The 72,089-nt window shown below is 37.4% G+C and overlaps 3 protein-coding genes across 4 annotated transcripts in view; all 3 read right to left on the reverse strand.

Annotated features, from left to right (window-relative positions):
* Window positions 1-24,503: 24,503 nt before the first annotated feature.
* On the reverse strand, window positions 24,504-26,592 carry LOC104111315 (putative late blight resistance protein homolog R1A-3). Its single transcript, XM_009620990.4, has 2 exons — window positions 26,384-26,592; window positions 24,504-25,989 (listed from the first exon to the last, which is right to left on the reverse strand). The coding sequence occupies exon 2, from the start codon at window positions 25,962-25,964 to the stop codon at window positions 25,293-25,295; it is 672 nt and encodes a 223-aa protein (XP_009619285.1). The 5' UTR covers window positions 25,965-25,989; window positions 26,384-26,592; the 3' UTR covers window positions 24,504-25,292.
* Window positions 24,504-48,357, reverse strand: LOC104117971 (putative late blight resistance protein homolog R1B-12). The gene is made up of 3 exons (XM_070185936.1): window positions 48,087-48,357; window positions 46,574-47,465; window positions 24,504-25,291 (listed from the first exon to the last, which is right to left on the reverse strand). Exons 1-3 carry the CDS (start codon window positions 48,113-48,115, stop codon window positions 25,037-25,039), a joined length of 1,176 nt encoding a protein of 391 aa, XP_070042037.1. The 5' UTR covers window positions 48,116-48,357; the 3' UTR covers window positions 24,504-25,036.
* Window positions 48,358-64,473: 16,116 nt separating this feature from the next.
* LOC104117970 (signal peptide peptidase-like 5) overlaps window positions 64,474-72,089 on the reverse strand; it is a 10,363-nt gene continuing 2,747 nt past the window's right edge. Inside the window, exons 3-14 of one of the 2 annotated variants that reach the window (XM_070185664.1) lie at window positions 72,024-72,089; window positions 71,803-71,922; window positions 70,462-70,585; window positions 69,563-69,734; window positions 67,702-67,736; window positions 67,452-67,608; window positions 67,169-67,222; window positions 66,967-67,059; window positions 66,114-66,256; window positions 65,763-65,833; window positions 64,953-65,036; window positions 64,474-64,877 (exon numbers count right to left, since the gene is read on the reverse strand). The exon at window positions 72,024-72,089 is cut by the window's right edge and continues 46 nt beyond it. In XM_070185664.1, the coding sequence (XP_070041765.1) occupies window positions 64,759-64,877; window positions 64,953-65,036; window positions 65,763-65,833; window positions 66,114-66,256; window positions 66,967-67,059; window positions 67,169-67,222; window positions 67,452-67,608; window positions 67,702-67,736; window positions 69,563-69,734; window positions 70,462-70,585; window positions 71,803-71,922; window positions 72,024-72,089 (1,238 nt within the window). In that variant the 3' untranslated portion in view covers window positions 64,474-64,758. Of the gene's footprint in view, window positions 64,878-64,952; window positions 65,037-65,762; window positions 65,834-66,113; window positions 66,257-66,966; window positions 67,060-67,168; window positions 67,223-67,451; window positions 67,609-67,701; window positions 67,737-69,562; window positions 69,735-70,450; window positions 70,586-71,802; window positions 71,923-72,023 lie in introns of both variants that reach the window. The other variant, XM_070185663.1, reaches the window with a different exon arrangement.

The raw sequence follows: 72,089 nt of genomic DNA on the forward strand, positions 1-72,089 counted from the left end.
CAGCTAACAATGGTTGAATTGGTATGATGGTGGCAATGATCAGCTCCTTCAGCGCATTGAGTTATGCATGTGATTTGTGGCGGTACGTGCGAGGTTTGACGGCCGCCGTAATTGATTGTATTTGGAGGAATTCAAGTATTTTGGCATGTTATGTGTAGATGGATCCCGGGAGAGTTATGGTAGTTTAGACCACTACTTGAGGAGTTTATTTCCTGCGGATATGGGAATTCAGTCACATGTTGCAATGGTTCTCCTAAATTGAGTTAAGCAAAAGGTTGCTATATGATGAAGTGTTGGGTCTGTTAGTGGTTCAAGAGTTATGATGGAATTCTTGTACGCTCGATTATTGGCATGCTAGGTACAGTGAACGGCATGGGAATATGGAAGTTGAGGATCGAGGTTGCAGTTCGGTTTTGACAAGAGTGTTACAAGCTCGGACAAGCAGAAAAGGATTTAGAGGTTTAAAGCAAGCTGGTATTATCTTCAGTGTCACCTGAGATCGGTGTTATGTGTAAGAGGCTTTGTGTATTGATTTGTGGATCCTTGATTCTCCTTACAGTATTAGTATGGCCGATGGTATCGATGTGCAGACTTGTTATCTGTTGCGGAAGGTCGTGGGAGCGTATTCCACGGGAAGATTGTATAAGTGTGACAAGTAGTCACTTGATTGATTAAATATTTAACAACCAAGTATAAAGATTGTGGCGGTATCGCTAATTCGAGAATTTATGCGTGGAGGGCGCTCGGTTCATTTGGTTGTGGATTGTGGAATTTTGTTCCGGTTATGATGGTTGTTCTTGTGTGTTATGGGAAAAAAGGGTTATTATGGATCCGTGAAAGGTTATTAGCCTATTACAGTGCGATCAGAATCGACTTGAGGTATGTGGATGGATTTAAATATGAATACGGGCTTTATATCAGGCCGGATGTGTTCATTTCAGCATAAGCGCTCCCTATGGAGGAGTATTCGGACGTTGGATGTCGTTTCGTCATCGATTATTTCATGTAATACTATATTGTGTCGCGTGAGTTGTGAAACGACTTGATAAATTTCTTATGTGTTGAGGTTCCATGTAGCGATGGTGTTATGTGAGCAGGATGGCACTCGAGATTCAGATCATATATCGCACCTTAGTTGTGCTTGAGTTTCTAGCGTATGGCACTGTCGGTCCTTCCAGGGATGGTGTTATGCACTTAGCGTGCTTGTGTCTGATATTCAGATGTTTTGTAGTAATGAGCATTTTAGCTCGGTAAGTATTTCCTTATAGATTCTTTTTGTGCGGATCGGGTGGCACGCCGCCACGGGTATGTTGTTTGGATCGGGTTGCACGCCGCAACAGTTTAATGTTGAGTACAGTCCCCTATATTCTATTTGGTGTGTTTTATGTCCCATTTTCTGAGGAAGGTTCATGACACCTTTTCGGTTTACAAATTAGTTACGCGGGTTGAGTAGTTCTTTCCAGAGTTCATTTTTCCTTATGTATCACATTCCAGTTTGTAGCATGTTGGCGCATTGTCGGCGTCATACGAGACCTTGGTCAGGGTTTGAGATGGCTTATTTTCTGCGTATTTTATACTGGGTGAGACGAGCCTATTGGACCTAAAATCAGTGCAATCAGAATTATATAAGGTATATTAAAGAATAAACATCGCTATTCAGCTCAGAATGAGATAATGGTCCTTGTCATAAGAAGAAACTCAGTAAATTATTGACTCAACAGTTGGTTATCAATTTCTACACATTTCTTCCATCGTAAAAGCATTGCGAAAGTTGGAACATGACTTATATGTATAATGAGATGTGTTGTGGACACCAGATTCATGGAATCTTGACTATTGTTATCGAGTATGTTATTATGGGCATGTGAATGGTGCGATGCATGGTTTAAATTCAACCAAGGTATACAATCCTGTATTGGTGCATCGTGTAGTGATTGATACGGTGTTCATAAGTTAGAAACGAGCATGGTGGAAAATTATGGATGTTAGAATTTGGCTCTAAGGCTTATTTGCCAAAATAAAGAGGAGAATCTTCAGATTGGCTCGAGCTAATGTGCTTAACTGGGTGTGGTAGCACGGGTAGGTGCACAAGGTATTAAACAATGATTTTGTACAACTCAGGAACAGTCCTTAGCACGTTCGAGGACGAATGTATATTTAAGTGGTAGAGAATGTAATGACCCAACCGGTCATTTTAACTTTTAGAATCACGTTCCCTAAAATAAAACTCCCCGGATGTGCTTTTATTGATTTATGACTTGCGGGGATGGTTGGTTCGGAATTTGGAAGTGTTCGGGTTGAAATCGGAACACTTGGTTCCTTAAGTTAGCCTTAAAAGGTCAAGTTTGACTTCGATCAACATTATGTGCAAACGACCCCAAAATAGAATTTTGATGATTCCAACAGCTCCATATGGTGATTTTGGACTTAGGAGCGTGATCAAAATTTTATTTGGAAGTCCGTAGTGAAATTAGGCTTGAAATGGCTAAAATAGGAATTTAAAGTTTGGAAGTTTCACCGGGGAGTTGACTTTTTGATATCGGGTTGAAATTCAGTTCTAAAATTTTTTACAGCTCCGTTATGTCATTTATGACTTGTGTGTAAAATTTGAGGTCAATCGGACTTGATTTGATAGGTTTCGACTTCGAATGTAGATGTTGGAAATTTTAAATTTCATTAAGCTTGAATTAGAGCATAATTCCTGGTTTTAGTATCGTTTTATATGATTTGAGGTTTCAAATAAGTTCGTATGATATTTTAGGACTTGTTGGTATATTTGGTTGAGGTCCAGAGGGCCTCGGGTGAGTTTCAGATGGTTACGGATCAAAAATTAGACTTAAAACGCTGCTGCAATTTTTCTCTTCTTCTGGAAATTCTAGGCTGTGATCGAGCCCAAGATCGTGCCCAAGATCGAGGCCGAAGATCGAGTTCCCATGATAGAGCTCCCATGATCGAGCTCCCTGATCGGACTCCCTAATCGAGCTCCCTGATCGGACTCCCTGATCGAGCTCCCTGATCAAACTCCCTGATCGAGCTCCTTGATCGAGCTCCCTGATCGGACTCCATGATCGAGCTCCCTGATCGGACTCCATAATCGAGCTCCCTGATCGGACTGGACAGATCTGTAAGCTATAAAAATATGGGCATTCCTCCCATTTGCCATTTTGGACGAACTTGAGCTTGAGCAGACGACTTTTGACAGATTTTCAAGGAAAGACATTGGGGTAAGTGATTCCAACTCAGATTTGGTCTATATACACAAATATATCATTATTTTTACCATTTAATTAGTGTTTTGAGATTGAAATTTGGAAATTTTTTAGAAATCTCATAGAAACGAATTTTTGAGATTTCGGTATCGATTTGGGGTCGGATTTGAGTGAAAATGGTATGGTTGGACTCGTAATTGAATAGATTGTCGGATTTCATAACTTTAGCCGGATTCCGAGATGTGGTCCCCATGAACGAATATTTAATTAATTTCGGGATTTTTAATAAAAATATAGTATTTTCTTATAGAGGTGATTCCTATAAATTTTAGTGATCGTATCGAATTATTGGTGATTAGATTCGAGCCAATCGAAGTTGGATAATCGAGAAAAAGGCCTACTAGTAGATTAAATTGGAGTAAGACGAGGTAAGTCTCTTGTGTAAATTTTATTCTTTATTAATTAAATTATTTGATGTATATATATATTGTGAATTGTTATGAAAGGTAGTAAAAGATGAAATTTTTATATGCTTAATTTTTGTTTAGATTAATTAATTATTGAAATAAATTGTTATCCTCTCGAATAAATTTTACAATAAATACTCTTATTCCGCAGGTACATAAGAAAATGTCCTCCTTTCTTGTGGATCGGGCCGAACGCCTCGGCAGGATAGATGCATTTATGGATCGTGCCGCACGTCCCTCGACAGTGTACACAATACTCTGGATCGGGCCAAATGACCTCGGCAGAAATCGTACTTAATAATAATAATTACACGATACTTTGATAGTTTATTGCAGCTTGCGAAGCTAGTTGATAAATTGAAAATCTTTAAAATTTAAAGAATTATTATTCATGCTTGTTAAGGAATTATTGTTATTCCTGTAAATGAGACTAATTGGTAAATTAGAAATTTATTGGAATTGAAGGAATTCAATTAATATATTGAGAATTGTTGCATTTGAAGGAATTTAATTATTTCTGCTGGTTAAATAAATTATTGTAAATTCTGTGAATCATGGTGATTTAGATATTTCTAGTTTTTATTTCAATTTTTATTATTGACCATAGTGAGTGTCAATGTCGGTCATCTCGTCTCTACCACTTCGAGATTAGGCTTGATACTTACTGGGTACACGTTGTTTACGTACTCATACTACACTTGCTGCACATTTTATTGTGCAGGCACAGATATGTCTAGCAGCCTTGTGGGCGTAGAGGTGTGGTTAAAATGCGGGGAGTTAGGTGAGCTGCATTCTATATTATGATCCACAGCCAACAGAGTCTCCTTCAGAGTTATTTATATTTTCCTGTCTAATTTGTATTCTGGACAGATGCTGTATTTTATTTTTAATTCCTTAGTAAATGCTCATGCACTTGTGACACCGGATTTTGGGAATGGTTACGAATTGTTTAGAAATTTAATTGCTAAAAATATTTATCATTTACTCTATGAGTTCTATCTTTGTTGTTTCATTAAAGAAATCTTGATTTCAAAAATACTAAATGTGTAATTAAGTGAAGTTTGTATTGTTGGCTTGTCTGACAGCGGTGTCCGGCGCCATCTCGACCTTTAAGTGAGCTTGGATCATGACAGTGTATCTTTCCAATTCATTCAGCTTGCACACGTTTCAATTACTTGTCGCAATACATATTTTCTTCCTCAACACATATACAAAAGAATTTTGTTGATAAACAGTTAGATAGGTGGGAAAAAAAGCATTTAGTTTTTCTTGTCTCTGCTGGATTATTTGAACATCGTTTCTCTTGATCAATTTCAACTTTTGCATAACTTTTTACATGATGGTATTTGAGAACACAAAATGTAAGGGAAAAATAAAAATAATTAATTCATTGAATATATGTGTGTGTGGATGTATATAGCACGTAAAATTATTTTCTTGTTAATGCATAACGATGAGACTACAACGTAGGACTCTGCCTTCCTAATACTATGTTGAATTACACGAATCACTTTATCCAAAATATGAAACTATTAGAGAAAACCCAATTTATTTACTTCTTTTAGGTTTTCAACACACTTTCTTATATGCCAAGCGCGATTTATTTTTAAGTTTCAACAAAGCAAACTCTGAATAATGACGAATTGAGCAACAAAAAAGAAATATATCTGGGGGATCACAAAAATTAAGTTGGTTCAATTAATTGACTGAATTCACGGATTATGAGTCAATAGTATTGGAGTCGATAATCCTTTTCTCCAAGAAAAGGAAAGAGCAAAAATATGGAAGACTTGCACTCTCGAATTATGGTAAATATGTTGCACCCAACAAAGAGAAGGAACTCAAATAGGATAAGAAAATTGCGCAAACAACTAATAATTTATTCATTGATACATGATAGGAAGTAGTGATAGAACTTGTGATAAAATACCTTTTAGAAAAGATGTTAATTACAAAACTAAAAAGACATTAAAATCCTCTATACACATATTTGCTTGCAGATGATGCAACAGGCAACTCCAAAATATCCATTTAAAATATATAAACTTTGCTGAAAACTAAATCCCAGTACTTGTACCAAAATATCATCAGAGAACATCTTTATTCGAGTTTGCTTCAAAAAACATCGAAAATCATTAAACCCCAGAATTTTTCCACAAGATCTTGAACGTAAAACTCAATCCCTCCACCTCAATATCCAAAAAAGGTACGCCTCCTCAGGTGCCAGCGCGTCGCATCGTTGATGTTAGGCTAGTAACTCATATTTTAGCCGTAATATTGCTCTCTAATTACTGCATTTTACGTGTGTTTAAGCTTAAACGATAGTGATTTACACTTATTATGTATTTTATGCCTTGTACGAAACGATTCCGAGTCATGATGTCAAAACAAGTCATGATTTACACATATTAAGGTAATTTGGAGCTAAATCGAACAAGTTGGAGCTTTGAAGTCTGAGTAGAAACCCAAAAAATTAAGCCGGGATCACGTTCGGGGGTCGAAGACCAAGTCATGATGTCAAAACAATGACGAAACGAAATTACTTTGTAAAAGTTGCACAGCTGCGCCGCAAGCGCCGCGCGGTAGTGCAAAATATGGCCAGATTGGATTTTGCAAATTGTTCTAGAATTTTCCACAAGCGTGCCGCATGGCGCGGCACTGGGTGCGGCGCGGTAGTAGAAAATTGTTAGAGTGTTTTCCTATTTCGGCTTTAAAAAGGGTAATTTCGTCCAAATTATTTTGGGGACGGCTTAAATACACCAAAAAACATCATTTTACAGCATATTTTGACCTAGAGAAGATTGGAGAGCCACTCAAGGAAGAAGACTCAAGAATTCATCAAGATTTCAACCTACAATCGGTGCAATACGAAAGTTTGTATCAAATCATTAGAATTGATGTTTTCTTTGTTCTTAAACGTATTTGAGATATCTTACTCCATTGCTATGGAGTAATTTCTATTTGGGTGTTGATAGATATGGTGTTTCAATAACTTGATTAGGGATTTGATTCTTGATAATTGCTAGAATTAATTGATGGAGCTTTGATATGTATTATGGAGTTATTTAGTATTTTGCTTAATCGAAAGAGAAGTTTGATATTGAATTTCTTCACATCTTATGCTCTAGTTTAAATTCGTGATTCAAATGGGTAATCGAATGAGCCTCTTGAATTGTTAAACGAACTAGAAAATAGGGAATATTCGTGAGAAGTTACCCTTTAGATCATAAACATTATTTTATTGTTGTAATTGTTTACCATGCACAATTGGATTAATTAATGAAATTAATATTTAATCGGAAGAGGAATATTAGCTTCAAGTGTAATCTAATTATCGGTTGAATTCGTAAGAATCAACATTATTATAGAGTGAATTAACTCAAAAATTGGATCCCGAGTCAGTTATCATGCACCTATGTAGTCAATTACCCTTATTTTCCTCATTGATATTTCTTCGCGTTCATCTGCGGTCTTTTATGATCAATTGTTATTTGCTTAAACTATAGTAGTTAATTGTAGTAATAGTCATCAAATCAAGTATTAATTTTTATGGATAGTAATCGATTAAGATTATTCGAGCACTGTTTAATTCCAATCCATATGGAGACGATAATTAATCTATACTATCTTTGGCTAGCGAGCATAAATTTTGTGTTGCGTTTAGCGCTCATCAAATTTTGGCGCTGTTGCCGGGGATTATCAATCAATAGTGTTTAAAATAGTTTTTAGTACTAATTCAGGAGCCAATTTTTACTTTAGTGTATTCACATTTTCTCATTTGTGTGCAGGATACATGTTTGATTTCTCTGGTGTATGACTCGATCTTCTTCAAGGGAAGGTGATACCCTACGAACCAGAGTTGGAGAAACACCTGCGACAGCTGAGAAAAGAAAGAAAATTAACAAAAAAGTTCTAGGGTCATACTTTGTCTCAAGATACCATGGCAAATGAAGAGAATGAAGGAGTAGACTTAGCTGCAAGAGAGGCAGCACAACAAGAAGTTGCACGAAGAATTGTTGATGAGACAGTCAAACATAATGGGTGTAGAAGATTCAATCTAAACCGACCTTGGTTGAAGACTAATTCGAGAATGCAGCACCCGGCCTGGAGGATCATTTGGTGATTATGCTAGGCCAGTCTACAATCAAGGACTGTCAAGTGTCAGACCTCCACTCATAGCAGCAAATAACTTAGAATTTAAGTAAGGCTTGCTTCAAACTATCCAAACCAACTGCATTTTCAGAGGGAAGGTGAAGGAAGATCATAATACTCACCTGATGGACTTTGAAGAAATCATGAATACCTTCTAATACAATGGAGTATCAAAGGATGCAGTCTACTTAAGGACATTCCCTTTTTTATTGAAAGATGATGTGAAGCACTAGCTTCGTAGCATACCCACATGTTCGTTCAGGACATGGGAAGATATGGCCACAAAATTTCTTGGCAAGTACTTCTCAGCTGCAAAAACAGGGAAGTTCCAAAGGGAAATCCACAATTTATGTCGGACGGAGACAGAAACGGTCTTCGAAGCGAGGGAAAGTTTCATGGAAATAGTCAGAAAGTGTCAGCACAATGGAATTGATTTGTGAATGCAACTCCAAGATTTTTTGGACGGACTGACACCGTCCTCGAGATGAACTCTGAATACTGCATGCGGAGGTCCAATAATGAAGAAAACTCCAGAGAAGGTTGTCTTAATCCTTGATGAATTATATGAGGATGCTAATCAATGGCCGACTGAGAATAATGATAAGAGAATATCAGTTGGGGTTCACCAGGTGGACTTTAACACATCCATGCAAGCCCAGCTAGACACCATGGCCAAGGAGATAAGAAAGCTGACATTGGCCAAGGTACAGAGTGAGCCGCAAGCAGCATGTGACTTTTGTGGAATGAGACACCCTACCCATGAGTGTCAAGCATCAGCTGAGGAAGTCAATATTATTGGGAACTTTAATAAAAGAAACTACCAAGGTGGGAACAACTATAATGATATGGGTCAAAGATATCCAGTTTTTTTATAGAGTTCACCTAGTGGGAGTCTGAACTCATGGCATCAAAATAATCCAAGACCCAGGGTCAAGGACCACCAAGTTTTCATAGCCATCAGAGACAACAATATCAGCCACAACAGCCAAATCAGTCTAGTATGAAAGATCTCATGAAGGCATTCATCAACAAAACAGATGAAAAATTCGAGACTCAAGGCACGATTATACAGAATCTAGAAAGACAAATGGGACAAATTGTAAATTTGTTATCTGAGAGGGCTCCTAGGACTCTTCCCTCTGAAACTGAGAAGAACCCAAAGGAAACAATCAAAGTTGTATCTCTAAGAAGTGGCAAAATATTAACTGACCCAGTGGTGAAAGCTAGACCGGAGGTGGTGAACAAACAGACTAAGACACCAGCATAGAAAGAGAGTGAAGAGCAGAAAGGCCAGAATAGTGGGGTACAAAAAGAGAATGAAGAGAGTAGACATATGACAGCTCTACTATTCCCTCAAAGGATGAAGCAGGAGAAACTTGACAAATATTTTGGGCGATTCTTGGAGATGCTCAAGCAACATTATTTGAACATCCCCATCACAGGAAATTACTCTGTAAAATTTACACAGCCGCGCCGCGAAACTCGGGCGGCAATGCAAAATTTGGCCCGATTGGATTTTGCAAAGTGTTCTGAAATTTTTCACAAGTGCGGCGCGGGGTGCGGCACTGTAGTACAAAATTGTTAGAGTGTTTTCCTATTTTGGCTAAAAAGGGTAGTTTTGTCTGAATTTATTTTGGGGACGACTTAAATACACCAAAAATACCATTTTACACCATTTTTGACCTAGAGAAGATTGGAGAGCCACACAATGAAGAAGACTCAAGAATTCATCAAGATTTTAACCTACAATCGGTGCAATGCGAGAGTTTGTATCAAGTTATTAGAATTGATGTTTTCGTTCTTAAACGTATTTGAGATATCTTACTCCATTGCTATAGAGTAATTTTTATTTGGGTGTTGATAGATATAGTGTTTCAATAACTTGATTAGGGATTCAATTCTTGCTAATTGCTAGAATTAATTGATGGATCTTTGATATATATTGTGGAGTTATTTAGTATTTTGCTTAATCGAAAGAGGAGTTTGATATTGAATTTTTTCACTATGCTCTAGTTTAAATTCGTGATTCAAATGGTAATCGAAGGAGCCTCTTCAATTGTTAATCGAACTAGAAAATAGGGAATATTTGTGAGAAGTTACCCTTTAGATCATAAACATCATTTTATTGTTGCAATTGTTTACCATGCTTCAATTGAATTAATTACTGAAAATAATGTTTAATCAAAAGAGGAATATTAGCTTCAAGTGTAATATGATTATCGGTTGAATTCGTAAGAATCGACCGTATTATAGAGTGAATTAACTCAAGAATTGGATCCCGAGTCAGTTATCATGCACATATCTAATCAATTACCCTTATTTCTCTCATTGATATTTCTTCGTGCTCATCTGCGGTCTTTTATGATCAATTTTTATTTGCGTAAACAGTAGTAGTTAATCGTAGTAATAGTCACCAAATCAAGTGTTAATTTTCCTGGATAGTAATCAACTGAAAATTATTTGAGCACTATTTAATTCCAATCCACATGAAGACGATAATTAATCTATACTATCTTTGGCTAGCAAGCATAAATTTTTTGTTGTGTTTTGCGCTCGTCAATCGTACCTGATGGTATTGTCAGTCCGATAAGGAACAAAGTAACCAGAGGAAAAGATCATGAAGAATGAAAGCAAAATAGGGAAAAATTCAAAAGATGTATGTCAAAATGTAATATAATGAATGAAAAGTTTTGTTTTGATAAATTTTTTTAGGAAGAGCGTATAATTATGTAAATATATCACAGTGCACATAGTGTAAAAAACTTGCTGCATTTGTCTGGTACTTTATGAACTTTCCAAGCAAATTTTTGAACTTTAGTATGCTACGAAATAACAAAAAAAAAAGTTTTTTCCCCATGTCAGAGGGGTAAAAAAGCGCAGGAAAGAGTTAGCTTCTTCTCGCATGCAAAGCAGCCTAGTGCACTAAACTCTCGTTATGTGTGAGATCCGGAGAAGGACCGCACCACAAGTGTCTATTGTATATATGTATCATAATTATGAAATCACTTTACCTATCTTCTTTAAGAGCCTGTTTGGAAAGTCACATAGGAATTGAAATTGGATGTAATCTGACCAAGTAATTACATGCTCAATATAAAATTGGGTGTAATTGGAGGAGTGTAATTACACTCTCCAATTCTCAAAGGGGAGGTGAGAATTGGTGGTAATTACACTGTATAATTACCAGGTTGCTTTTTAATTTCTTTCCTTTTTGTTTTTATTTTAATTTATTTTCTTTATAACATTATATTTCTATTATTATATTTTTTTTTATTTTTACTTTATAATTTCTTTTGAAATTTTAAAATATATTTTTCTTTGTACATTATTTATCTTTAATTTCTCTACATTTACTTCTTGGGATTCCATGTAATTGCTTACATTTTATTTCTTATTTGTTTTATTATTCTAGTTTTTGAAACTACACCTCCTAATATTAGAAATAATGAGTCATTAACAAACTTGGCATATAATGAGTGATACAATTAAAGTAAAATTTCGTTGTTGAATGTGGTTATAAACTTATTATGTTTCCTAATCTTGAGTTATGTTGGAATTTGACATATCTTAAAACTATTGTTTTTTTTGGAGGATTTTGAAATTGTGTTGATGACATTATATTTATAAATATTAATTTATTTTATCAAACATGCATTCCATGATGTTCTTATAAAACGTATGTTTTTAGTATTTGTAAGTAACTAAATCAAATATTATTAATTTGAAAAATATATAAAAATTATTTTTATAATATTAATTATAAATATATGATTACTAATTAATGTATATTCACGAAAAAATATACATCTTAAATACCAAATCTAATATCATTTATACTTATAAAAATCTTTTATAGGCATATATTTATTTAATTGACTTTCAAGTTTTGATAATTACTTCATTTAAAATTTAATCTATCGGTGTAATTACACTTGTGCAGCCAAATAGTAACCTTGTAATTATACTATGACAAACAAACATGTCGTCGTAATTGCAATACATTATAATTACTAGGCTGTGCAATTACTACACCGATTCTAATTAACTCGGTGGCTTTTCAAACATACAATAATTGTCTGCTGGGAATGAACTTGAAGACGGTCACATCCTTCCATATCTTCCACTTCTTTTTTAATGTTGAGAGCTGAATCCTCAACTGACTTCCTGCAATGCTTCAATCTAATCAACCTCAGTCCTGTAATTTCAAGTATGTGAGTGCTTGACACTAACATCCCAACATCTGTTTTCTTCACAATTTAACCAATATTGACCCTCAAACAGTGGGCTCTTTAGTCTCTGTTTTTGCAGTGTTGCAATACTTGCAGCAGTTTTTTCCTTAAGTATAATGCGACAAAGGTCCAAGTCCTTTAGATAGTTGCTCCATTACATGGATCTCAAGGGGTACTCCGGGAGATCGAAACTCATATTGAGAGATTGTATTGGAAGTTCTTCAAAATTCGGAACCGAACAAAATTTGATGATTTTATTTCCAAAATCCAGGTCACGAATATGGAGCTTGAGTTCTTCAATATTGCGCAAATTGTTTCATAAGATCTTTATGAATAGTCATGCATAACCGAGGTTCCTTTGTATCCAAAGGCTGGCATGGGACTATGAGCTGCCTAAATATTTCCTTTGTAAGTTTTATCAAACAAAACTCACGCACTACATCATGAAGAGTGCAATAATTTATCTCACCATTATCTTCTCTGCTTTCCGAAACCATTACTAGGCTTCTGTTCACAAGATCAATCAAGCACCTTGTTTACCCGAAAAACAGATAATCAATTAAATTTATACGCGGTTCTAAGTATATGTGGTATAATTCGGTACAAATTCAAAAAAGTATATAAATGAATATCGAAATTAATTGTGAAAGAAATGAATACAAACCGAATGGATTAATTAGCCTAAGCCTTCAAGTTTTATCACCCTCAAACTGAATGGAGAGTAACTGATAGAAGAACAAAATGACTAGATATCAAAACCAGAAGAAAGATACTATACTGCTTTATGTTCTATGAATCTGAACGAATCTGCCTTACAAATAATCATACCCCCATTTATATACTGGGGAGGTCTTATTCTTAATATACTTTTATATACAACATGGAATCTCATGATAGATTAATTAATTGTCCTCTCATTTGATATACGCCGTGATTTTCGCCAAGATTCTCGCCCAATTGCGGATATTCCAGCTTTTTATTTTTTGGCTCGATAAGCTTTCCTCGATCGAGGCCGATCGAAGCCTCGATCGGTCTCTATTTAGCCTGATTTCGATCTTGACCAGTCTCTATTTTGCTCGACCTTGATCTTGGCCGATCTCGGTCTTGACCGGTCTCTATTTTGCTCGACCTCGATCTTGACCGGTCTCTATTTTTCTCGACCTCTGGGTCTCGAGCTCGGTAACCTAACTTCGCATCATGGCTTGATATTACATGAAGTTGAACCTTGGTCTATCATTTGTATGGAGATTTCAAACTTAGGCATATGTCCGGATTTGGATTTGGAAGTCCGTAAGAAAATTCGACGTATTTTGGCGAAAGTTGAAAAATGGAAGATTTTAAGAAAAATGTTGACCGGGAGTTGACCTTGATGTATCGGGCTTGGACTTCGATTCCGGAAATTTGAATAGCTTCGTTTTGTCATTTACGACTTGTGTGCAAAATTTGAGGTCATTCCAGATCGATTTGTTATGTTTCGGCACAAGACCTAACTTAGAATGAGATTATCTACATATATATATAAGGTGTTATGTGATGCATTACTTATCAAATGAAAGATCTTCGAGTCTAGTTTCTAACGCTTCAAACCGTTTGTCATTTGGACTTTTCTACAAGAAGTTATGACCAAATTACCAAAGGGTGACAGAGGAGACTGCGGATGCGAAGCATCCAGAGCCGCATCCGAAAAAGGGGTTGGCAGTGAAGTGCTGCCATAGCATCCGGGGCATCATCCGAAACCCAGAAATCTGGGCCTATAGATACAATTTCGGGGTTCATTTTTCCCACTTCATTTGGACGAATTTTGGAGCTCTTCTCCACTCTCTCAAGACCACCAACTCCTCTCTTCTTCAAGGTAGCAATCCCCCATTATCTTGATGTGAAATTCCATTATTTCTATACTAGTATTGATGAAATCTACACATAAAATACTTAGATCTTCAAGAAATTTCTTCAAGAACTCAAAGGAGGGTTTTGCAAGATTTCTTCCAAAAAGGTAATCCTACACCCTTAGACTTACATGTATGGGTATATTATGGGAATATGAGTATCAATTAAATATTAGAACTTATGGTATAGCGATTGGAAGCCATATGTTACCAATTTAAATACATGACCATTGTAGAGATTGAAAAGTGATTATTTGATGAACATAAAGCCATATGTTGCTCGACCTTGATCTTGGCCGATCTCGGTCTTGACCGGTCTCTATTTTGCTCGACCTCGATCTTGACCGGTCTCTATTTTTCTCGACCTCTGGGTCTCGAGCTCGGTAACCTAACTTCGCATCATGGCTTGATATTACACGAAGTTGAACCTTGGTCTATCATGTTCCAATCTCGATTATTCATACGGAGGGCAAACTCGGTTTTGACCGTATACAGACATTCCCTTCGTTTCTCGGAAAGATGATGAAGAGAAATGATATGAATTTCCGAACTCTATCTCGATGGGTGGCGACGTCAGCGAAGAGCCCGATTATGACGTATGTGAAAAACATCATGTCGGTTAAGTTACCAAGGCATTAAATGCCTGTCAGTCGTTGGTCGGCCACTACCAGTTTTGAACCGTCATTACCAGGCTGTAAGTATTCAAACCTTCGTATTCATTCAAACTTTTCACTCAAAACGTCTTCTCTACTCTTGCATCTTCTTCAAAAAAATCCCTTTGCTTCACAATTCTCACACCGCATACAACCCTAATTCTCTTTTCCTTTGATCATCAATGGAGAAAACCTCCAAAACAGTGCCGCAAAAAGAGGCTGCTTTTTCATCACGACCCGTCAGCGGCGAGTATGCGGCGGAGCCTCACCTTAAGGAATTCATTCTGGTAGGGTGCTCAACTGTCATCGACTTTAAGGTTGAAAAAACCTCTTCGATACCGGGCCGATGTAAGCCTATCTCGAGGTACCAGTGCACAATCACTGAGAAAATCCTCGACAAAGTTAAATTGGAATGCAACTGGGGCGAAAAGCACGTGGTAGTCCCATCGCCTGAAGAATCAATTACTACCCATGTGGAGGGGTTCTTAAGTGTTTATACTTATCCCTTCATGCTGGGTCCCTTAAACCCTGTCATCGTCACTTTTTGTAAGAGATATGACCCTGTCATCGGCCAGATCCACCCTTGTTTTGGAGAATAGTGATTCTCCTCTGATTCTTCTCGAGCAAAATCGAGGGGTGTCTTTTCACCCTCAATCACCTCATGCGCCTTAACAGTCCCCGACTCTATCGATGAGGGCTAATCAAACTTGCTCGTCGAGCCACCAAAGCAGCGTTCTCGAGCATAGACAAGACTTGTGACCGAGGTTGGATAGGCCTATTCGTTCGAGTTAGAACTTCGGACCCGATCCTTGCTGATGACATGCTATTTCCTAAGAAATGAAATATGAATCGTGAGTACTTTTCCCCTTCGAATGTTTAATTTTGTGGCTCTACTTTTCATTTTCTTGATCTGCTTTTTGTATGTTTGTTACAGCTATGGCCCGAATGCCGGAACCGATTTCGGAACAATGGGTTGAAGGTCTAGTGCGGAAGAGACCGTACTCCGAGCGCGCTTGGATGGAACTATCAAAGGGTCGATGGTAAGTCTCTTTCTTAGTTTGTTTATCGTTTGATCTTCTTCTCTTGCTTACCCCCTTTTTTCCTTTATAGGCCTTGGGAAGGATATTGCCATGAGGCCTCCATCTGGTGACAAAGAGGTCCCTGCTTCGAAGCAGGTCAAAGAGAAGAAGATAAAAGAGGCTCTGAGTTCTCCGGTCTCGGAAAAGAAAAAACTGACAAAGAAATCTCGCAAGACCAGGGGGGCTCCGGTATTATGCCTCCGGACTCGATCCGTCGATTAAGGGATTAGCCCGAAGAAGAAAAAGAGGAATTAGCATGTGTGCGGGCTAACGTTATGATACAACAATCCTCCGAATCGGCGGAGGTTAATAAGGGAGCTCTGGCCATAATTCCTGACCAAGGAAAAGCCGAGGACATTCAGTCCCGAGCTGAGATGGTCGAAGAAGAGACCGAGGGCAAGACTTCTTGGGCAGAAGGAGATATTTCGAGGGACGAGCTCGGGATAATCGACATTACTGGATCCTCTCATATTTCGGATGTTATGATTAGTGAGACCAACCTGTTGGAAAGTCGATCTAACAAGGGTATTCAGGAGTCGATTGATATCCATGACTTTCTGGATGGGCTCGAGTCTGCTGCCTAGAAGGATAATCAGGTTCGGTGGATTACCGGTATAGAAAAAAGTATCATGGCCGGGTGCTATCGGGTCTTCATCGGGCCCAAAACTGGTGGACCGATTCCTGGCCTCGAGTGTTAATCCCGATCGTAGGCGGAAAATAGTGCTCTCCGTCCCGGAGGATGCCCGAGTTTTCTCTCTCCCCATGGGGATTCCTAGTTACATTAGGTCCTTGGTGACCGAAGAGGATCAAGCCGTGATTAACGTGGTAGGAGTCGCTTGCCTTTTCAACGAGGCCCAACATGCTCTGAATCGGGTAACTTCGAGGGTATCTCTACCTTTTCTTTTATACTTAGAATTGTAGATAATTCTAACATCTTCTTCCTTATTTGCAGGCTTCGGTGCTGCATCATGAGGCTTTCCTCTGAATTCGGGAGGGGCATGATGTTGAGGTTCGGAACCTCCCTAAGAAGAGTGACACCTACAAACTTCTTAGTGATAAGCTTCGGGTAGATTTGGCAATGGGTCGGGATGAGTATGCCGAGATTGCTGGGCAGGTATATCGAGTGCTTTATGATAGTGAATATGAATTGGAGATAACTACTAATGATCCGATTCTGCAGGCCCGATAGAGGTTCGAACAAATCGGACAGCTCCAAACGTAGGTGGATGCGATAAGGCCTAGGCGGTAGAATGCAAAAAGAACATGGACATTCTAGCCTCAAAAAGAAGATCGTTCAAGCTCAACTGGAGTCGGCCGAGACCCAGCTTCAAGCTGCAAAAGAGAACGCCTCGATGCAGATTAGGGAGCTTCAGCATCAGTTGGATTTGGCAACTTTTGATAAGGCAAGCTTGGCAGATGAACTCGAAGTGGCCAGATCTGAGGTGGATGAGACTAACAAAAGAGCTGATGCTAAAGTGGCCCAGTTGAGGGTCGATGTCGAGGTCAACCAAGACAAGGCCAAGGGAATGGTCGAGCATGCGAAATGGCATGCTCGAAGGGAATCTCTCGAGAGGGTCAGTGCTCAAGGCTTCGATATTGTGGCCGAAATAAAATGCCAAAGAGGGGGAAGACAGGGCCCAAAGGCTGGCCTTCCCTGAGGAAGACTCCGAGAGCTCGAGCGAATCTGAAGATGGAGAAAATCTTGAGGATGCAGCCTCCGATGAAGACCAAACTACTTAGGACATTAGGTTTCTTGTTTTTCTTTTGTATTTTTTCTGAGTCTATGTTTTGGCCGTTGTAAATTTAGGCCGATTTGGCATTTGTAAAAAACCATTGCGTATAAATATATGGCTTTTCTTGCCCTTTCGGCTCTCGTATTTTTCCTTTGCTTTATTTGTATTTACAAAGGTTGAAAATGCCTTAGCACAAAACAATAAGGTTGTATTTGAGGGTTCGAACAAATCTTGCCTTTATTTCCTTTCTTAAGTTTGAGATTTTGCCGAGGGTAGCCTTTAGGACTGGTTGTGAAAAAATTTTGTGCTTTTCGAAGGCCCATTTTTGTTACGGATTTCGGACGTCTCCGAGCCGTGTTAAATCGTCCGTAGCCTTTTAGTTTGGGAATTACCCATTAGGCTTGTTCTCCCGTTTTATCTGGGCTTGCTCGAGATAATAGTTTCCGAGTGGGGTGGCCGTGACTCTTAGAAATTGGTGCATTGCCTATTAGGTCTTTTGCTCCCGGGGCCCGATGACTTGGGCTGTTTGAGTCGGATGGCAGTCCCCGAGTGAGGGAGAGATCGTTCGTATTCCGGTTATGTATTGTCCTTGGGCTTGTTTATATTCGAAAGTACGAAGCTTTTTGCAAAGAAGGAAGAAGAAAGAAATTCTGCTAATTTTAAAGCATAAGATTTTTGTAAGGAACATATTTCTCTTTATCCTTGATCGAAACAGGGTTCGAGCAATCTATATGGGCACGGTTCGATTTGACCGTTTGACCCTTATAATAAATCCAATCCTTCTTTTATAAAGTAGTTTCCTTTATAGAGTTGATATTCAAAGATATCGCATATCCGAGGGTAGTCCCCCAGTATTCGAGGTTGATTATAAAGGAACCTCGGATAATGACGAATGGATCTCCGATGCCGATTCGTAATCGGGCTTGATTCTAAGCTAGCGCGATTCATTGTTTCCTCGTTAAAAACCTTACCAAAAAACCCATTTTGGGACAAACTCGGTCTGAGAAAAAAAGAGTGCAACATGTGCTTTCAGACCTAAGGACTTCATGCCGATTAGCTAAAAAGTCTGTTGTCGTTTCTTGTCGACCACTTGTATGTGTTAACCTGAAAATAGGAAAGGAATGAAGAAAAGGCGTACCTTAGCATTAGTACCGTTTTAGGCGAGATATATTCCAATTTCTTGGTAGTTGTTCCCCATTCATTGTTCCGAGCTTGTAAGATCCTTTTCCGGTGACCTTGAAAATTTGGTACGGTCCTTCCCAATTCAGGTTTAATTTTTCTTCATTAGGATTTCGGGTGTTGAGGGTAACTTTTCTTAGTACTAAGTCCCCGATATTAAAATATCAAAGATTAGTTCTTCGATTGTAGTATCTCTCAATTCATTGCTTTTGGGCAGCTAATCGGATGAGGGCGGGTTCACGCCTTTCGTCCAATAGTTCTAAGCTCGTATTCATGGCCTTGTTATTTGATTCCTTTGTTGCATATCAGAACCAGATACTCGGCTCTCCGATTTCAACCGGTATTAGAGCTTCGGCGCCATAAACTAATGAGAATGGGGTAGCCCCAGTACTGGATTTCGAGGTTGTGCGATATGCCCAAAGAACTTCGGGTAGAATTTCCTTCCATTTTCCTTTGGCGTCGGTTAACCTCTTCTTAAGATTTTGGATGATGGTTTTGTTAGTTTGGCTTGCCCGTTTCCTCTAGGATGATAAGGTATTGATAGGATTTTTTTTATCTTATGATCTTCGAGAAATTTGGTTACTTTGCTATCGATGAACTGTTTCCTGTTATCACACACAATTTCGGATGGCATCTCGAATCGACATATGATGTGATCCCAAATGAAGTCGATGACTTTCTTCTCCCTAACTTTCTCGAAAGCCTGTGCTTCAACCCACTTAGAAATATGGTCAGTCATAAACAAAATAAATTGAGCTTTTCCTGGTGCCAATGGGAGGGGGCCAACGATGTCCATTCCCCATTTCATAAATGACCATGGTGACAAGAACAAATGGAGCAGTTCCCCGAGTTGGTGAATCATTGGCGCATGCTTTTGACATTCGTCACATTTTCGAACAAACTCTTTTGTATCGTTTTTCATGTCGATCCAGTAATAGCCGACTCTGATTACCTTTTGAACTAATGATTCAGCACCGGAGTGATTTCCGCAAGTGCCTTCATGAACTTCCCTTAGAACGTACTCGGTGTCTCCCGGTCCCAGACATATCGCTAATGGACCATTGAACATTCTCCTAAACAAGGCCCCATCTTTGGTCAAAGTGAACTGTGCTGCCTTCGTGCGTAGGGCCCTAGATTCTTTCGGATCTGAGGGGAGCTTTCCGGTCTTCAAATATTCTAAGTACTTATTTCTCCAATCCTAGGTCAAGCTTGTGGAATTTATCTGGCATGACCCTCTTCAACTAATGATCTCATGAGTAGCACGACGGCCCCTGAATCGAGCTCATTGTCCTCGATTGATGACCGTAAGTTTGCGAGAGCATCGGCCTCACTATTCTAATCTCGAGGCACATGTTGCAAAGTCCACTCCTTAAATCGGTGCAAAGTTACTTGTAACTTATCTAGGTATCTTTGCATTAGGTATTCTATGACTTCGAAGGTTCCGTTAATCTGATTCACTACGAGGAGAGAGTCGCATTTGGCCGCGATCACCTCCGCTCCCAAGCCTTTGGCTAGTTCGAGACCTGCAATCATGGCCTCAAATTTGGCCTCATTGTTAGTCAATTTCATAGTTCTAATAGATTTTCTAACCATGTTGCCTATGGGTGGTTTTAGTACGATGTCGAGCCCGGACCCTTTCGCGTTCGAAGCATCGTTTGTGAAGAGGGTCCAAATTCCTAAGGACGTACTTGAATTTATCAATAGTTCTCTTTCGACCTAGAGTACTAGGGCCAGTGTGAAGTCAGCTACAAAGTCTGCCAAAATTTGAGACTTAATTGTTGTTCAGGGTCGATATTCGATATCATACCCGCTGATTTCTATGGCCCATTTGGCCAACCGTCCCGAAAGCTCGGGTTTATCCAAAACATTTTGAAGTGGATAAGTTGTTACGACACATATGGGGTGACATTGAAAGTATGGTTTTAGTTTCCTAGAGGTGCTTATCAAAGAGAGCGCTAATTTTTCTAGGTGGGGATATCTAGTTTCGGCCTCTCCTAAGGTCCGACTGACATAATGAATGGGAAATTGCCTACCTCGTTCTTTCCGGACTAGGACTCCACTTACCGCTACCTCTGATACTACCAAATATAAGTAAAGTTGTTCGTCTGCCCTTGGTGTGTGAAGCAGCGACGGGCTCGATAAGTACCGTTTAAGCTCTTCCAAGGCATGCTGGCATTCCGAGGTCCATGTGAAATTATTTTTCTTTTTTAGTAACGAGAAAAATCGGAGGCCTTTATCGGAGGACCACAAGATGAATCGCCCCAGGGAGGCCATGCGTCCGGTTAACCTCTGCATGACCTTTACGTTGTCTACCACTGTGATGCCATCGATAGCTTTGATCTTGTCAGGATTGATCTCAATTCCCCGGTTAGATACCATGAACCTGAGAAATTTTCCTGACCCGACCTCGAATGCATATTTTTCCGGGTTTAGCTTCATGTTGTACTTCTTTAATAAACTGAAAGTTTCCTGCAGGTGCTTTAAATGGTCCTCTGCTCATGGGGACTTAACTAGCATGTCATCAATGTAAACTTCGATAGATTTTCCTATTTGTTCTTTGAACATCCGATTTACTAGGCGTTGATAAGTGGCACTAGCATTCTTTAATCCAAATGGAATTACATTGTAGCAGTAGGTACCATACTTGGTGATAAACGAGGTCTTTTCTTGATCATCCGGGCTCATTTGTATTTAATTGTACCCGGAATAGGCATCAAAAAAATTGAGGATCTCATGGTCGGTTGTGGCATCGATCATTCGATCGATATTAGGTAAAGAGAAAGAATCCTTGGGGCATGCTTTATTTAGATCCTTGTAATCTACCCACATTCTAAGCTTGTTTCCTCTTTTAGGGACTACTACTACGTTTGCTAAGCATTCGGGGTATTTTACTTCATGGATTGACCATATTTTAATAAGTTTGGTTACCTCGTCTTTGACGAAAGCATGTTTGACCTCTGACTAGGGTCTTCTTTTTTGCTTCACCGGATGGGACTTCGGATCCAAGCTTAGTTTATGGGTGGTGATTTCCTTTAGGATCCATGTCATGTCAAGATGGGACCAAGCGAAACAATCCATGTTAGCTATAAGAAATTGAATAAGCTTTTTTCTCAGCTCGGGATTTAACCCCGTGCCTAGGTATACCTTTCGTTCAGGCGGTTGTTCTATTAGTGTGATTTGCTCCAGCTCTTCGACCGTTGATTTGGCAGCGTCAGAATCATCGGGGACTATGAAGGGTCGAGGGATCCAATAATCATCATCTTCGTCAGACTCCTGCTTTTCTAGTTGGGTCAAGGCCAGCGTTTGTGATTGCTATTTGGTCTCCTCCTTCGAATTTGACCCCTTTGTCGATGAGAGTGATGATATCGGAATCACTTCGTCGACGACAAACATTTCCTTTGCGGCGGGTTGCTCCCCGTAGATTGTTTTGATTCCCTCTGGTGTTGGGAATTTTAGAGCCTGGTGAAGGGTAGAGGGTACTGCTCTCATGTTATGGATCCATGGTCTCCCGAATAGGGCGTTATACCTCATGTCTCCCTTGATCACGTGGAACTTCATTTGTTGGATAGTCCCGGCCACGTTTACTGGCAAAGTTATCTCGCCCTTAGTAGTTTCACATGCCATGTTGAATCCGTTTAGTACTAGGGTCGCGGGCACAACCTGGTCCTGTAGACCGAGTTGCTTTACGACCTTCGATCGAATGATATTGGCCGAACTACCTGGATCAATTAACACACGCTTAACTTGAGTCTTATTCATGAGTACATATATTACCAGTGCATCGTTATGGGGCTATATGATTCCTTTTGCGCCTTCGTCGTTGAAGGATAAGGTTCCTTTCGGTATGTAATCCTGAACTTGAGATCGCTTCTCCTTTACGATCGAGACCTTAGTGCGTTTAAATATTGGCCCTTGGGGAACATCGATCCCTCCGATAATCATGTGAATAATGTGTTGCGGTTCTTCTTGCTCGTTTTTTCTATTGAACTCTCTGCTTTTGAACTGATTCTTGGCCCAATCACTTAAAAACTCCCTAAGGTTCCCTTCATTGAATAACCGGGCTACTTCCTCTCTCAATTTCCTGCAATCTTCCATTTTGTGGCCATGGGTGCCATGATACTTCCATACTTGATTGGTATTTCTTTGGGCTGGATCGGTCTGCAGAGGTTGAGGCCATTTAGTATCTTTTATGCGTCCGATAGCCGATACGATGGCGGATGCATCAACATTGAATTTATACTCCGACAATCGCGGCGCTTCCTTAGGTCCGGTGTGCATGTCAAAACCATTATTGCTGATCAACCCTAGGGAGCCTTGACCTCGATCTCTTCTCCTCTTACCTCATATGGAGTTGTGCCCGTGTCCATTTCCCCTACGATCTCTATTACACGACTGGTATCGATACATGTTCATCCTCAGTTCTCGATCGATGTCTCTTTTGGTAGCGAAACCAGAAGGCCCAGCTCGTCATCTTCGACCCTAATCTTTGATTGATATCGATTATGTATATCGGCTCAAGTAACAGCCGGGTACTCAATCAAGTTCTGCTTCAACTATTGTGAAGCCACTGAGCTTCATTCATTTAGTTCTTGAGTGAAAGCTTGAATGGCCTAATCATCTGTGACCGGTGGTAGATCCATTCGTTCCATCTGAAAACGAGATACAAACTCTCTTAGCATCTCGTTCTCTTTTTGCTTTACCTTGAAAAGGTCCGACTTCCTAGTCTCGGCCTTTATGGCTCCGGCATGTGCTTTTACAAAAGAATCTGCAAGCACAGCAAAAGAGTCGATAGAGTTAGATGGTAAATAATGACACCATATCATTGCTCCCTTTGACAGGGTCTCCCCAAATTTCTTTAGTAATACAGATTCAATCTCATCATCCTCTAGATCGTTCCCTTTAATGTCACACGTGTAAGAGGTGACATACTCGTTGGGGTTGGTCGTTCCATTATATTTAGGAATCTCGGGCATGCAGAACTTCTTGGGGATCGGTTTGGGAGATGCGCTCGGGGGGAAAGGCTTTTGTACGAACTTTTTGGAATCTAAACCCTTCAATTGGCGGTGCCCCCGGGATTTGATCAACCCTGGAGTTATAGTTTTCCACTTTCTTGTCGTTTGCTTAGATCCTTTTTTCTCCTGATTCTATCCTCTTTGTCAGTTCCTCGAGCATCTTTATAATTTTGGGGTTAGTCTCCGATTCTTGTTCATTTGACCTTACCACAACTGGATCCGTTCTGTGGGTGACTTCTTGGGGTGAACCGGGCTCGGCCCTGCTCGGTGCCTGGATTTGGCTCTGTAACTGAGCTATCGCCACCTGTTGAGCTTGCAGTATTTCGAAGATCATACGCAGATTGATCCCGTCTTCTCCAACATTTTGGGTATTTCGAACTGCAGATCGGATTCTGCCATGGATGCTATTTTCGGGACTAGAATGTTGGTTCGCTTCGATGGCCACATGCTCATTAACATCAATCGGATCCATGGCCCGAGTCTCAACGGGGTCAGTGGGTGGCCTTCCATCCCTTGGCGTCTCGTTGTTATTCTCCCCTTGATGTCCATATTCGTTGTCAATATGTAAGGGTATTAATCGAGAGTTCGTCATTTTTAGCATGAAATCAAAGATACTTCCAAGAGAAAATGTAAAATAATGTGTTTTACAAAGATTTGTATCAAATAACCACTATTATCCTTAGCCCCACGGTAGGCGCCAAACCGTTTAACCGAAAAACGAATAATCAATGAAATTTATACGTTGTTCTAAGGATATGTGGTATAATTCGGTACAAATTAAAAAACGTATATAAATGAATATCGAAATTAATTGTGAAAGAGATGAATGCAAACCGAATGGATTAATTAGCCTAAGCCTTTAAGTTTTATCACCCTCAAACTGAATGGAGAGTAACCGATAGAAGAACAAAATGACTAGATATCAAAACCAGAAGAAAGATAGTATATTACTTTATGTTCTATGAATCTGAACGAATCTGCCTTACAAATAATCAGACCACCGTTTATACAGTGGGGAAGTCCTATTCTTAATATAATTTTTAAATACAGCAAGGAATCCCATGATAGATTAATTAATTGGCCTCTCATTGATATGCGCCGTGAATTTTCTCCGAGATTCTCGCCCAAATGCGGTTATTCTGGCTTTCTGTTTTTTGGCTCGATAAGCTTTCCTCGATCGAGGCCGATCTTGGCCTTGACCGGTCTCTATTTAGCCCGATCTCGATCTTGACCGGTCTCTATTTTGCTCGACCTTGATCTTGGCCGATCTCGATCTTGACCGGTCTCAAACTTGCTCGACCTTGATCTTAGCCGATCTCGATCTTGACCGGTCTCTATTTTGCTCGACCTTTGGGTCTCGAGAACAGTAACCTAACTTCGCATCATGGCTTGATATTACACGAAGTTAAACCTTGATCTATCATATTCCAATCTCGATTATTCATACGGAGCGGTTTTGACCGAATACACAACTTTTATATTCTTCCTCCATGTTCTCTGTGTCCATGACCTGTACAAAATTTCAGCCATCCACAACTTTAGCAAATCGGACACTGGAAATGTGTAGTCTTCTGGAAACAACCCCATGTAAACAAGGATAGACTTTAATTGATCTTCCAGATGGTCGTAGCTTGATCCTATTATCTTCATGCTTTGCTCTTCTAAAGCATGGGAACTTAAATCGTTTGCGACCTCAAACCATAAATAGGCTTGCCTTTTTCTCTGCAATAATTCCAGCAATCACAAGAGGTAATCCTTTGCAGTTTTTGGCAACTCGTTGTCCTGCTCTGAGTAGCTCGGGGGGACAGATCTCTCCTTGAAATACTTTCTTCTGAAGTAATTCCCAACTCTCATCCACCGTGAGAAATCTAAGAGAATATGGATTACTATGGTGCTTAAGCTGCCAACCTACTTCTTCATTTCGAGTTGTTAATCGAAAATCTTCCCATGCCTTAACTTCCCATATATCATCTAATACAATGAGGTATCTCTTGCGCATTAGACTCTTGCGCAACTTGTCAGGTATGTCTTCCTCTTTGATATCATCCAAATTGCCTATGACTTGTTTAAGAATCTCCGAGAACACCTTCGTCAAACTATATTCCTTAGATATAGAGCACCATGCTCGGACGTCAAAGTGTCTATTATCAATAAAATGATTGAACACCTTTCTAGCCAAAGTCGTTTTGCCTAATCCAGGCATTCCAACAATAGAGACGACGTCTAGTTCCTTTGTTCCTCCAGTCAATTGTTGAACTATACTATGTGCATCATTCTCAAAACCAACTACTTCATCATCAATTGATGGAAAACAACGTTGGGTGGAAGCCCTTGCATGAGCAGGAGTTCTTTCAATGTTATCCATGTCAATTAGCTCGTTATCTTTACAGCTGTTGGAAGTAAACATAACAATGTTAGAACTGATTGCTCGCCTTAGATTTAGATAGATTGCCAATTCTTGACCTACGAAAGTTTTTGTTTCAAGTTAACGAGGATTTCTCAGATATAACAGTCCAAATATGCATCTTTGTCCTGCAACTTTCAATTAACGTCTTTTAACTATGTTAGCAATATTAGACTCAATAGTAGGGGTACTCTGTAACACAGTTGTCCATACAAATTCACCAGAGGAAACCAATCTTTATATATAGAAAGAGAATCTAAGAAAACCTATCTTTTTTTCGTCCTTGTTCTTCTACATCAGAAGTACGAAGACCGAAACTACTTAAGAAAAAAAATATTTATATATAGACAGCAAAACCCAAAAACAAAATGTCTAATTACCTTCAATTACGAGAGTGGTTGCAGATGATTAATTGTTGGGATAGGAAAGCTGGAGATGGTGTGGTGATGGCAATGTTGAATAGTGAAGAGTGATCAAATGATATAACTTTACTAGAATGCTCCATCTTAGAAAAAGTATACTATTTTACTTAAAGGTCTAAGGAGTTGTATAGAATAACTATACTAAAGTTATGGTTCACTTTAATCATTCAGTAATAACTTTTGTGCTGGACTCAAATTAGGTAACAGTCGATATTTGATATGTGCATATAAACCCAATTAATTCAAATTGGCACAAAAAAGTCTATATTAGAGGATAAAACGCTTCAAACTAAGAGGGTGCTTTTGAAATACCATATTTTTTCTCAGGACGAGTCTATTTCATGGTTACCTCACTTCTCCAATCACCTTCACCTTCTTTGTATTATTCAGCAGATGTCATTTTACAAGCATAGCTTTCTGCATACCTTTTGCATTATTGCTTACATACAGTATGCCTTGTCTTATCAAACTTTGACACTTATTTAGAAATTTATCCATTAAAATATTATGTGGCAGGTAAACTTGTTCTTTTTTTTAAATTTTTTTTATCGGTGTCAAAAATACACTGATTAAATTAGTTTGGATTCTCATAGTAAATATTCCCTCCGTATTTCGTATGTCCATTTATATTCTTACGCTTTATTGCGTTACGTGATTTTGTTCACCCCAAATATTGTATTCCATGTTGTTATTTATTTGTACCTACTTATCCTTTATCTCCCTCCTTTTCTTCTCTCATCCTTTTCTTGCTTTTTCCCTTCTTCTTCTTCCTCTTCTCACCCTTTTTGTGGCGAGGGTCTATTGGAAATAATTTCTCGACCTTTATTAACTAGGGATAAGGTCTCCGTATAAACTACCCTCCCCAGTTCCCACCTGATGAGAATATACTGGGTCGGTTGTTGTTATTGCAACATGATTTTTCTTGTGTAATTGACATGCCAATTGTAGAATATTTTTACAAACTCCGATTGGCCTGAATTTTCGTAGATCCATAGAAAACGACCTATTAACCAACACTCATTGCTTCCTCATGACTTTCGGATTCATTTTATGGCGCTTTATTATTATGCAATACAAATTTGTGATTATATACACTTTTTCAAGTGTATTACTACATGCTCATTTTTTGTAGAATTTTGTTGACGGTCTCTGGTTCGCCTGGAATTTCGTAGGTCCACGAGAAATGGTCTAATGACTAATACTTGTTGCTTCTCCATGACTTTCGGGTCCATTTTATAGTGTTTCGTGGTCATGCAATACGAATTTGTGATTATATCCACTTTTTCGTGTGTATTAGTACATGTTAATTTTGTAAAAAAAAATTGACGGATTTCGATTGGCCTGAATTTTGGTAGGTCCACAGGTAAAGGCCTACTGACCAATAATTATTGCTTCACTATGACCTTCGGGTTCATTTTATGGCGTTTTGCGGTCATATAATGTGAATTTATGATTATATTCATTTTTTCGTGTGTATTAGTACATGTTGATTTTATAGAATATTTTTTACGGACTCCGATTGGCCTGAATTTTCGCATGTCTTTAAGAAGGGGCCTGGTGACCAATATACATTGCTATCATGACTTTCATGTTCAATTTATAGGTGTTTTGAGGGTTATGCTACACAATTTTATGATTATATCAAATTTTTCCTGTGTATTAATACATGCTGAATTTATTTTTGATCTTCCACCCTTAAGATCTGCATAATAGTTGAGTACTTACCGCCATAGCACAAGCTTTGGTGGTAATTAATTAAACATCCTACTATGTATATCTTTCCAATTCATTTTTCAGTGCATGTGCAGTGAATTTGTTATAAAGAATAGTGTAGAAGGATGAGATGACAACATTTGATTGGTTAAGGAAAGAGAAAGAGTTTTGAAGAAAATGTCAAAAATGGGAAGGCACGTGAATATGGAGTAAAAATAGAGAAGTGGGGACCACTTCCAATTTTCTTTTCTTGTTTTTCCATTCTTTGATTTCGTTCTTTCCCTTTTCGTTTTTTTTTTTTTTTGATATAATGAAATAAAATAAAAAAGCTCAAAAATATTACTATCTCCGTTTTAAATTAGATGAGCTACTTTCACATTTATAAATTTGAAAATAACTCAACTTTAAACTCTTCATTTTACCTATTTTACCTTTAATAAAAAACTTTTATAACCACACAAATGTCATGACTCCATAAAACTTTTACCCCTTAAATTTTTAAAACCACAAATTTCAAAAATCATTCACTTTTTTTTAAATTCATGCCGAGTCACGCCAGGAGTAATACATCTAAGTTGAAAAGGGAGTAATAGCTAAAATCCTAGTACGGGACTTCTTCCTTTCTTCTTTTTGTTTTCTTCCCAAAAAAGTAAAGGATCTCCAAGAAGTAGAGAAGGTAGTAGCCATTATTCTAGTGTTCCTTCCACAGAAATTTTGGAAGAGGGACGCTAGGACATTCTTAGATTGAGCTAAAATGGAGCTTGAGGTTTCGTTGGTTCTTCATCATTGTCAAACCGACTGCAATCTTTTTCTATTTGTGAAGATACCACCATAGCGTTTTCTACTTCTAATGAGCCATGATCTAGATATTGGAACCATTCTCTCCAAGTTCATAAGGAGTAATTCAATTGCTTTCATTGGGTGCAGATAAAGAGCAAAGATCTTGAATTTAAAGAAGTATCATTTATCTCCCTTGTGCCTACATTCTTTTTAGTTTTTGGAATTCAGGCAGACCTAGCAAAAAATAGGGGACAACGGAAGAAAAAGGTTTAGAGTAATTGCTAATACTGAAGGGAGCCTTAGGACCAAAGGTTGCCTCCGTGTGACCGTCAAATCGTGGAATCAGCTACTTATGCAAGCATTAGTGTAGGCCGCCTGCATTACTCCTTTTTGGGTACGGCCCTTTCCCGAACTCTGTGTACCCGCTGGATACTTTGTGCATCAGGCAGTGGCGGAGCCACATGTAGCCAAGGGTGTCAACCGGCACCCATTCGTCGGAAAATTATACTATGTAGCTGGGTAAATTTTTAAAAAAAAATATGTATATATACTATATATTGACACTCCTTGACTTATTGGTGAGTTTATTTCTTTATATTTTGACTCCCCTTAATGAAAATTCTGGTTCCGCCGTTGACACATGCCTGCCCTTTTTTTGGTAATTGCTAATACTAACGATTTTTGTGATCAAGAAAATGTGATTTGCAGATGAAGGGGAAACATGTAATAGTAAAAGAAAATGGAACTTCTCTACTATTTCTACTAGTAAAAGATAATGGGAATTATATACAGTTGAAAGTAATTACTGAGTTTACATCATTCTCCTTGTTCTGTGATTACTGTTTTAGAAGAGCTGCTAATTACAAAACTGAAAAGACACTGAATACAAGTATTAGTTTGCAGCCAACCTGACAATAATGCAGAATCTTTTCTTGTAAGAATGTTTCATAAGATAGACACAAGTGATGCATTCTATGTTGCTATTGTTCGATCGGCACATAATTTCCTAGATAGTAAAGGTTTAAAAACGATGAGAAACTAACAACATATTCATTGATCCATGATAGGAAATAGTTACAATAATGCAGAATCAAGCAACCAACAAATTAGGCAAAAACTCCTTTCGGCTCTGCATCTATACATGTGGCTATTGAGAAAAACAGATATAAGAATTGAGACGATATTAATTAATGGTATATAAAGTATAGCTGCTATGGATGTCTCTTGTATCTGAAGAACGTCATTATATAACAGCTGTTGGAAAAGCTATATCTGCAACTGAGAAATTGGAGGAGAAAATTTTTATGAAGAAAGAAAGCAAAATACAGAAAAACTCAAAGATGCTATGCCAAAACGTTATATGATGACTAATTTTCCTGAAGAGTGTATAATTCGATATGTATCACAGTGCACATAATGTAAAAGATTTGCTTCGTTTACGTTAACGATAACTATCTAAGAAGCCATCCAAAAGCATAAATGGTAATTTATGAAACTGTCTGAATTGCTATTTGCACTTTACTATGCTAAGAAATTACGAAAAATAATGTATATTCATGTCCAGAAAAACATAGGAAAGAGGTTATTCTTCTTGCATGCGTATCATAAATATGAAATCACTTACCATTATATTTTATATATGTACTGAGCATGAACTTGGAGACTATCACATCCTGTGATTTCTTCTACTTCTTTTTTAATGTCCAGAGCTGAATCCAGAACGTTCTGACTGCAGTTTCTCAATTTAATCAACTTCAGTGTTGGGATATCCACAAAGCTAGAAGGGATACCGTGAAGCGTGCATTCATGTATAACTAGTTTCTCAAGCACAGGGAAGGATGCCTCTGACGAGTGCCATACAATCATATGAACATTCTGTAATTTCAAGTATTTGAGTGCTTGGAACTTGTAATCACTGACATCCCAACATATGCTATATTTGCCATTGAAGTATATCCTACGCAGTTTGAGTCTCTCAAGGCTTGTCAATCTTGCAATATTTGAAACCATTTTCTCTGTTAGGAAAATGCTATGAAGGAACAAATATTTTAGATTTGAAGGGAATGCAAACCAACTGCCGAATCCAACGCCTTCGTGGTCTGTACTTGAAGGGTTTAAAGTATCTTATATTTATGTTTTGATGATCTAACAAACTTATTGTTAAGGAACCAGATAAAGGACCTGATGTACACTTGGTATATATCTCCATCAACGGACTCAAGCTAATGTGTGTTGTATGACTTTAGAGTTCAGACAGAAAAGAATCAACTCAGGGACCTGATCCCTTTGAGTTTCCCTAACAGCAGTACGAAGTCAACTCTACAGTTGGAAAGTGATTGCTTGCACTGTACATGCTACAGTGCAGCAGTCACTTCCCATTGGGAAGAGCTTTTTTACCAACCAAGTGTTTACATCATTCAAGCACTCAAGATCTGATAATCAAGCATTGAAGTCACAAGTGCATCAAGAACAAAGTACAACACTACTACGGACCAGTTCCTATAACAAGTCTTTTGTATTTCCTTAGTTGAGTTGTATCTTTGTATTAGTTTTTCATTATAATTCCTACTTTGCTTATTTAGAAGTTTTAACTAAGAACTTCCAAAAACTATTAACCCTTAGAGTTTGTGTCGTGACTAGAGTTAGTCATGAATTGAAGTCTTTGTAATAGGTGTATTGCAAAGTGGCTTGTAACAGGTGTATTATAAGTTAGTGAGGGATTAAGAGTTTAATTCCTAGGTTGTAATCTAAAGATTGCTCAAGTAGTGAAGTTGAAATCCTACAAGTGTAGGTCGTGATTTTTTATCTCCTTGAGCAGGGATATTTCTACATAAAATCTCCTGTGTCATTTACTTACTGGTTCATTAGCTATTTATGTGGGAACTGGTATAGGACCAAGTCTCTATACAGTTTGGTGGACTCATACATTCTATCAATTGGTATCAGATCAGGTTCTTTCTCAAAGGTTAACACCTAGAGAGGATCCTCACCATGGTTGCTCCACCAAACTTTGAGGAAGGACAATCAACCTATAGGCCCCCGAGATTCAACGACCAATACTATGGCTGGTGGAAAACTCAAATGCATGACTTCATAATAGCAGAAGACTCCGAGTTATGGGATGTTATTTTTGATGGTCCATACGTCCCAACATGGACCAAGTGATAAGGATGCCTGTCATAAGTGTGGTCCTTATCACTTTGATGTTATTTTATCACTCCGAGTTAGCAAACCAAAGAATTCTGACCTCTGTCATAAGTGTGGAAATCCAGGGTATTTCATCAAGGATTGTCCTCTTCTGAAGCAAGAACATTTCAAGCATAACTCTGATAAACCAGCCAAGAGGAACTCGGTTCCTAACAAACGCTTCAAAAGAAAAAACGCAGCTCACAATGTTGTGAAGCAAGCTCTTGCAGCATGGGGAGACTCCTCCAGTGAGTCTGAAGAAGAAAATGATGCAGGTGATAGCTCCATGTTGGCAGTTAAAAGTGAAGCAAATAAATATGATTCAATATTCACCTTGATGGCTTAGTCAGACGATGATGAAGACAATGACAATGATGAGGTAAATTTTAGGGATGTTCAGAGAAATTTGAAATCATATTCTCCTAAAAAACCCATATCATTAGCTAATGTATTGATTGATGCATATCATAGTCTGGTGAGTGATAAGGATGCCTTAACCATAGAGTTAGGAGATGCTGAGCAAACTAGAGATGACTTGGTTGTTTGTATAGTTGACCTGAAGGAAATCATAGAAAATCTAAAAAATAAAAAGGAGGTTCAAACAAAAATAATTGCTAATGTAGAACATGAAAGAGATGATTTGATGGTAGTTGTAGTTGACTTGAAATAAATCACTGAGAACCTTAGTAAAGAAAAGAATGCCTTAATGGAGAAAGTTTCTATCACTGAGAAAGAAAGAGATGATCTCCTAGTGGTGATTGCAGACCTAGAGGAAACAATTGAGGAACTTAAAGCACACTCTAGGCCTGAAAATTCTAAAAAAGGAAAGAAAATTGCTAGTGAGGTACCTATTAAACTTAAAAATGATCTGAATATTGTGAAAACTGGTTTATGTGCTGAGCTTGAGAAAAATAGGCAGCTTCAAGAAGAATTGGAAAAAGTAAAAAAATGAGCTTGAGAAATCTCTTAAGTGGACCTAGTCCTCATATGCTATTACTGCCATGTATTTTAACAATGGTAGAAACAAGCAGGGAATAGGGTTCCAAAGGGAGAAAGTTTCCTATAATCCTCATAGCAAGTATGTCATTGTACCTGATAACTGGCTTTGTACCCACTATGGGAATAATGGGCATTACAAGGAAAATTGCCAAGCCAAAGTCCAGTCTGTTAAGAAAAATAAAGTTTTTGCTGAAAAAGTAACTATTGTAAGAGGACCAGGTGCCACTCACAAAAAATGCATGTTACCTGCATGGACTAGAAGAGCTCTCATTCATCCCTTTTCTTATTACAAGGGACCCAAACTTATTTGGGTTCCTAAATCTAACCCTTGAATTCCTTGTGCAGGGAACACTGAGAGGAAGCAGTCAACAATGAATCATGGACAGCGGATGCTCTAAGCACATGACTGGGAATACCATGAACTTCCTTTCACTGAAAACCCTGCAAGGAGGGAATGTATCCTTTGAAAATGGAAAAAAGAGGTATATTTTTGTGTTGGAAAAATTGGAAATTCTCTCTCACACTCAATCAAGAGCATGTATTATGTCAATGGTCTGAAGTACAGTCTCTTGAGTGTTTCTCAAATTTGAGATAAGGGAAACAAAGTGGAGTTTTTTGTCAAAGATATGCACAGTTACTAATCTGGTAACTGGTGAAGTGGTACTTGTGGCCAAAAGATACAAGAACATCTACGTAGCTGATTTCGAGTCCCTACAAAGTTGTGACATGAGCTGCCTGAAAGTTATTGATGATGATGCCGAGCTGTGGCACAGAAAGCTGGGATATGCAAGCTTCTCTCTTCTGAACAAGCTGATACAGAAGGACCTGGTTCGTGGCTTGCCACATTCAAAGTTCAAAGAGCACAAAGTATGTGATGCATGTGCTAGAGGGAAGCATGTAAAATCTTCATTCAAGCCAAAGAAGGATGTTAGCACATCAAAGCCACTTGAACTACTTCATATGGATCTATGTGGCCCTATGAGAGTGCCAAGCAGGGGAGGAAAAAGATATATTTTTGTGATAGTGGATGACTACTCAAGATTCACTTGGACGCTGTTTCTCAGAACAAAGGATGAGACCTTCGAAGTATTTGTAGCCTTTGTGAAGAAATTTCAAGTGAAAATGGAATCAAAAGTGGCTTGCATCAAATCCGATCATGGAACTCCATTCAAGTTTGATGAATTCTGCAGTGAAAATGGCATCACCCACAACTTCTCAGCTCCAAGAACTCCACAATAAAATGGAGTTGTAGAAAGGAAGAACAGAACCCTTGAAGATATGGCCAGAACAATGCTTATTGACAGTGGGATAGCCAAAAACTTCTGGGCAGAAGCCATAAATACTGCCTGCTACTTGGTGAACATGTGCATGATCAGATCCTTCTTGAACAAAACTCCCTATGAGTTGCATCAATTTGAAACAAGCTTGATGAGCATGGAAACACTACAAGGAACAAGGCAAGGCTAGTTGTTCAAGGCTACAATCAGGAGGAAGGGATTGATTATGATGAGACCTTAGCTCCAGTTGCTCGTATGGAATCCATCAGAATTCTCATTGCCTTTGCATCACATATGGAATTCACCTTGTTCCAAATGGATGTCAAAAGTGCATTTCTGAATGGTTTTCTCAAGGAAGAAGTCTATGTTAAGCAACCTCCAGGTTTTGAATGTGATGAACATCCTAAATATGTGTTCAAATTGGACAAGGCACTGTATGGTTTGAAGCAGGCTCCTCGAGCTTGGTATGAAAGGTTGTCAAAGTTTCTCTTAGAAAATGGCTTTACAAGAGGAAAAATTGACAACACTCTATTTCTGAAGAAACGAGGAAGGAACCTGCTTATTGTTCAGGTATACGTTGATGATATTATCTTTGGGGAAACAACTGCCTCACTTTGTAAGGAATTTGTAAAACTCATGGGAAGTGAGTTTGAGATGAGCATGATGGGGGAACTGAACTTTTCCTTGGGTCTTCAAGTGAAGTAGTCCACGAAGGGAACCTGTATCAGTCAGCAGAAATACATTAAAGAGATTTTGAAGAGGTTCGATATGGAAGCATCAAAAGTGATCGACACTCCCATTGCCACTGCCACTCGATTGGACTTGGATGAATCTGGCTCTTCTGTAAATCAAACAATGTATCGAGGCATTATTGGATCTCTCCTCTATCTCACTACCAGTAGACCAGATATTGTATTCAGAGTGGGGCTATGTTCAAGGTTCCAGTCAAACCCCAAGGAATCTCACCTAAAGGCTGCCAAAAGGATTCTGAGATATCTTAAGGGAACATAGGACCTGGTTCTGTATTCAGGTGACAATTTTAATCTTGTTGGGTATGCTGATGCAGATTATGCAGGTTATCTGGTGGACAGGAAAAGCACATCCGGAATGGCTCACTTCCTAGGATCCTGTCTAATTTCATGGGGTACAAGGAAGTAAAACTCTATAGCTCTCTCAACAGCTGAAGCAGAATATGTTGTTGCAACTTCTTGTGTATCAAACAACAATTGGAGGATTTTAGAGTGTACACTGACTGTGTACCTCTTCTATGTGACAACACCAGTGCACTCAACATGGCAAAGAACCCGGTCCAGTACAAGAGAACCAAGCACATTGATGTGAGACATCATTTTCTCAGAGATAATGTGGAGAAGGGGCTTATTTGCATGAAGTTCTATAGTACAGAAGACCAAATTGCAGACATCTTCACCAAAGCTCATAGCAGGGAACATTTTGAGAAAAATAGGATGGCACTGGGGTTAATCAAGCCTAATTGAGAACCTGATTCCCTTCCACATGGCTATGAAAGTTACACTCAGGTAAATCTAGCTAAAGTGTTTTCCGGCCAAGCCTAACTCACTTCTATACCGTTGCAGGTAGACACGCATGATGATTATAGAAGCTGAAGAAACAATGCATGAGCGGTAAAATATAGTTGAAAAATCTTTTCCGAAAGACCGGTCAAGAACCTGGTTCTTGTACCATAGGTTAGTAATCTTGTGTTCTTTTCATGCATATCTCAAAAGAAACAAAATTAACTGCCACGTCATCCACTTTTTTAGACCATGTATATCACGTCTTTTCTTTCAAATCTTTTCACTTCCATATACAACGTTGCATCGTCCCACAAACCTACAGCCATTTCAGAACCCGTTTCTCTTCCCTCATAATTATCCTTTCCCTCCTTAAAACCCCTACACCTCCTAACCTTAAGTGATCATCATTCTGTCTTTCCACTCTTCCCGAACCTTCTACCCAACTATCTACCATGGCTGAAGAGCAAGCAAACCTACCCACCTCTGAAGAGAAAACCCTTGACTCATCCGCCATGTTAGAAACACCACCATACGTCCCCTCTTCCACTATTGCTGACCCAGAAACACCCAAACCTGATTCCCTTTCACCCCTTTATCTCTCTCATCACTCCCTTTGCCGATACTCCTTCCTTAAGTGTTGAGGACTCAGAAGCACCAAAAATAGATAGTGTTTCTTCTCTATTGCCTGATACTCTCAAAGAACATAACAAGGATGATGAAAAGGGTGAAACTCAACAAGGAAAGGGGGTGTCCAAGGAAGATACTGATCAGTGTGCTAGTCCTCTGGTTATTGCTGCTTTTATGGAACCTCAGGAAAAGGAGGCCATCAAAAACATGTTGGCCATTGCTGCCGAGAGACTGGTGAATGGGGTCACTTCTTCCATGCCTGAGTTTCAGGGGGAATGGACTCCGCTCTTAGGAGAAGAAGGAACAATGGTGCTCTTCGTATCTTCTCCACCTGAAGAAGCTACTGGGAATCCTGTTGATGAACCTAATCCCCAACCTGAGGAAACAGGTCAGGAATCATCTTCCCAGGTCAGCTTCGATCCTTCTCCATCTCCTTACTTTGATGTTGAACCGTTGGAGTCCATCCCTCCCGTTGTGAGATCTAGTGATGAGGATGAACATGATGATGTGGTTCTCAGTGCACACTTTAAGATTAGAAAGCACGTGGTCACTCCTGAGCCCCCTCCTAAGCGACCTACCACAAGGTTGCAACAGAATGAGGCTTTTGAGTCTGCCTTGAAGAAAAGCAAATGGAGTAGCAAGAAAAAGAATAAGAGGCTGGTGAAGGACGGGAAAATTATGTATTACAAAAGTATACCTTTAGTGGAAGTAGATGAGGATGCTCAAGAGGAACCAAGTTCCCTGGTTAAGAGATCTCAGAAAAAGAAATAATCTGTTGAGAGTGCTTCAAAGGAAGTTGTTGAAACATCAAGTAAAAAGTTTGTGAAAGTTAGTATCAAGTCTAAGCATGTTGTAGAGGAACAACCAGTGTCTGATGATGATATTCTGGTGAAATCAAGTAGCAAGGGTAAGTCCATTGAGAAGTCTGGTAAAAGAAAGTTGGAAACTGTTGGGGCACCTGGTTCTGTCAAAGGGTAAAAGTGTAAGTGTGCTTGGGTAAGAAAGGTTGTGGTACCAGAAGGTAATGTAGGGTCGCACGTTTGACCCAGAGATTTCTGAAATGGCGGGTATGAGACAAATTCTTGAGATGGTGGAATTTCAGCAATGGGGCCATCTGTTCAAAGAGGATGTGCCCAGGGTGTATCAGGATGAGGTCCAAAGTTTCTGTGCTGAACTCTTCACTATTGAAGATGACCACATTTGTGTCCAAGTGAATGATGTGGTTATTGTTATAGATGCTACTATGTTGGGAAACACTCTCAGGGTTCCATCTGGAGGGTTGTCATCTTTAAGAGGCGCTTGTGGATCTAATTTTAAGCGCGCCATTGTGAAAGAGAAAGTTGTTCAGCATGGGGAACGGGTACACAAAAAGGCTCTGCTTCCTGTGTACCAACTGTTATTTGAGTTGGTTAATAAGGTTCTACTCCCTCGTGCTGAGAGAAGGTCCATTACATCCCGGTCTGATCTATACTTAATGGAAGTATTGGATGAGTTCCGCTCTATCAATTTACCTACCATTATGATTGAACATATGCAGAAAGTGGCAGCTTTCAAGGATGGGAACCATGGACTCCCTTATGGCTTTCTTCTCGCGCGTGTCTTCAAGTTCTTTAATGTGCCCTTAGGACAGCCCAAAATGGGAACCAGGAAACCGACCTTCTCAAAAATTACACTAGAGGAATGTGAATGTGTTTAAAAGGTTGGAGGAATGGGCAGCACTTCGACGATCTCCCAACTGATCAATGCCCAGAATAGTGCTACAGAGGAGATCAGGAAGCTGAAGGCAAGGAATGCCATTCTCGAGACTCAGCTAAGTCAGGCTATAGGGGCACCAGGACCTTCCAGTTCATCAAGTGAAGAAGTTGCTCGTCTGTCAAAAGAAAATGCTGAGCTCTGGCAACAAGTGGAGAACCTGTGAGAGAAACAGCTCGTAGAGCAGATGTCCGCAAATGCTCGGATTGACCTTGTTCAAAATACTCTTGTGGCCTCCTCCAAGCCTTCATCCTCTAGTGCTCCCTAGGAATATCTTCCAGTGACCAGTGACCAGTGACCAGTGTCAAGTTTCTTTTTTTTGTTTTGATGACTTGTTGTAGTTGTTTTATTTTTTTGTGATGTGGATGGATTTCACCTTAACTGCTCTCGCTTTCAACAGTCCAAACTTGCCTCTACTTTCTTGGTAGAGGCTTATGTTTATAAATCATTGAAGACTCTCTTTTTACTCTTAAATGCTTGTGTTTTTCTGCTTCTCTTTTCTATCATGTTGTGTGCACACATGTGGCATGAGTTAGCTGGGCTAGACTTCTTTATGCTAATTACTTGCTTGTATATTTTAAATGATGCCAAAAGGGGGAAGATAAATTAAAGCAGGGGCATCTGAGTAAGGGGGAAGCATAGAGTCAGGGGGAACTTGTGAAATTCCAGGTACTTTATCTGGTTATTGTGTTCTACAAATGGTTTTCAATTTTTAAGTTGTCATCATCAAAAAGGGGGAAATTGATGGGTTTAAAGTATCTTAGATTTATGTTTTGATGATATAACAAACTTATTGTTAAGGAACCAGATAAAGGACCTGATGTACACTTGGTATATATCTCTATCATCGGACTCAAGCTAATGCGTGCTGTATGACTTCAGACAGAAAAGAATCAACTCAGGGACCTGATCCCTTTGAGATTCCCTGACAACAGTACGAAGTCAACTCTATAATTGGAAAGTGACTGCCTGCACTTTACATGCTACAGTACAGAAACAGTGCAGCAGTCACTTCCCATTGGGAAGGGCTTTTTTACCAACCAAGTGTTTACATCATCCAAGTGATGTCATTCAAAGGATATTATTAAGAAGGATTACAACAAAACATCACTTGAACACTTGTGAAATAATTCAAGCACTCAAGATCTGATTATCAAGCATTGAAGTCACAAGTGCATCAAGAACAAAGTACAATACTACTACGGACCAGTTCGTACAACAAGTCTTTTGTATGTCCTTAGTTGAGTTGTATCTTTGTATTAGTTTTTCATTGTAATTCTTACTTTGCTTAATCTTTGTATTAGTTTTTCATTGTAATTCTTACTTTGCTTATTTAGAAGCTTTAACTAGGAACCTCCAAAAACCATAAGCCCTTAGAGTTTGTGTCGTGACTAGAGTTGGTCATGAGTTGAAGTCTTTATAATAGGTGTATTACAAAGTGTCTTGTAATAAGTGTATTACAAGTTAGTGAGGGATTAAGAGTTTAATTCGTAGGTTACAATAGGTTGTAATCTAAAGATTGCTCAAGTAGTGAAGTTGAAATCCTACAAGTGTAGGTCGTGATTTTTTATCCCCTTGAGCAGAGATTTTTTCACGTAAAATCTCCTGTGTCATTTACTTACTGGTTCATTAGCTATTTTTGTGGGAACTGGTATAGGACCAGGTCTCTACACAGTTTGGTGGACTCATACATTCCATCAGTACTCATCCTTAAGAAAGCTACTTCAAGAGATTGAAGTCGGAAATCTCCACCAGAACTCCGAAGTCCTATCAGCCAAGTATATGTAGCACCTCCCAAAAGTCTTCAAGTTCGGTAACACAATTTCTGAAGATTCCTTAAAAATTGATATATCATTGTCTTCCCATGTGAAGGAAAATCTGTCGATATCTATATGCCTTAGTTTCTGCATTTTCCATATAGCAGATGATGTCTCTAGTGGCATATATAGATGCCCTTTCCACACCACCCGCAAATATTGTAGATCGAGTAGGTATGATACCCACTGGAAATCAAATTCTTTAGCATAAATCGCAAGATACTTCAAATAAGGTACTGCTTGTGATGTGTGGCTATAATTCCATAGTTTCGTACATTATGTGCCTTGCATTTTACATGCTTTAATGATAAATTATACTTCATTTGTGCATAATGGAGTCTATTTTATGTGTAGGTGAATTGGAGATGAAAGTAGAGAAAAACGGATACTTAAACGTCAAAGGTATGCTCGAGAATAGTGAAAAGGAGAGACCTGGTGAGGCCAGCCAAAGGCCATGCTGGACCAGGCTGGACCAGGCTTTAGAATTTTTCCTTGTTTTGGTTTTGTTTTTAGGTACTAACAAGTTTGCAGGCGAGTTGGGCAAGTCGAATAGGGTTTCAGCATCACTTGACGGACAACAGGCGTTGGGGCTGGCGACGCCTGGCTAACGCCAGGGTCTGCCTGGCCTTAGGCTGGCAACGCCTGGCTAACGCCAGGATCTGCCTGGCCTTAGGCTGGCGATGCCTGGCTAATGCCAGGGTCTGCCTGGCCTTAGGCTGGCGACGCTTGGCTAACGCCAGGTACTGGGCCAGGCGACGCCAGGTAAGTTATTTCATCCTAGCTCACGTTATTTTAGTCGAACCTCCTCACATTACATCTCCCTTAAACACTGAACACAACACACACAACCCTAACCTCACTTAAACCAAAAACATATCAAGCTTTAGAAAAGAAATTCACACACACACACATCTTCTCATCAATGTTGCTCTCAACCAAACAAACTGCATGAATTGCCCTCACCCACAAACACTCAACAACACATTGCCATAGTGGTATCCCCCATCCCCATTGAAGTCAAGTTTAGTCTTGCTATTCTTTCACACTAGTGAGAAATTCTCAGGCAGCTTCTTCCACTTAAAAGCTTCAAAGGTATGATTTCACTTCTTCCCTTTGCAATTTCGACAGAGGTACATGTATAATATTACACACAAAAATTGGTGGTTGTTCTTCAGTGTGGTATTGAGTTTGTGTGCCCCAACCCCATGAAACCTCATAGGAATGGTGCTGCGATTATGAAAACATGTGGTAGTACGGAACCCCCGAACCGATTTGGGAGGATGAGGCAATCCTTCATATCCATAAGAAATACCATGGCACTAATGCACGTTAAGTGTTTGATATAATGCCTTAATGGCATTCCTTGTCCCTATTAGAGCCCGAGTCTCCGGGATTAATAGACTAGTGTATTGAAGTCATACACCACGATAAAATCTTAAGTGTGGGGTGGTTCGCGGGTAGCCCATGTATTGTTCTTTGATTCTAATATTAAGGAAAGACGAGGTGAAGTCTGAGTAACCTCGGGAAGTCGGGAAAAATATTATGTGTGTAGTGTGTAATGCAGTTTTATCTTACTACTGCTTATTTGTGTAGGACTAAAGATGCCTCTCAGAAAAGACACCGGAAAAGCCAAGGCTACTTCCACTGCGCCGGCTAAAGTAAAGGCGACCTCAGCACCTCCCCCAAAGAAGAGAAAAGGGGGGGGGGGGGGGGGGGATCTACCTCCAATCTAAGTGGAATACAAGTTGTGGCAGCTATAGCAGCTATGTGTCAAAAACCACAAGGCCAAAGGGAGTTTGGCATCAACAGCATACCACCGCACACTAAGGATTGGTACAGGCGTTGTAGGCCTAAACATGTACACCCGGAAGCAGCTATCTATGAACACAGCTTGAAAGCGAAGTATCAGGCAATTTGGAGGGGCATTCAGGATATGGGGTTGAGCTATGTATTCAAGAACATAGGGAACATTAATCTCAACTTAGTCCGAGAATTTTATGCAGGGTTTGATCCGCAGAGTACTGAACAACTAGTGCCGATTCGTGGACGATTGATAGATTTCTCACCCACGGCCATATGTAACTTTTTAGGTGCTCTGGATGTTCCTGTGAAGCCATTAGACCACTTCATTCGCCGGCCTACATACAGAGAGTTGAGACACATGCTTTGTGGTGCCGATTCTACGGCAGCATGGGTCCGGGATAAGATAACTAATCGGCATAAGAGGTTTCCCAAAAAGAAGATGAGGGCGGAGGCTCAAGTGTGGCTTAAACTGATAAATGCACGGCTCCTACCGTGCAATCATGACACACTCATTAGCCGTGAGAGGACCTGTGTACTCTACTTCCTCATGACGGGTCAAAGGGTAAATGTGGGTCATCTAATCTGCTACCAGATGTTTGTAGTCAGAACGAGTAAAATGATCGATCGAATGCCATTTGCCAATTTTCTAACTCAGTACTTAAGACACGAGGAGGTTGAGGAGGAGCCAGAGTTTGACCACACCATTGATCAGCCCCTACGACAAATGGACATCACTAGCCTCCGACTGAAAGAAGAGACTGCTATGACTTCATTGACAAGTACCGAGCGCAACGCTCGAGATGATAGTTTTATGGCCCATCTCTATGGGAAGATGGATTTGCAGCTAAGGATAGGAGGTCGACAGGACATATCTGAGGAGAGGACTGAATTGGAGCATCGGTACCCGTTCAATGCTTATGCTCAGCAGCTGGTTGGGTTAGGAGATGGATATAGACTACCCAATGATGAGGATATCAACACACCGGAGCAGTCTGAAGCTGATCCAGAGCAGTCAGATGGTGAGGGAGAAGATGAGGAGGAGGAGGAAGAACATGATGAGGAGTGGAGAGCTTCAGAGGATGAAAAGGTTGCTTGATCAGGGAGTTTCTTCACACCCTACTCAGTTTTCGTGTTTTGTCATTTTTTGCATGCACTGAGGACATTGCATGATCTAAGTGTGGGGTGGGGACTTGTACATGGTTAATTTTAGTCATTTAGTTATTTAATGTTAATTGTGTTAGTATGTGTTTTTAGTAGTTTAGTAATTGGACTCATCCCGACGATGGATCTCCCAAATGGTTTTCTTGAGGGAAGTAAGTCAAAAGAAAATACCAAAAAGATTTTTTTTTTGTGTGCAGGTAGTGTAGTAATTCTCCCTTGGTTTTTCTTTGGGCCGCAGTTCTTTTCCAGGGGCTTTTAGTTGAACCGGGCATAGTTAGTTTTAATTTTTAGGAGTGGGAACCACGAAGCTATGCATTTAATTGTAGCAATATCTCTTAGCTTTGTTATGCCTTGAGAATAGTTAGTACTAAGGTTGTGACGCTTAGGCTCGGTTTTTGACTTTCGCATAAGTACCTTAAATTGTAGATTCCTAATTTTGCTTAGCTGCTTTGACTAGAATGTCGCGATGAAACCAATCTTGAGTTATTTATGTGCCATGAGTGTGTGAGTTTTGTATGTATTCTGTGCATTGCATTTGATGTCTAGAACTTTTCCTGTGTGTGTGCAAAGCGAAATAGTAGTCTTGTTCAGTCTGAGAAGTGATATAGGCATTTCTTTGTTAAGCCAGATATATATAGTTTACCTACCTAAAAGTTATGTAACGCAGTTAACCCCTTTGAGTCTGTAATCCTGTTTCTTTGGCAACCACCACACAACAAGCCTTACCCAATTGTTTGAATTAACCGTCTATTTGAACCGTTTCACCTCGAATGAGCACTTGAATTGTTATGAACTTTGTAAAAGTTAAAGTGTGGGGTGATTGGTTTGGTTTTTGAGTGGAACCAATGAAATAAGGAGAAAGGTGAACTGTTTTTAAAAAGTAAGAGTTGCTTGAATCGAAAAAGAAAAAAAAAGAGAATATTCGTTGAAAGTGGCGACTCTTAATGTAATTATGCTTAAAGAAATATGGGGTAATATAAATTGAAGTGAAGGTGGAATGTTTGGTTTGGCACAAGTATGGGATGTGTGTTAAAGTATATATATTAAAGTGCTAAGGGAGGTATAGTCACTCATATCCAAATGTATCATACCCAACCCGCAACCTACATTACAACCAATGAAAGTCATACTTGATCTTAGACTGAATGAACTCGATTCGTAGAGTATTACACTACGGGCAAGCCTATGGTGCATCATTTGTAGCATATGAATGTTATTTCTGAGAGCGAGTGAATTTTGTCTATCTTGAGTTCCTATGTTCTTAAAACTTCATTGTGTGTGGAACTAAGCTCTTTGATTGGGTGAGGGCACATGACTCATAAAGGAAAGGTAATGTTGTTGATATCCATGTCAAAGTAAGTAAGTGAATTGTGAATAAGGCATGGTATTTGTGAGTCGAATCTTGAGGCGAAGATGTCACACTTGTGTGATAAAACTGTTTTAAAAATTCTTGGTATAATGAGTTAGGAGAATTGCTTTAAAAGGTCGTATCTATAAGTGTAGTTTGATTGCTCGAGGACGAGCAATGTTTAAGTGTGGGGTATTGATGTGTGGCTATAATTTCATAGTTTCGTACATTATGTGCCTTGCATTTTACATGCTTTAATGATAAATTACACTTTATTTGCGCATAATGGAGTCTATTTTATGTGTAAGTGAATTGGAGATGAAAGTAGAGCAAAACGAATACTTAAACATCAAAGGTGTGCTCGAGAACAGTGAAAAGGAGAGATTGGGTGAGGCCAGCCAAAGGCCAGGCTGGACCAGGCTTTAGCCTGGCGAGGCCAGCCTAAGGCCAGGCTGGACCAGGCTTTAGCCTGGCGAGGCCAGCCAAATTCCAGGCGTTAGGCTGGCGACGCCAGGCCTGAGGCCAGGTCCAATCCGAGTTTTGAAGACTTAATTCATTCCGGGTTTGACTAGGACTCGGCCCACACGTTTAGGGTTTCTTCTACACATATAAATAGACCTAAAACACCATTTGGAAGGACGTTTTTTGGCAGCTAGAGGCAAGAAGAGCTTGTGGAATCACTCCTTGGAGTTAGAATCATCATTTTTATATCTTTTCATCTTTACTCTCTATTTTAATTATGCAAAATATTTGGGATACTGTTATTATGAGTATGAGTAGCTAAATTCCTAATCTAGGGTTTTGATGGAACCTATTGAAGGATGATTTTCTTGTTATGTTAATATAGATTTACCGTAGTATTTTCTCTATTTGTCCAACTATATTATTCTTGTGGTTGATTGAAAGGCCTTCAATTAGTTGTGCCTATTTAGTATGTATTACTCGGGAGAGAGTGTATATTTAGGTAGTTGTTGAACAACATCACTCCTAAACGTATATGAGGGATCAATACGGAGGTTTAAAGGTGGGTTTAGGGATAACGAAACCTTGGTGCGATCTGAGTGAGCTGTACTTAATGCTAGCTAGTGTAATTCGGGAGAATATGTCTAGTAATTGTGGTAATTACTCGGGAGAAAGTTACGACAGTTAGAGTGCTCATGATCGGTAGAGAAGACTTAGGCAAACTTGTAGAAAACGTAGCGGAAAAGATTCTGACAATAGGGGAAATCACAACCTTAGGTCATTCCAATTCTTGTTTACAACTCGTTCGTAGTTAGTTGTTAATTATTACATTTTAATTACGTAATATTTAGTTAGTAAAAACCAATCTGTTACTTAAATCCTTCTGAAGATTGATTGTGTGAATTTGTGCGAGTCTAGTAGCTGTATTTGATAGGTTAATTCCTTGTGGGATTCGACTCCGGACTTATTAGCCGGAATATATTTGCAACGACCGCTTAGTTCTTTTTATAAGGCATAGTTGGGCGTGATAAGCTTGCCATGTTCCAAGAACCTTCCAAATTGATATCCAGCAAATGCAACACGCGAACAAGTCTAAAGTTATCAAGTAAAGGGAAAAGACTTATCTGGTCCCATGCATAGAATTTTGGATGAGCAATGAACTCAAGAGACCTAACATGACATTGAGCAAAAGACTCCCTTTCCTTCAACCCTGCCAACATTGGAATCTTATCCAATGAATATTCGTACTGCACTAATTCTTGGACAAGATCGTCATGGACATACATGCATAACCGAGGTAATTCCTTTGCATATAAAGGTTGGTATGGAATGTATGGAACTATGAGCTGCATAAACTTATCTTTTATAAGTTTCCTCAAGCAAAACTCACGTACTACATCGTGAAGAGTGCAGTACTTTATTTCACCATTAGTTCTCCTTTTAGTAACCACTACAAGGCTTCTGTTTATTAGACCAGACAAGCAAATTTTAGATGCTTCCTCCATATTTTCTGTGTCCATGTTTTGTACACAACTTTAGCAAATCGGACACAGGAATTTTGTAGTCTTCCGGAAATAATCCCATGTAAAGAAGGCAAGGCTTTAAATGGTCTTCCAAATGGTCGTAACTTGATTCTATTGTCTTCATGCTTTGGTCTTCTAAAGCATGGGAACTTGAATCATTGCAACCTGATGCCACAGAGAAACTTCCCTTTGCTTTCCAATAATTCCAGCAATCAAGACGATCACAAGAGGTAATCCTTTGCAGTTTTTGGCAACTCCTAATCCTGCTTTGAGTAGCTCTGGGGGACAGATCTCTTTTCGAAATACTTTCTTTCGAAGTAATTCCCAACTCTCATCCACCGTGAGAAATCTAAGAGAATATGGATTACTGTGGTGCTTAAGTTGCCTAGCCACTTCTTCATCTCTAGTTGTTACAACTATTCTGCTTCCATTTTCGTCCTGTGGGAAAGATAATCGAAAATCTTCCCATGCCTTAACTTCCCAAACATCATCTAATACAATAAGGTATCTCTTGCGCATTAGATTCTTACGCAACTTGTCAGGCATGTCTTCATCTTTGATATCATCCAAATTGCCTATAACTTGTTTAAGAATCTCTGCGAACACCTTCATAAAACTATATTCCTTAGATATAGAGCACCATGCTCGAACATCAAAGTGTTTATTATCAATAAAATGATTGAACACCTTTCTAGCCAAAGTTGTTTTGCCCAATCCGGGCATTCCAACAATCGAGACAATGTCTATTTCCTTTGTTCCTCCAGTCAATTGTTGAATTATACTTTTTGTATCAGCCTCAAAGCCGACTACTTCCTCGTTAATTGATGGAATATTAGTCAAATGTTGCATTATACTTTTCGCATCATCATCAAAACCAACTACTTCATCATCAATTGATGGAAGACTAGTCAATTGTTGAATTATACTTTCTGCATCATCCTCTAAACCAACTACTTCCTCGTCAACTGATGGAAGACTACGTTGTGTGGAAGCCGTTGCAGGAACATGAGTTTTTTCACCTGTGTACTCGTTGTCAATTAGCTTGGTCTCTTTACTGCTGTTGGAAGTAAATATAACTATGTTAAAATTGATTGCTTGTTACAAAATTAGATAGATTAGTCACAACATTAGATAGATTACATTGGCAAAGAAGTCAAAGTTTAATACTAATCTACTAGACATAGGGATTGAAAGAATAGAATCCAATACTGCAGAAACTTCTATTAAGATAAATATTTGTAAGAGAGTTTCCTTTTTCTTCAGAGAAAAGACCATAGTCGTAAGGTCTTTCCTAAAAAAGAAAGAGAATAATTAGTATGCATTATCAGTGGAAACTCACTTTACACGGACAGGTAAATTCCAAGGGTTACAACAGTGAACAATCAAGTATTATTCAACTCATAAAATTTTAAGAAAGACTTTAATCGGAGCTAGGTGGGCAGAAGGTTCGCAGAAAACTATACTGTGTATATAAGGTCAATTGTTTTTCATGTATATATATTAGAACGTTGCATCCCTTAGCTTTTCTGCGTGTTTGCTCTTTTAATTTTTTGAATCTCCTTAGCTAAAATCATGATTTCGCCACACTGCTCTAATCTAGTATGAAAATCACCAAGTACTAATGTAATAGATTTTTCATCTTAACACAAAAGAAATCAGTTCTTCAATGGAAGCTTACCTTGAATAGAAATCACCAACTTTGGCCATTTAATCAACAACTCAGGACATGCTCCGTCTGGCAAAAAACAAACAGGGAAATGGCGTAAGCTGCTGTGACTTCTCTTATGTAAAGCTTAACATTTTTGCTAGTCAATCACATTTAATTTACAGCTAAATAAGATACAAAGCAAAAAAAACGAAAAAGAAGTTGAAGACTGTCAATCTTCAACGTGTGTTACTGAGAGGAGGAGACAAATGGTTCTTTATTTTTATGGTTTTGGACTAGTCTAGACTCTAGAGAAACTGAAATGGAAGGAGCTAGGAATATGAAAGAATTTGGTGTAATTACATTTCTAAGAGTGAAGAGTGAGTTTTTGGCCAATATTGTCTCTTTGAGGTTAAGTCTATTTTGGTCCCTCAAATATAGTCATGAGCATATTTAATCTCTTAAGTATACTAAAGTGCAGCAACTTTAGTCTCACTGACACAATGTGTTCAAAAACTAACGGTGTTACCCAACTCTTATTCATGAAGAAAATTTTCTGCTCTGAAGCAAAATATTTCCTCTCCTTTTATTGGATAACGCAAATTATCACTTTAATTTCTCATTTTTAGATAATGTCTTCTAAAATTTTGACCTTGAAAAATATCCCCTTCTGTGCCCGTTTTCAATGAGAAAATGACACTGTATAGCCGCTGTAAAAATAATAGCCGAAAAAATATATAAAATTTGTATTTTTTTTTTTTTTGTATATTAATATACTAAAATTATACAAATTTTATATACTTTTTCCGCTACCAGATAAAAACAGTTTATGGCACAGGCTAAAAGTGATAATACAACCTGGTTATTCGTTTGGTTCAACCGAAAAGTGATAATATGCCTAGAAGTGATCCTGGCAGCTCTATTTTTTTCAAATTTTAAAAATTAACCGAAATTTTTAAATGTGTATATATATACAAATTTTATATTTTTTTTTGCTATTATTTTTACAGCGGTTATACAGTGTCATTTTCTCATTGAAAACTGGCACAGAAGGGGATATTTTCAAGGTTAAAATTTTAGAAGACATTATCTAAAAAAAGGAATTAAAGTGATAATTTGCGTTATCCAATAAAAGGAGAGGAAACGTTTTGCTTCATAGTAGAAGATTTGATTCATGAATCAGAATTGGGTAACACCGTTAGTTTTTGAACATATTGTGTCAGTGACACTAAATGTGCACCACTTTAGCATACTTAAGAGACTGAATATGCTCGGGGTTATATTTGAGGGACCAAAATAGACCTACCATCAAAGATAAAGGACAATATTTGTCAAAAACTCGCGAAGAGTCATAGTAATAAATAAATGTAGTGGGAGTAATATTAACTTGTAAATAAATAAACAAATATGTGTTGATCAAATATTTGTAGTATAATAACCTTATGAGTTGCACTGGTTCTAAAGATTTGTAAGTTTTTCGAGACAACTTTCTTTCAAACATCTTCACTTCCTATTGATTTACCCCTATGAGTCGGCGCATCTGTAGGGTTGGACGCAGAATATGATCATACCATCTCAACCGACCTTCTATTTATCATTGTTGCGTGCTACTTACACCTTCGGGCATATGTGATCATTTTCATTGTTATTAATCTTATATGACGGCACATTCATCTCACCATCCGCGTCCTTGCAACCCTCATCTTATGAATATATATGTTTGACTTTAGCAACCCAACATTTGCTGCCAAATAAATAATTAAATGATCAAACTTGAGTTCATATTTACGAAAATCGAAAGCTCTTCACATGGCTGTACGTAACCCAATGGTACGACTAGAATACAAAAATATTTGTGATATCTACTTTTGAATTTTTAAGAAAATCTGAATTCTCGATCCATGGAAAAGAGTACTTACAATTTTACTTAAGGAGTTTTATAGGTTAGTAATTTGAAATAATTTATGACTCAATGTTCCTTTGTCTTTGTCATTTAATAAACTTATGAGCTGGACTCAATTAGGTAAAATATTTTAAAGTGTTAATCTCAAAACCTTCGAGTTAAGTTTAATTTTCAGAAGAAACAATAGATATTATTAGTAAGGGCTATAACCTATAAAAGTTACTTAATACTCTCTCCGTCTTATATTAACAGTCGTGGTTATTAAAAATAGTTGTCTCAAATTATTTGTCATTTTAGAAGTTCAACACAAAACTGATTTTTTTTTCTTTTTTACCCTTAGTAATAATTATTCATGAAAATAAAAATAACACATAAATATAATAAATATTCAATGAAGAGAGATTATATCTTAATACATAAATAGCGATATAACAGTTAAATCTCTTTCCTAATTAATATTTCTTAAGAAGCAATGTAAAAGAGAAACACGATAAATAATATGAGACAGAGGGAGTAAGACCTCATTTGTTTGCACTTAATGCAGGTCTGAATCTTAATCATTCAAATCCCAGTCAATAAATGCGTTTGTTTTCAAAGTATGAATCTAAATTATTCAAATCTTAATCGTTAAGTGTGTTTGTTTTTTTTAATTCACAACCACTTAATGTGTCTGAATAGGTCTGTATCATTACGATCTATAACAGGGACTTAATTTCATTAAGATACTATCATCTATATTCATTATTAACTCCCGTCACCGCCTACCATTATCAACTACCACCATGCCACCCACCACCACCATCATCCTCAATCATAGCCGCCATCATTTTCGACTACCACCACCATCCCCACCACTCACACCACCATCTTTAATGACAACCAACACTCATCCACCTCAACTACCACAACTAACTATTCCATCACCATCAACAACCATAGATGGCACTGCACATCATTATAAACTACCACCACTCACCGCCATTTTTCTCAATCACAACAATCACTACCACCACCCGCCATTATTAAATATCACCACCCACCACCACCATCCTCAATCATAATAGCTACCACTACCAATCACCACTAGCTACTACCCTAAATTACCACTAACCACCGCTTTTAGTCGGCATTCATAAGCACTACCATTAGCCATCACCACCAGCAACTATCATATTTTAAAAAGCTATATATTTTAGTGATGTAATATTAGATTAATTAGTATTTTATTTGAATTTTATGATTATTAATTTACAAATAAACGTAAATTTTATACATTCAGATGTTAAAAATCAAACAGTCTTAATCATTTAATATTCAGATCTTAATACATATCTTGACATTCACATGTGTATTCAGATTCGGATGTTTTAATCTTAATACACATTTTAATATTCAGACGTGTATTCAAATTCAGACGTCTTAATCTTTAAAAAAAAAATAAATGAGGCCTAAGGCCTCATTTGTTTGCACTTAACGGAGGTCTGAATCTTAATAATTCAGATCTCAGTCATTAAGTGCGTTTGTTTTCAAAGTCTGAATCTAAATTATTCAGATCTTAATCGTTAAGTGTGTTTATTTTTTTTAATTCACAATCACTTAATGTGTCTGAATAGGTCTGCATCATTACGATCTATAACATGGACTTAATTTCATTAAGATGCTATCATCCATATTCATTATTAACTCCCGCCACCGCCTACCATTATCAACTACCACCATGCCACCCACCACCACCATCATCCTCAATCATAGCCGCCACCATTTTCGACTACCACCCACAATCCCCACCACTCCCACCACCATCTTTAACGACAACCAACACCCATCTACCTCAACTACCACAACTAACCACCCCATCACCATCAACAACCATAGATGGCACTGCACATCATTATAAACTACCACCACTCACCGCCATCTTCCTCAATCACAACAATCACTACCACCACCCGCCATTATTAAATATCACCACCCACCACCACCATCCTCAATCACAATAGCTACCACTACCAATCACCACTAGTTACTACCCTAAACTACTACCAACCATCGCTTTTAGTCGGCATTCATAACCACTACCATTAGCCATCACCCCAGCAACTATCATATTTTAAAAAGCTATATATTTTAGTGATGTAATATTAGATTAATAAGTATTTTATTTGAATTTTATGTTTATTAATTTTTAAATAAACGTAAATTTTATACATTCAGATGTTAAAAATCAAACAGTCTTAATCATTTAGTATTCAGATCTTAATACATATCTTGACATTCAGATATGTATTCAGATTCAGATGTCTTAATCTTAATATACATTTTGATATTCAGACGTGTATTCAGATTCAGACGTCTTAATCTTAAAAAAAAATAAATGAGGCCTAAGGCCTAATTTGTTTTCACTTAATGGAGGTCTGAATCTTAATCATTAAGTGCGTTTGTTTTTAAAGTATGAATCTAAATTATTCAGATCTTAATCTTTATGTGTGTTTATTTTTTTTAATTCACAACCACTTAATGTGTCAGAATAGATCTGTATCATTACGATCTATAACATGGACTTAATTTCATTAAGATGCTATCATCCATATTCATTATTAACTCCTGCCACCGCCTACCATTATCAACTACTACAATGCCACCTACCACCACCATCATCCTCAATCATAGCCGCCACCATTTTTGACTACCACTCACAATTCCCACCACTCCCACCACCATCTTTAATGACAACCAACATTCATCCACCTCAAATACCACAACTAACCACCCCATCACCATCAACAACCATAGATGGCACTGCCCATCATTATAAACTACCACCACTTACCGCCATCTTTCTCAATCACAACAATCACTATCACCACCCGCCATTATTAAATATCACCACCCACCACCACCATCCTCAATCATAATAGCTACCACTACCAATCACCACTAGCTACTATCATAAACTACCACCAACCATCACTTTTAGTCGGCATTCATAACCACTACCATTAGCTATCACCACCAACAACTATCATATTTTAAAAAGTTATATATTTTAGTGATGTAATATTAGATTAATAAGTATATTATTTGAATTTTATGTTTATTAATTTTTAAATAAATGTAAACTTTATATATTCAGATGTTAAAAATCAAACAGTCTTAATCATTTAGTATTCAGATCTTAATACATATCTTGACATTCAGATGTGTATTCAGATTCGGATGTCTTAATCTCAATACACGTTTTAATATTCAGACGTGTATTCAGATTCAGACGTCTTAATCTTAAAAATAATAAATGAGGCCTCATTTGTTTGTACTTAATGGAGGCCTGAATCTTAATCATTCAGATCTCAGTCATTAAGTGCGTTTGTTTTCAAAGTATGAATCTAAATTATTCAGATCTTAATCGTTAAGTGTGTTTGTTTTTTTTAATTCACAATCACTTAATGTATCTGAATAGGTCTGTATCATTACGATCTATAACAGAGACTTAATTTCATTAAGATGCTATCATCCATATTCATTATTAACTCCCGCCATCGCCTACCATTATCAACTACCACCATGCCACCCACCACCACCATTATCCTCAATCATAGCCGCCATCATTTTCGACTACCACCCACCATCCCCACCACTCCCACCAACATCTTTAACGACAACCAACACTCATCCACCTCAACTACCACAACTAACTACCCTATCACCATCAACAACCATAGATGGCACTGCCCATCATTATAAACTACCACCACTCACCGCCATTTTTCTCAATCACTACCACCACCCGCCATTATTAAATATCACCATCCACCACCACCATCTTCAATCATAATAGCTACCACTACCAATCACCACTAGCTACTACCCTAAACTACCACTAACCACCGCTTTTAGTCGGCATTCATAAGCACTACCATTAGCCATCACCACCAGCAACTATCATATTTTAAAAAGCTATATATTTTAGTGATGTAATATTAGATTAATCGTATTTTATTTGAATTTTATGTTTATTAATTTTTAAATAAATATAAATTTTATACATTCAGATGTTAAAAATCAAACAGTCTTAATCATTTAGTATTCCGATCTTAATACATATCTTGACATTCAGATGTGTATTCAGATTCAAATGTCTTAATCTTAATACACATTTTGATATTTAGACGTGTATTCAGATTCATACGTCTTAATCTTAAAAAAAAAACAAATGAGGCCTAAGTCTTATACAAACATCTTTACAACACATAGCATCCCGGAGAGATCTCTCAAACTCTAAAGATATATAGCTAAACGCATTACATTTGCTACTCGATTTTACCTAATTTATTTGGAGAGATTTAGATTACAAAGATTTTTTACAACCAAACATTCTTTAAGAGCTAATCTATGTATAACACGAATCTCGATAAATAATGAGTTCATCTCTCTATCCTTCTCGTTAAATATCATTTTTTGCCTATGACACATCTGAAACACGTGGTGTGCGCTTAGCATATCATGCGTTTCGCACTTATCATTAAACCAAAACCCTAAGGTGACATAGAAAAATTTATTACAAGCACTTAGAAAAAATTGAGACACACTGAAGCAAGAAGTGTCATCATCATAGTGAATCCATGTGAAGATAATCCTTATTTATTTCAGATGCATGTGCACGAACGAGATCTTAATATAACTACAAAGAAAAAACATAAATGCAAATAGAAATCCATATCGTCAACTTAAATTACAGAAAGCACATACAGTATACTATAATTTAACTTCAAATAAGTACTAGGTTGGTAGCCGACAGCTCTAATATTTAAAGTCATGGTCTGTTCATTCGATAATAATTAAATGCATCAATAATATGTTTGCTTGGATATGTTGGACAACACGGGCTCACGTGAATTATGAGTTGGACCAATATGTGAATCGAGCGAGATTAATTTGAAATTAAAAAAATTGAAATATTGTCCCTCATCTTTGAGAGTAAGTCTATTTTGGTCCTTCAAATATAACTCTGAGCATATTTAGTCCAAGTGGAGCACATTTAGTTTCACTGACACAATATATTCAAAAACTAACGGTGTTACCCTACTTTGATTCATGAAGCAAATCTTCTGCTTTGAAGCAAAACGTTTCATCTCCTTTTATTGGATAACGGAAATTATAACTCAATTACTCATTTTTAGATAATGTCTTCTAAAATTTTGACCTTAAAAATATCCCCTTTTATGCCAGTTTTCAATGAGAAAATGACATTGTATAGCCGCTGTAAAAATAATAGCCGAAAAAATATATAAAATTTATATATATTTTTGTATATATATATTTAAAATTTTCGGTTGATTTTTTCAAAAAGAAAAGTTAAATTTAAAAAACAAATAGAGCTACCAGGATCACTTCTAGGCATATTATTGAAGCAAACGAATAACCAGGTTGTATTATCACTTTTAGCCCGTACTAGAAACTATTTACATTTGTTAGCGGAAAAAGTATATGAAATTTGTATAATTTTTGTATATTAACACACACACACACACACACACACACACATATACATATACATATATATATATATATATATATATATATATATATATATATATATATATATATATATATATATTTCGTCTATTATTTTTACAGCGGCTATACAGTGTTATTTTCTCATTGAAAATTGGCACAGAAGAGGATATTTTCAAGGTCAAAATTTTAGAAGACATTATCTAAAAATGAGGAATTAAAGTGATAATTTGCGTTATCCAATAAAAGGAGAGGAAACGTTTTGTTTCAGAGTAAAAGATTTGCTTCATGAATCAGAGTTGGGTAACATTGTTAGTTTTTTAACACATTGTGTTAGTGAGACTAAAGGTGCTCCACTTTAGCATACTTAAGGGACTAAATATGCTCAGAACTATATTTGAGGGACCAAAATAGACCTACCCTCAAAGTTAAAGGACAATATTAGCTAAAAAATTTAAAGTAGTCTTGGGACTATATATCCGATAAAACACAACTTGGAACAAGTTATTACTTAAAAAATAATAACTCAAATCACTAATGTAATTCAAATGTGCATTATCTTACTAGTGGTACCGAGCTTCCCAAGTTGGATGTCACTTCCCTCTCCGATCCCACATAATTCATTCTTCTATTGAGTCGGCTAACTGTAACTATAAGTTATATGCCTCGAACTCGTATAAAACGTTTTCCTCTAGGGCCTCCTTTCACCTTTTGTTAGCGACCCTTAAAGTGTAGGGAGAGACAAGTTAACACTACCGATCACTTCAAAGTGGTGGCATGGTATCATACCATCTCTTGTGATTAAACAAATTAACTTAACCAATGTAATGCACACTTGAGTAGATCAATGGTGTGAAGATGATCAAAGTGAGTAAATCAATACTTAACACCAAAGGTTGTGGTAGGATATAGAGTTTTTAGCGAAAATTGTCCTTTATGTTTGGGGGTAAGTTTAACTTTGTCCTTTATCTATTATCATGAGCACTTATTATCCTTTAAGTTTGCTAAACTTGAGCAGGTTTAGTCCATTTAACAAAAGACCCAAAGGAGACCTAAAAATTAACAATGATTTATTTCACTGAGTCAACTCGGTAAAGAAACTTTCGATACTCAAATTTTGCAGAACCGATGTAGTGAACCTAGACCTGTTTAACGGGTCGGGTTGACTCGGTTCCGGACCGGCGTAGACCGGTAGTAAATCGGACCTGACCGGACCGGTGAAAGGGGGCCGGGTAGGGCTGGGTTTGAGGGGTTTGGAGGTTGATCCGTATATATTTTTTTATCGGTTAATCGGACCGATCAAACTCGATCAATAAAAATTACTATTGAACCAGTTAACTGGCCCGACCCGATTGAGATAAATAGTGACCGGTCAGTCTCCAATCCTGACCGGTTACTGAGTTTTTAAAATCGGGCTTAACGAGTACGGGCCCATCCGGTGAAAAATTAAACCGGAACGGTTCCGGGTCTAAGGGGTCGGCCCAACCCGGCCCACCCCTTTGCCACCTTTAAGATTGTAGAAACAAGTGTGATAATTAAAAAACCAATTTAAAAAATAGTCGTTGAATCAGGTCGGGCCGGTTAACTAGTTCAACAGTAATTTTTATTGATCGGATTTGACCGGTCCGATTAACTGGTAAGAAAATATATACGGACCAACTCCCTAACCCCCCAAACCCAGCCCTACCCGGTTTACTACCGGTCTAGGCCGGTCCGGAACCGGGTCAACCCGGCCCGTTAAACAGGTCTAGGTTCACTACATCGGTTCTGTAAAATTTGAGTATAGAAAGTTTCTTTACCCAGTTGACTCAGTGAAATAAATCACTGTTAGTTTTTAGGTCTCCTTTGGGTCTTTTGTTAAATTGACTAAACCTGCTCAAGTTTAGCAAATTTAAAGGATAATAAGTGCTTAGAGCAATAGATAAAGGATAAAGTTAGACTTACCCCCAAACATAAGGGATAATTTTGGCTAAAAACTCTAAAATATAAGTATCCCTTCATCATTAAAAGGCTCAGAGTGCCAACATTGGAATCTTAATTATCTGATGAATATTCATTCTGCACCATTTGTTCGGCAAGATCGTAATGGATATATATGCATAACCGCGGTTCCCTGCAATCTAAAGGTTGGTATGGATTGTATGGGGCTATGAGCTGCATAAAATTTTCTTTTGTAAGTTTTCTCAAGCAAAATTCACGCACTAAATCATGAACAGTACAATACTTAATCTCACCATTAGTTCTCCTGTTAGTAACCACTACTAGGCTTCTGTTCACTAGATCATTTAAACAAAATTTAGATGCTTCCTCCATGTTCTCTGTGTCCATGTCCTGTACAAAATTTTTAGCTATCCACAACCTTAGCAAATTGACACTAAGAATTTATAGTCTTCTGGAAACAATCCCATGTGTTAGGATCGGGAACTCGGGTATTGTGTAATTTAGTCAAATAATGTTATAATGACAATAACAAAGACAATGCAAGTTGATAATAACGACAATTAAAGTAGATAAATAAGACATCAATTTAACATGGTTCGGTCAATGTGACCTACGTCCACAAGCGAAGAAGAGCATTTTCACTATACCAATAAGAGTACAAAAGAGAGTATAAAATTAGAGTAAATACTCTAATTAATCCCAAATACCCTAAAGGAATAACCTCACAAGATCACTCCAAAAAAAGGGTTCACACAAGTGTTTCCTAACACTTAACTCTCATACAAAACACTCTTAACAAAGGAGAAAAGGAAAAAACAAGAAATGAAGATTCAAGTCTTATTGGTGTGTCTAAAATGAACTAATGACCTTCCATTTTATAGGCAAAAAAGTTTTTACCTCTTAGGTGTAAAAGAAGAGATACAACTTGTGCAAATGATGTCCAACACACAATGCAATATTTTTGGGTCCCAAAAAATATTGTCAACAAAGTCTACACTTTGCAAAAATACTTATGATTATGGAGATGGACTTCATTAGCCAAAATATTGGCCATAATTACACCATGTAAAGAAGGCAAGGCTTTAAATGGTCTTCCAAATTATCGTTATAACTTGATTCTATTATCTTCATGCTTTGTTCTCCTAAAGCATGGGAACTTAGATCATTTGCAACCTCAAGCCACAAAGAGGCTTGCCTTTTCTCTGCAATAATTCCAGCAATCAAGACGATCACAAGTGGTAATCCTTTGCAGTTTCCGGCAACTTGTTGTCCTGCTTCGACTAGCTCTGTAGGACAGATTCCACCTTGAAATACTTTCTTCTGAAGTAATTCCCAGCTCTCATCCACCGTTAGAAATCGAAGAGTCGCTGTGGTGCTTAACTATGGTAGAATCTCGTCATAGAATTAGATAATTGGCAAAGAAGTCAAAGTTTAATAGTCCACTAGACCTAGGAATTGAAAGAATAATATTTTCTACGATGATAGCGTCAGGGTAAACTTGAATGAAACTAAGACTACGTATATGTTACCTCCCACCAATACAGGTACCGGTTACTTTGTCCACTAAGGTTTAAGCAGAGAAAAGCGGTAGTGTCAGGGTCAGCTTGAATGAAACTAAGGTCAGGTATCTGTTATCTCCCACCAACATATGTACCGGGTTACTTTGTCCACTAAAATTTAGGCAGATGAAAACGGTGGTGTCAAGGTCAGCTTGAATGAAACTAAGGCCAGGTTTAGACAGATGAAGATGACCTAAAGTAGTATTTTTGTCTCCGCGGGAAGTTGAACTTGAAACCTGACTATTAGGCCACACCCTTGGGTGCGTACCAGGTATGAAATAATAGTCATCTGTCTGATGAAAACATCTATGACAATTTTTAGAGGATTTGAAGTATTTGAAGAAAACAACAATTTTTAGAAGATTAATGTGGTTGAATCAAAAAAGAAAAAGATAATTAGAGGACAAAATCTATGACTATCTCTGTAGATTGTAAAAGCAGTTAAATCTATCCTTGTTTTTATGTCAGTTGCAAATGTGTAATACTGGAAGACAGGAAATTAACTATTATGAATGTCTGAAAGTCAAACTTCTCTTCTGGGAAATATTTAACCTAATTTTAAGCTTTCTCCTGTTCTTGAAGCTATTAGCCTGTCACAAATTTGTATATTGCTGAGAAGACTTTAAGACGATCACTATTTTTATTGAAATCTTATGTCGAAAGAGGGAGTATTAGTAACATAGGATTTATTAACTAGAAAAGAAATGAAATTTGAAACAACTAATAATTGTTGTTAAGAAAATTAGAGTACCGAATAATGGTTGAATAATATAACGAAGTGCCTTTTATCTTCTTGTTTCATTGCAGCAGAACTTCAATTGTTGTCAAGAAGATGTAGTTGATAGACTAATGTTACGGTTGTTTGACTTTATGGTTTTGGACTAAAAGATAATATTATACTACTATATAAGTGCTAAACACAAAGTTGAGAATTGAATTACCAAAATAATCTTATAAAATTGAGTGACTATAATATCCTTCAACATAATATTTTTTCAAATATAATTTTGTATAAAGGTGTAAATATACATTCTACGAAAATTAATTAAAAAGATAATATTTAATTGAAACAAAGACAAAGTTGGCAACCCTTTGATCTTCATCATTAAAAAGTAACCTCCTATTAAATGTTAGATAACCCTATTAAATGTTAAATAATTCTCCGCTAACATGAATGTGGTTAATTAAAAATCCTATTAAATGATGACTTATAACAACACGTTCATTTCTGGTAAATCATAAAGTTTAGACGTTAATTACCTTGTATTTTCCATTTATTTTTGCTGCTAAATAATGAGCTAATAAGAATTATTTATGTCATTTGTAATCTATTGGTTAACTTTTATTTTTCAAAAATTAACTTCTTCTAACCTTCTATGCATGTATCACCATTTAAGAGCTAGCTTTTATAATTTCATAACCGGTTTACAAAAAAGCATAGTAGCAAACTTAATTACATTAACCAATGTTCTCTTCATTTCTGTAAAATATTTGGAGAATTTGAGGAGTCGCTTTGAATATTTTGTTTGCCTAATTTCATCCAACAACTTATTCCGTTACTATTCTCTTTTTCTCTTCCTCTTATTTCTATTTTCAAACTTTAAACACTCAAATATATTTTTCCAATAAATTGCAAAATATTTGACTATTTGTGAGCAATCCATACTACTATGTGAAAACTAAAAATGAATTTCATGTTTTGAGATGCAAATCCAATTCCTGCAAGCTATCTATTTACATTGATTGATTCATTAAACATTTCAAGATATAATACTAAAAGTATCTCAATGAATTATTAGGCTCACTTTGAAGTAAGATAAGTTGAAATGTCCTTATGAATGCTTATTTTACCAATAAAATATTAGAAGCTTATTTTACCAATAAAATATTAAAAATTATTTATCTTTTCATTTTTAATTTATCAAAACCATTGTGCGCCTCCCTAAAAGAAAGCATTATGAATTCGAATTGGGCATAAATGCAAATGCATTTTGGTCCCTCTTCAATGTTCAAAACGACAATGTGGACTTGAGGAATCTAACACAATTCCTCACTCTCGATTGGAACTCGAATACAAAAAATACTTCGTTTCTTTAATTTTATAAGATCAAATTTATATTTTTTAAGAATTTAATTACTTCTAATTTTATAACTCAAATACATTTTAGTAATATAACGTTTTTAAATTTTGTCATTCATATGAATTACACGCGCATCATGCATGTCAAAAAACTAGTAAACTGAAATTGAGGAGCTGCGAATAGGAAAGGAGAGTGATAATTAGTACTCCACAATGGGAGTATTAATATGTAAATAAATATTTGTTTATCAAACTCAAGTTCAGATTTAACGAATTAAAACTCTCCATCACATGGTTGTACGTAGCCCAATGGTACGAGTATAATATAAAAAATAATTGTAATATGTGCTCTTTCAATATTTTTCGGAAAATTTGAATTCTCGATCCTTGAACTACTGTACATATTATTTTAACTAAGTAGTTATAAAGATTAATTTTAATCAACTTATGACTCAACGTTCCGTTGTCTTTTGTCATTTAATAAGCTTGTGAGCTGCAGGACTCAATTAGGTGACATATTTTAATATGTTAACAAAAGATGCTCAGGCTAATGAGGCTAGCTTTTGAGGTTATTTTTCTTAGCCAAAACACAATTAAATGCACAAGACATCCGCGTTCAAGCAGGATCCGAAAAAAGACTGCACCCCAAGGTAATGATATAGACAATCTACACTTGTACAAATATTAGTAGCTGCTTTCAAGACTAGAACTAGTAACTTATATACCACACAAAGATAATTTTACCGTTGCTCTAAAATTCTCATTCAGCCAAAACACAATTGTTCCTTAAAATATTTGAAACGTAAGCACCAAAGAGTGGCAACTCAATACTATTCTTGCATTTTTTGGTGGAGCCTTCTCCGTGACAAAGTGCAAAAAGTTTGGCGGGGTTCTAATTATTTACAATAACAGCTTGACCATGTTTCTAGTACTATTTTACGCCCATATAATAAAGATAGAGATCGTGAGAACTTAGCAAAAATGATAACTGTTTGTGGCTTACTTTTTACTTTTACTTCTCACCCTACTTTTGTGCATTATATACATGAAACTTATAATCCTGCTTTTCAAGATTTTCCTAAGACCATAGTTAGAAATGATGTTTTTAAATTTCAAACCGAATATCTTCAGTATATTCGTTGTGTATTTTTTCACTTAGATTGTAAAGTGTCTATCACATCTGATATAGGTCGTAGCCCTAATGGTTGTGATTATTTAACTGTTACATGTCATTGGGTTGATCATCACTAGAACATGCAAAAACGTATTATTGGTTATAAATTTGTTGATTCAAAATACACTAGAGCATATATTGCAACTACTGTTCTACAAATTGTTGATTTTTATGGACTCATTGAAAAAAATTTAACTATCACCTTAGATAATGCTTCTGCTAACACAACTGCAGCAAGTAGCTTAAGAACTAGACTTTGTCCAATTAATCCAGTAATTTTTCATGTTAGATGTGCATGCCATATTTTTAACTTGGTTGTAAAAGATGGTATTGATTTATTTTCTGATGTTTGTAGTAAAGTACAACATGCTTGCAGCTATATTTTTCGTGCTAATAAAACGAGTAGAATTCGTGAATTTTCTCAACAATGTGCTAGTGCTAACCTTCCATATAGAAAAGTTCCAAAAGATATTTGTACTAGGTGGAATTCTACTTATGAAATGCTTAAAGTTGCTTATGATTATCGGGTGCCTATACAAAAGGTATTTAATATGCATAATGGTATCTCCGCTGATCAAATTGTTGATTTTGATTGGGATTATATCAAAGAGCTTACTAAATTTTTTAAAAAATTTTATTATGCTACAAAACAATTTTCTGGTATATATTATCCTACTATTACACAAATATTATGGTATATTTATGGAATTTTTATTGTATTTGGGAAGTATAAAACTAATCCAACTTATGCACTGGCCATTAATGAAATGATTGTAAAATTTAAGAAGTATTTTTTCCATATTCCCCAAGTTTATTTAATTTCTACTATACTTAACTCATCTTTAAAATTAAGAGGTGCAAATAGACTTGTTCGTAAAATTTATGATAATTTAGCAATTCAAGAAAATGAACAACCATCTCTCGAATACTGCCAAGCTAACATATATGCTTATGTTAGATCAATGTTTGATAAATATAAATCTATGGAAACAACATGTGGTGAAACTGCTCCTTCTACTTCTAAGTCTAGAGTAGAAGTTCTATGGGAAGATATGGATGATATAACAGGTTTTGATTCCTCTATTGATGATGAACTTGATTCTTATCTTAATCAAGGTTAGAAAGTATTAAAGACGAAGAAGGCAACGAACAACTTTTGGCATGGTGGAGGGAGTATGGCAAGACTTTTCCAACACTTTCAATAATGGCTCGAGATATCCTTGCTATTCAAGCATCATCAGTAACATCGGAGAGTGCTTTTAACGCGACAAGATTTCAAATCGGAGAGCATAGACATTCAATAGCGGAGGACAGCCTAGAGATTTCCGTATTATTCAGAGATTGGATTAATTCAGAAAGAAGAAATCTTGGTTTTGAAAAATCATAGGGAAGAAGAAGAAGAATACAATGAGATACTTAGCACTTGGAGCGATGACGACATGGAACTCATGGAACATCAATCAACATTGTCAATTCCAAAACAATGTCCGAGAGAAATTATAGATAAGTTACAACGAAGTTATATAGGAGCTTACAAATATTAGTATGATAATTTGTAATTGGCTACTAAGAGGCCTAGTTCAAACAGAACTCTTCCTAGAAGGTGGCTGCTTAGATTAGGTGCTCTTCAAAAGAATTGTATTTGTACGTGAGATTTCTCTATTAATAAAATAAAAGGCTCTAAGCGTTGAATTTTTTTTATGAATTGTCTTACACTCTTATTTAGTTACTTAATGGCTTGAAATTATATTAAATAAATTATAACTCTATTATAAATTTATAATTACTAGAATATTTCATTACAAGTCTTTTGTTTTAATATTTTATAATTCTTTACTTAGTTTCCTAATTTCCGTTTAATTTTTAAGTTTATTAAATAAGTCAAAAAACTAGTTGTTGCAAACTTTTAAAACTTAGTCATTGTCAAAAGAATAGCCGTTGCCAAACTCAATGCTTAAATAATTTTATTTTTAAAACGGAACTCAAGGCCAGTGAACCCGTCCCGTCCCATCTCGTTTGTTAGCGGGACGGGATGGCCCTACCGTCCGTCCCGTTTGTTAGCGGGGCGGGATAAGCCTACCGTTTCGTCCCGTTTGTCCTGTTCCGTTTCATCCCGTCCCACCACCGTGCCGGCTAAATGTCGTCCCGTCCCGTTAATTTTGTCCCGTCCCGTTGGACAGCCATAGTATAACCAAAAAAGCCATTTGCATATGAAAGGAAAACATCTAATACTAAAAGAAAATGGATCTTAATTACAAGAAAAGGGGAATTCTTTACTATTGAAAGTATTTGAATGAGTTACAACATTCTCCCTGTTCTGTGATTATTGTGATGTTACATAACAATCAAGGTAAAGCTGTACTGAAATTGGATGTTAAACAATCAAAGGGATGAATGGTTATACATAAAAAGGCAAGAAAGAAAGGCATTCCTCTTGAAAATTTTCAAATTCTATATATCAACAGCTTTTACCAAATGGCTTGTGCTTGTCACCTTTATATTCTTCTTGCCCATGCAATAAACTTTCGAAAGCTCTATCAAGCGCTTCCAAGACGCGCGCTTCCCAGACGTTCTTCAGCCATTTGTTTTGATTCATCGCTATCGTTCCAAAGGTCTTTCAATTCGCCTCTCACCAAACCCAGTACCACACATGTTCCTAGAGAATAAAGGTTTTGAAAACGATGAAAAACTTAACATCAACTTTAACTAAGTGGTCATTAGTTTGCCATACCTAGTGTGCATGGCACGAGATACAGGAGAGCGGGTTGACCATGTCCGTCCATTAAATACAAGCCCAAGTAAGTCAAGCAAAGACCTGCACGGATTTTAGATTGATTAAGGTGAGGAATGAATGAAATGCAGCATTAGAAAATTTACAAGAATCAAGAAGGAAACAAAGTAAGAATGACAAATCATCAATATCGATTTACCTGTAAAAAAATAGAATTAATATACGAGGCACACAAACAATTTATGTGCAGACTAATAAGCAGAAGAAACATTGTTGTATTACAATAGTTGGAGGTTAGAGGCATTGAATGAAATAATTGTACGTTGGAGTGAGAATCTAAAGACGATCTGCATTATGGGAGCCGAACTCGGTAAAGAGAGACTTCTTTTTCTGAGTTTCGGTTATGTGCAGATTTCATTTTTTTGGATAACCTTGGTGTCCGGGACAGCATGCGTGCACCTCGATTAATTCTACCTGGTACTTGCTACCTCCCACTAGCACAGATACTGGGTAACTCTGTCCATTATGTTGAATACGTTTTTATCAGAGTATGTGCTTTTAAGTCTTAATTGTCATTTATACACAAATGAAAATCCACTCTGTTCAATGTGTCTCGGCAAATTTTCGGATAGACATGTGGGTCTTTTGATCTTTTCAAGGTTTTTATGGTCTCAAGCAACTAAGAGCAGCAGTAATGCATTACCAGAAGCAGATCTGGATTAACAAAATAAGAGCAGGTAAAAGCAGAAAGGACCAGAAAAACAAAAAATAAATAAAATAAAAAAGAAGAAAGAAAAGCGAAGTACCCACCGGTCCCATAACCAATCATCAGCCAAAGGAAGTATCCTTTTAGTACTCCCTTCCTTCTAGCTTCGTCAAATCTGCAAAAGAAGATTGAGGAGATCAACAAGAGGTCCGATTGTTTATGTTCTGGAAATGGGATAATTCATTAATTAAGAAGTCAAAACTGAATCGCCATCATTCTGTAGGAAAAAATGAGTGAATTTTGAAAAATAGCAGCTAAGCCATTACAATTTATATAGTCAATAATAGCCGTGGACTTGAAAACATCTCTGCAACAATTATCGTTGCAAGACTACTGAAGAGCTTATATTTCCTTTTAATAATTATCGTTGTAAGATGACTGAAGAGCAAAAATACCTGTACGTAAAGCAAATTAGCAAACCAGGGAAGAGAATATCCCCAAAGCCAAGCATATCAAAGCCATTATAAGGATCTGTTACTTTAGGAACTCTCAGAAGCATCGGGATTGATTCTCCACCAGCTTTCTTACCTTTAGCAACCTACAACAGGGGCCAAACCCGCCAACACAAAAACTTAATGACAGATACTGAAGAGCTAAACTATGTTCTGGTATGAAGTGCATGACAAAATTCGTGTTTCGATATAACCACACCATCCAATCCAGCTTAATAAAGAAAGCACCACCAATTAACCAATCAAAATAAAATTCAATTAACATATACCAAAAAGAAAAACAAAAGCAAATTTTAAACCATTAAAAGATAAAACATACATGTGTGCACATTTAAAATCACACAAGTGCATCTAATATGTTTTAAACAATCTGGATCAGCTTAATAAAAATAATCACCTAGTTCTGTGCAAATCAATAAAAAACTTTTGTTTCATTTTGTGAAATTTCCACAATCCACGTCAATCAGTTAAATACTCAAAGAGCCTCAAAAGAAGTTAAACGTATACTGCTACTTTGCACACATGCATGTTACATATGCTAAGCAATGACTAATTATAGATTAATTTTAGATTCTAAAATATACTATTTCTCAAAACTAAGAAAAATATAATTTTAGATTAATTTAACTTTTCTTCATTTTCTCATCCAAATCTTATCTCAAACCAACTCATGATATGATTTGAACACTTTCCGAACCAATATATCACTCAAGACATCCCCCAAAAAGGTCTGCGACACAGATAAGTTATATGCATCAGCGGTAGAGACTGAAACTGTAGCTAAAGAGAAACTTACTGAAATCATAACACTATCATGGAATATAGTAGGAGATAGGAAAACCCAGAAGATGTCATAGACAAATGCGCAACACAGAAGCACTGTAGCGACCTAAAAAGAGAAAGGAATGACACAAATGAGAAGTACATTAGTAAACATAGGTAAAGAAAAACAAGAAATACTGTTTTCACTAGTGAGTTTATAGAAGCTATCAACACACCTTTATATTAGGCAACTGAGCCAACTGCAGAACAGTGATCATCAAAGCAATTCCCTGGCAAAAATAAAGTTCTCTTTTATTTTAAACAGTTTTCAGCTGGTGTAAATATCTAGAAGAGTGAGACTTGGTGATATGGATGCATTAAACTCTATTATCCTAGAAATCATATAGCAGATTTAAGGAGATCACTCAACGAATAACACAAATAAATATCCAACTGCAAAGGTCTATCACACAAACGACAACATGAAATAGTTTAGGAAGAAATTATAGATTAGCTTACAAGAATGTCTTGACCAATCCAAGAGTATGATTCTTTCCTGTTTACTGCCCAGAAGATGGCGAACGCCACACAAAGTACTAGGACAACTAGAGACAGAATAGTGACCTCCCCAAGAAGCGGCAAATTCAGTGTTTTCTTTCCACAACCTCTACATTTGCTGCTTAAAAGATTGTAGGAAGCATAGTTGAAGATCTAATCAGAAATTCTACACATAAATATGACACAGACATCATGGGTCAATAGAGAATACCTTAGTATGAGCGACACTATGCAGTTATGCAGTCCCTGAGAAGGAAACAATTAAAGAATAAAAGTTCAACAAGCAGAAAAAAATGCTGACCAAGAGCAAACAAGATTAAGTTTTGCTCAGCCAAAAACGTAGAATGTGCATATGATCATGATATAATTGCATATGTTGCACAAATCAAGCGTCAAAATCAAATGTATGCTAATAATTTGAAAGTGAATGAGTAGTCAGAAAATAGGTAACCCAACCTCCCAAGCACCATAGATATGGACTTGAGCACGTCAACTAAGAAAAAGTGAAAGCTAACTAAAGCATTTGGATCTGTAAGTTCACATATTACAATTACATCTATAAGCAGATGGAAAGGTTAACCTTTCAGAAGATTATGACAGGCACAATTATCATGGAAAAATGCTTGTATCACACAAAACGTTGGATAAATTTACCGTTCCTAAGATCTCAAGTGGAAAGCATAGATAACTTAAGGTCTTTGATGCAACCAGAAAATTAAGCCTAAATACACCTAATCAGCCCCAGCACTCCCTTGACTTTGTGGTTAAGAAAGCATAGCTCCATGACAATGTAACCAACAATGATCTCCTACCATAAGATAACATGAAAGTGAAAGTATAAACCAGGGATACTAGGCACAAATGAGGTGTTTTGAATAAATACAACTCCAAAGCTACTAATTCACTTTTCATGCCCAAAAAGAAAACTGGCCTGGTGATTGAAGAGCACCTTATAGAGGAAAATTCAACAATTTAAGCAACCAGGTCACAGAAATGCATGAATTTCGCATATCAAGAAACGTTTAACATTTGTAGTACGATTCAAGAGTCCAGCGATTGATTTGAACCATTAAACTGATAAGGGCATTTAATTGTAACTATTTTAACCTTGTAACCTGGCACAAGTGAATAGAAAATGCAATCCACTCATCTGAAATGCCTCTTTTTCAGTAATGTGTGAACCATGTAAATCTCCATGGAAATTGGGTGGGCCTACGTAGGATGTTGTCCCAGTGTGTTGTGCCAAAATGTGAGGACTTTCGCGTCTTTGCACTACTACAATATGGAAAAGAGAGCAAAAACTGGACAGTAACCCTTTAATGGTCACTTTGGACCTTTTGGTTGGAAACATTAGAAAAACCTTTTTAAGGAGAGGAATACCTTTAGTAAATTCAAGTCTAGTTCTATCCCCAAGCTCTACCTTTGATGTCCGGGAAGCAATGTTCACTAGTGAAGACTCGGGACTTCCTTAGATATGCTCAAACAATTGCTTCGTAGGATCTACTTTTGTTAATCCTTACGGTATATGATTGTACACATCATACAGGACTAGCACTCCCTGTCCCAGAAATCTCTTTGAATATTTTTATCAAGGTTCTAAGGCCGGGGAGTGGGAGCATGACAAAATATTTGTCCACTTGAACGCTCGATTTGACCAGCTATGAAACAGTTACTACCAAAGCACAAAGTCGTATCATTTCCCTGATTATTTTGTAGGTAGAGAACTAGATTAACAGGAAAAACTTCTATATGCACTGAAAATATTGCAAGGAGGAATATTATAGTTCAGTAACATAATAATTCATAGATCCATCATAGTATAAGTTATTAGGCATTGACAAACACATTCTTATAAAAATCTTTAGAACTTCAAGTTTATCTTCCATTTTCTTTGCGTAACATTCGAACAGATGCATGATATCATTATCTTGCTCATCTGTAAGATACTAAATGCATGGCCCCAGACTATCAACTAATTCAACAGTTTTAAAAAAAAAATGAGATGGTTTTATCAGACCAAATTGTATTGGCTTAGAGGAAAGTCAAGATGGAGAAAGACCGAACTTGAATACCTCAATTCCACCGATACAGAAAAGTATTATCAGCAGCCAGACAAACCACGTCGACATGAAAAAGTAAAGTAGCACCAGAAATGTGGATGCTGAGATGACAAACCCAATAGCAGTCCATGCAGTAATGTGCAGAATTTCACTGTCATCATCCTCCTTGGCTGCTACATCATCATCCTGTAACGAAAGCATACCAATTTTTTAAGACATTACAGACAAGGCATCAGTAGGTGTTATCCAAATTTGACACACACTACAAGTAGGAAAACTAAAGGAGACATGTTCACAGTATGCTCATAACACATAAATATAGAGCATACGTCAAATTCAGTTATAGATGCATGTGTGTGTTTGCGCGCGCATCAACTGAGGTTATATATGAATCTTCGGTTCCATTCCGCTCTATTCAGGTATATTTCATTCCAATACTAAATAATTTGTATATTAACACAAATGAGGAGTTCTCCAAACTATATTTGGAAAAGCAACGATCAGAAACAAAAATATCCACAGAGCAAGTATGTATCAAGAATGAATTATTTGGAAAAGCAAATGGCAGAGTAGTGAAAAAATTACACAGAACATATCAACCTTGGTCAACTCATATGTATGTCAACTTTCTGCGCAGCTCTTCTGATGCAAGTAGCTAAATTTTTAAAGACCAACAACTATAACCTAATTGTGTAACCCAAAATCCAACAGCCAGGGTAATCTAAATAACTAGATCAACTTCAAGATTCAGTAATGGCAATTTTATCAAAGTAGCCGCAGACAAAAGCAAAGATGGGATTGCTGCTAACTGAATTTAATAGAATGTTAGAAGCTTAGCATGTCAAATGTGAAGAAGAGCTTCTCATTTTGTGTGTGTGTGTATTTGTTTTTTTAGTTCACAGTCATCACTTTCCTTAGATTGAGTAAATCTTTTCCAAAGAGCTGCACAGATAATTGTTCCAACAGCCATCAACCATATGAACGACACCGAGTAGTCCACAATAGGGCGATCTGGCGAATATAACAGCAGCTCCACTGGATTAAGTAAAAGAAACACACATATCATAAGTATTCCAAGTGAAATAAAACAAACAAGAAATAAAAAGATTAGCAAAAAGATATATAAAAAGCCATTTACTCTAGTCAACACAGCTTAGCAATCATTCCTTAATGGTAGTTATTAAACTCATCAAGCCAGTGCAACCCTTTCTTTTTAGCAAGAATCAAGCCAGTATAACCTTTGAGAGTCATACACTCAACCTCTTTTTTTTATATATATATATTAATATGAAAGTCATATACTCAATCTCTGTTGTAGCTGTTAGCATCCAATACAGATTGTGTATAAGTTGTAGTCTCCTTATAATAGTCTTGGACAATTCATACATCTTGAGAGAGCTTTTGAGTGTTGGAATTAGGCCCAATGTCCTTTCTAACATGCTATTAGAGTTGGACTCATCCCAATGTCAGGCCAACCATATTATGTTACACCCCAGTCCCCACTCCAGATGTCAACCATGGGCTTCTGGGGGAGGGGATGTTGGAAGTTTCACATCAGTTAAAACTATGAGTTATAGACATCCCTTTCGAGCTAGCTTTTAGGTGTTTATAGACATCACATCCATTTCCCTGGTGGTAATTGTTCTTTCCTGGAACATGCCCTGAATCTACTCAATACATTAACAGAATGTGAAATGTCAAGATGAGCGTAAACCATCTTATACATGATACTCATCTCTTCATCTGTTAACTGACATGTCTGGAGATACATGAAACGTGCAGCAATGTATGGTTATAAGTTGTGCATTGTTCATGTTGAAACGCTGAAAAAACTTCTTGATATAGGCATGTTGACCTCTATCCCATAAACTTTCATCTCAAACTCATCGCGTAACTGCTTTTTCAAAGTATTAACCTGTGACATGCTTTTGCAACGAATGTACATCACCCGTACACAACAATTAATTGACTATCATCTAAAAGCTTTCAATAATACGCATAACTTTCATATGATTTCCTATGGAATACACCAATAATCTATGCAACAATGATCTCTTGGTTGCACCAAAAGTTAACAAGAAAGATATGGGATTATATTTTCATACTTATCGCAAAAACTGTATAATATGTAATACGAGAAACGTGCATTTCATCATAAGCTACTCAACCTCTTAACAATCAAATTTAGAATCCAAAGAAAAGCTAATCCTTGACAAAATATTTAAGCAATATAGATGACGCCAGGGCTTTACCTCTCTTTCCTGCAGCTATGTATTTATCAATAATGTTTCCCCCATCATTTGAAATTGAAACGACGGGAACGGTTACATTAGATACGGTAGAATTGTTGGGACACGCAATCTCCAGAGGACCTAAATAATGCAGGAAGTGGTGTCATTCAGAAAGAGATGAGAGGAAACATAACTAAATAGATCTTGAGACCTAAGATGACAAAGTGAGTCAGGGTTACAACCTCCTTCAGTATTTATTAGCACAACCCCTGATGCACCTCCTGCTTGGGCAACCGTAGCCTTGATTA

This window comes from Nicotiana tomentosiformis, chromosome 9 (genome assembly GCF_000390325.3).
Source record: "Nicotiana tomentosiformis chromosome 9, ASM39032v3, whole genome shotgun sequence".
Taxonomy (NCBI): Eukaryota; Viridiplantae; Streptophyta; class Magnoliopsida; order Solanales; family Solanaceae; genus Nicotiana; species Nicotiana tomentosiformis.

Coding starts and splice junctions, on each gene's coding strand:
- LOC104111315 (XM_009620990.4), bottom strand. CDS start 25,964: ATGGATAACATTGAAAGAACTCCTGCTCATGCAAGGGCTTCCACCCAA.
- LOC104117971 (XM_070185936.1), bottom strand. CDS start 48,115: ATGGCCAAAGTTGGTGATTTCTATTCAAG. Junction 47,466..48,086: donor GTTGGTGATTTCTATTCAAG/GTAAGCTTCCAT, acceptor TACTTCCAACAG/CAGTAAAGAGACCAAGCTAA. Junction 25,292..46,573: donor AAGTTTCTCTGTGGCATCAG/GTTGCAATGATT, acceptor TTATGGTTTGAG/GTCGCAAACGATTTAAGTTC.